The sequence below is a fragment of the Monodelphis domestica genome, chromosome 4 (genome assembly GCF_027887165.1).
Source record: "Monodelphis domestica isolate mMonDom1 chromosome 4, mMonDom1.pri, whole genome shotgun sequence".
Taxonomy (NCBI): Eukaryota; Metazoa; Chordata; class Mammalia; order Didelphimorphia; family Didelphidae; genus Monodelphis; species Monodelphis domestica.
In genome coordinates, this window is record NC_077230.1 from 159,941,351 (window position 1) to 160,013,439 (window position 72,089).

Here is a 72,089-nt window from a genome sequence, read left to right on the forward strand (position 1 = left end):
AGTCCCTAAAACTTTATTTTGAGAATTTTGCATTTAGGATTGATATGGTTTTAAACTAAGTAAAAATAATAAGAAAATTGATTTTAAGAATTTTTTATCTAAATGGCTCAAGTCCTTTAGAAGATGAAATCTTTCAAATTCAAATATTTTTTCTTCTTAAGAAAAGAGGCACAGAATAGTTTTAAGAATAATGATCCAGTTTCATAGGAACTATTGAGTCAGAAAAGTAATTTTAATTCTGACAATATATCAAAGACAAAAACAAAGTTTATTTCTAAAAATTATTATCAATGTGATATAATCATATGGAATACAAAAGAATTTGTTTATTTGAATACTCATACAAAATTAGGGATCTGTACTAGAATTTTTATTTGGAGATGCATAATTTAAAACCATAACTTTTTTTGGTAAATAAAGAGCCAACGTGTTTGTTTTTGAAGAATTTACTCAGTTAATTAAAAGTGAAGAGGAATCCTAATAGCTTAATGGCATTTTTTAATATCTGAACAAAAATAATTTTATATCCATTCAATTAAAACAGTACATCTTCCCTTAATCAATCCAGAAAAGAAGGCTAAAATTTAGAATTCTTTAAAAATTGACAATTAACTGCTAGGTCAATGAATTCTAGATCTGTAGCAGAGGTTAAATCTTTAATCACCTTGGTCAGGGCTCCTCTCAGTGGATTCATTCGGAATTTCAGCTTCAGGATTCTTTAGAGAAGCAATTGCTAATTTTTCTATAAAAATTTAGCCTGGAAATCCTGGTGGACATGGATCTCCCCTCCCAGATTAAGTAAACTTGTTAATTTTTTCATTGTAACACTTCATGGCCATTCTTCATTCTCTGCACAGCAAGTGTGTGTATGAAAACATGTATACATCCTTACATATGCTGATACTGTCTCTTTATTGCGGATCCTCTTTCCCAATTTTATAAAAGATGAGATGATAGATTTGTAGAATGCTGAGAGAAAAATACCACGAAATCTCCAAATTAAATAATTCTCCCCATAAACTTTATCAAAACCTCAATAGTCAAAAATAACACACACACACACACACACACACACACACACACACACACACATCTACAAATGTAAAATGCTCCAACAAAAATTGGACAGTGTGTTTAAACACCTAAGATGCTATTCTGCTTTTTTCCCCTCTGTGTTTTGTTTTCAAAGGAAATCTGTGTTTAGGAGGAAACTCTTGGGTATGTTTATGGCAGGCATATGCTTCTATTCTCTTACTGTAGTAGGTGGTATATAATAAAGGTGCTTATGTGTGAGTGACTCTAAATATAGCCCTGGGATCAGCCTCTATGAGCATACTTGGAAAGCCTAAATCTCTAATTTGTTTAATTAACCACTATATGTAGAAAGTTAATATTTTATTTAGATACAATGTTTTATTATTTGTACTACAAAAATCATGTTGCATTACTTTATTTTCATAGAGTAGAAATAGAGCAATAAAGAGAGAGAAAAGAGGAGAGAGAGGGAGGGAAGAGAAAGGGGAATAGAAGAGGAGGAGGACAGGGAGAAGGCAGGATGTTGAAACAAGGGGAAGGAGAAAGGAGAGAAGAAGAAGTGATGGGATAGAAAAGGTAATGAAAAGACAAAGGTGTTTGAAGTAAACTTAAAAAATAAAAAAAAACAACTGCTCATTCCCCAGTTGACAAATGGTCAAATGATATGAACAGGCCATTCTCAAATGAAGAAATTAAAACTTTTAGTCACATAAAAACACAAATAAAAGCAACTCTCAGGCACCACTTCAAGCCTATCAGACTGGTTAATATGAGAAAAAATGGAAAATAATAAATGTTGGCAGAAATGTGATAAAATCAGAACACTAATACTTTGTTGGTGGAGCTATGAACTGATACCACCATTATGGAGACCAATCTGGAACTATGCAAAAAGAATCATAAAACTATGGATACTCTTTCATCCAGCAATAACACTAATAGGTCTATATCTCAAAGAGATTAATGATAGGGGAAAAATCTACTTATATGAAAAAATCTTTATAAGAGCTCTTTCTGTGGTGATCAAAGAATTGAAAACTGAAGGGATGTCCCTCAATTAGGGAATGGGTGAATAAATTATGGTATATGATAGACATGGAATACTATTGTGCCATGAGAAATAATGAATGTGATGATCACAAAAGAATGTGGAAAGGCTCATATGAAGTGATGCAAAATGAAGTGGGCAGAACCAAGGGAGTTTTGATCACAGCAATAGCAAGAAAGTATGATGATCAACTGTATATGATGTATATAGTGAAAGAATTCAAGACAACTACAAGGGACTTATGATGGAAAAGACTATATCACCACAGAAAGATCTGATGGAGTAGGAATACAGATTAAAACATATCATTCTTCACTTTATTTCCTTCATGATTTTTTCTCTAGTATAAGCAATATAAGTCTTCCTTCATAACATGATGAACATGGAAAAATGTGTTCCATATTAACACATGTATAACCTATATCATATTACCTGCTATTTCAGGGAGGGTATAGGGATTAGAAGGAGGAAGAGAATAATTTAAAAATGTTAAAAATTATTATTAAAATTGTATCATATCTAATCTGTTATTAAATAAAATAAAAAAATCATCTACCTGTACTGAACCTCTTATAGGCATATAAGTTATCATTAGTATATAGTATATCCAGAAAAAGTTTAATAAGCATGTCAGAAAATAACAAATCATTCTAAACAGCATAGGTTCTCAGTAAAATGTTTATTTTAATAATGATTATGATTATGATGTTCTATACCAGGGATTCAAGGAAGATCTCCCATTCTTTTCTCCAGAAAACAAGGAAGTGAATATGAAAACAGTTAGTTCCTAGAATTCTGTTAATGAAAGATCAATACTTTTAAAGTTATAGAGATATATTGACAATTTCACTCAAAGATAGAAGTGATTTATTTATTTATTTATTTATTTTTTGGAATTGTAAATTTCTTGAAAGATGAGCTGCTTCTGTTGCTGTTGCTACTGGTAGTAGTAATGTTGAAAAGCATATGATGTGATCAGGGCAGGGAAAGAATAACACAAAAATTGGACAAGAAAGAGGAATCTGGGACAACTTTCACCTCCAGCACAAATTCCCAAGAACTTATCTTGAATGCACTGGCATTTATGAATATATACAAATTACTAATCTCCATTTATCACCAAATGCTAGTTATAGACCTAATCTGCTTTTGTCACCTCTAGGCAGAACTTTGCTTACCTCCTGAGGCTTCATTTAATGATCTTTAGAAAGAAGGGATTAGACAGGATGGTCCCTAAGGTGCTTTCCTGCTCTAATTCTATGATCCTATCATTTTTTCATTTTCAAGTTGCAAGTGATGCTATGCCTTCCATACTTATAATTGTAAGCCCTACTCAACCCTGTCTGAACACTCTCTAAGACCTATAACTGTGGAACAAAAGAAGTTATTATTAAAACTGTCTTCAGACTACACTATTATTGCTACAGCTCCTCCATCCATTCCAAGGATGGTTTCCATAGTAACCAATCCATTTCAAAGCAAACAAAAATAGCAGAAATATACTAAAATATATTTTAGAGTTATTTAAAATGGGCAAACTGTAACTATCTTCTTAACACATCTCCTGGTATCTTACCCTGCATATTATTGTATTTCAAACTTCTAAAAGTCCCTATATATGTATGTATTATATGTATGTACATAATCTCTCTTGCAAAACCTCTCCTTCCACCTTTCTTAGTCTATCTTTGCTTTTGATTACTGAGATTTTCTGCAGAATAAAAATAGTTGTATGATGGAAACCACTTATAATTCATATTTATCTTTTTTCCTACTGCTTTGTGGGAATCTGTTAAAAATGAGGGTCAATAGTGAGGTTAGAGCCAGACAAGTAGACTGAGATTCAGATAAATGCAAAGATAATTCTGAGATGTAAATTGAGGAGCAGAGACTCTCTGAAACAGAACTCTTGGAGAATTACTATGACTTTTTCAATAAAATAAGAGTCAAGATACTAAGTTAAAAGGTAAGGAAGTGATAGATATGGAAGGTTAGAGGAGAACTAAAAATATTTGGAAGAGCCACTGTGGTAAGTAGGATAGTAAATTAAATGCCTTGTCGAAATGAATGAAGTCCTAAAAGGGGTCATATATAAATTTGCAGTGGATCCAGTTGAACTATTTTATGACTTTCCCCATATTCATTTAGTGGTTCATTAAAAGGAACAAAGACTTGGTGATGATTCAAAACTCAGAGTTGATAGGGTAAGATTCACAATCTGGCAATAGGATAAGAGCTCAAAAAAAGACAACATTGTGTAATTGAATTCGTTCCCCAAAGAGTTAAGATGTTAAAAGAAGTGAATATAACTAGTTAAGTGGTGATGGCCTAGGAAAGAACTGATAGGTAGAAGGATTAGAAGTCACAATGTGAACTGAGAAACAGGATTTGGTATTTCAAGGCAGAGAAAAAGGTGGAATGGCAATAGATTGTGATCCAATGAAGAAATTTGAGTTCTTGATCATGTAGTGCTATATCTGTGGGTGATAGAAAGATCAAAGATATGGCCATCCTTGTTTGTAGTCGTGTGAAAAAAGTAAACTCAGGTGATATGATTTTATGGACAAATTAAATATGTAACTTCAAGCTTACTTCATTTCTGATCTGGGATGGTTCATCTTTCTTTAGGAAAATTTGTCCATCATAAGATCTCAGAGGTCCATCACATTGGTGCTGGACTCTGCAAACACCTGACTGACTTTTTTCAGTGATGTTCACAGCTCACAAATCATACATTATAAATATCTAACAAAGATATGGAAGATTTAATTTCTCCCAAGTTAAGTTCTTTCTCACTTACAGGTATGCCTATTTTTGTACTCCATAGATACCTAGGAAATAACTCCTCTTTTTGAAATACCAATAGGAAAGATTTTCTATACTGATATTGATAAATGGATATTTCTTTTTGTAGATCTTTTTTGGGGGGAAGCTATTAATAGCTTATTTATTTTTATTTTGTATTTTTATAATTTATTTTATATATGCTTTATTTTTTCTTTCAGTAATGACTTATTTTTATCACCTATATGTAAAAACATTTTAAAAATTAATTTATTTAGTTAATATAGAACATTATTCCTTGGTTACAAGAATCACATTATTTCCCTCCCTCCCCTGCCCACACCCTTCCTGCAGCTGAAGCACAATTTCATTGGGCATTACATGTGTCCTAGATGAGAACCTATTTCCATGTTGTTGGTGTTTGCATTAGGATGTTCATTTAGAGTCTACATTAGTCTACCCAGCTATATCCCCTTGACCCATGTATTCAAGCAGTTGTTTTTCTTCTATGTTTCTACTCCCACAGTTTCCTCTGAATGTGGATAGTGGTTTTTCTTCTAGATTCCTCCAAGTTGTTCAGGATAACTGCATTGCTCCTAATGGAGAAGTCCATTGCATTCGATTGCACCACAGTGTATCAGTCTCTGTGTACAATGTTCTCCTAGTTCTGCTCCTTTCACTCTGCATCACTTCCTGGAGGTTGTTCCAGTCTACATGGAATTCCTCCACTTTATTATTCCTTTGAGCACAATAGTATTCCATCACCAACATATACTACAATTTGTTTAGCCATTCCCCAATTGAAGGGCATCCCCTCATTTTCCAATTTTTTTAACACCACAAAGAGCACAGCTATGAATTTTCTTGTACATGTCTTTTTCCTTATTATCTCTTAGGGTACAAACCCAGCAGTGGTATGGATGGATCAAAGGGCAGACAGTCTTTTATCGCCCTTTGGGCATAGTTCCAAATTGCCCTCCAGAATGGTTGGATTAATTCACAACTCCACCAGCAATGAATTAGTGTCCCCACTTTGCCACATCCCCTCCAGCATTCATTACTTTCATTTGCTGTTATGTTAGCCAATCTGCTAGGCGTGAGGTGATACCGCAGAGTTGTTTTGATTTGCATCTCTCTGATTATAAGTGATTTAGAACACTTTTCCTGTGCTTATTAATACTTTGGATTTCTTTAACTGAAAATTGTCTATTCATGTCCCTTGCCCATTTATCAATTGGAGAGTGGCTTGATATTTTGTAAAATTGGTTTAGTGCTTTATAAATTTGAGTAATTTGACCTTTATCAGAGGTTTTTGTTATGACGATTATTTCCCAATTTTTTGCTTCCCTTCTAATTTTCAATGCATTGGTTTTTTTTTTGTACAAAACCTTTTTAATTTGATGTAATAAAAGTTATTGATTTTACATTTTGTGATTATTTCTAGCTCTTGCTTGGTTTTAAAGTCTTTCCTTTCCCAAAGATCTGACATGTATACTATTCTGTGTTCACCTAATTTGGTTATAGTTTCCTTCTTTATATTCAAGTCATTCACCCATTCTGAGTTTATCTTGGTATAGGGTGTGAGATGTTGATCCAAACCTAATCTCTCCTATATTGTCTTCCAATTTTACAAACAGTTTTAATCAAATAGTGGATTTTTGTCCCAGTAGCTGGAGTCTTTGGGCTTATCATAGACTGTCTTGCTGAGGTCACTTACCACAAGTCTTTTCCATTGATCCTACTTTCTGTCTCTTAGACATTACCAAATTGTTTTGATGACCACTGCATTATAGCATAGTTTGTGATCTGGGACTGCAAGGCCTCCTTCCTTTGCATTTTTTTTCATGATTTCCCTGGATATCCTTGATCTTTTGTTCTTCCAAATGAACTTTTTATGTTTTTTTTTTCTAATTCAGTAAAAAAGTTTTTTGGTAGTTCAATAGGTATGGCACTAAATAAGTAAATTAATTTGTGTAAGATTGTCATTTTTATTATGTTAGATCCTCCTACCCATGAGAAGTCGATGTTTTTCCAATTGTTTACATGTAGTTTTAATTGTGTGGAGATTGTTTTGTAGTTGTGTTCACATACTTCCTGTGTTTATCTCAGCAGATAGATTCCTAAGTATTTTATATTATCTAGGGTGATTTTTAAATGGAATTTTTCTTTCTAAATCTTGCTGCTGAAATATGTTGGAGATATATATAAATGCAGATGACTTATGTTTGGTTAATTTTCATCCTTCAGCTTTCCTAAAGTTGTTGATTTATTTCAACTACCTTTTTGGTTGATTCACTGAGGTTCTTTAAGTAGGCTATAATATCATCTGCAAAGCATCATAGCTTGGTCTCCTCATTGCCTATTTTAATGCCTTCAATTTCTTTTTCTTTTCCAATTGCTATAGCTAGTGTTTACAGTACTATGTTAAATAATAGAGGTGATAATGGACATCCTTGTTTCAGTCCTGATCTTATTGGGAAGGCTTCTAGTTTGTTCCCATTGCAGATAATGTTTGCTCATGGTTTTAGATAAATACTGTTTATTATTTTTAGGAAAGGCCCTTCTATTCCAATGTTTTCTAGTGTTTTCAATAGGAATGAGTGTTGTATTCTGTCAAAGGAATTTTCTGCATCTATTGAGATAATCATGTGCTTTTTGCTGGTTTGCTTGTTAATATGGTTAATTATGTGGATGGTTTTCCTAATAGTGAATCATTCTTGCATTCCTCATATTAATCCTAACTGGTCATAGTGAATACCTCTTATGATCACTTGCTGGAGTCTTTTTGCTAGTATCCAATTTAAGATTTTACATCTATATTCATTAAGGAGATTGGTCTATAGATTTCTTTTGCTGTTTTTGACCTGCCTGGCTTTGGAATCAGTATCATATTTGTTTTGTAAAAGGAATTTGCTAGAACTCCTTCTTTACTTATTCTGTCAAATAGTTTGTATCATATTGAGATTAATTGTTCTTTGCATGTGTGATAGAATTCATTTTTGTAATCATCTGGACCTGGGGATTTTTTCTTAGGGAGTTCTTTGATGGCTTGTTCAATTCCTATTTCTGATAAGGTGTTGTTTAGGTAGTTTATTTCTTCCTCTGTTAGTCTAGGCAATTTTTATTTTTGTAAATATTCGTCCATATCACCTAGATTGCCATATTTATTGCCATATCATTGGGCATAATAATTTTTAATGTTTGCCATAATTTTCTCTTCATTAGAGATTGTGTCTCCCTTTTCATCTTTGATACTCTCACTTTGGTTTTCTTCTTTCCTTTCTTTAATTAGATTGATCAGTACTGTGCCTATTTTATTAGGTTTTTTTTCAAAGTACTAGCTTCTAGTCTTATTTATTAAATCAATAATTCTTTGACATTAAATTTTATTAATTTCTCCTTTGATTTTTGCATATCTAATTTAGTCTTCATCTGAGGATTTTTAATTTGTTCACTTTCTAGTTTTTTTTAATTTGCATGTCACTTCATTGACCTCTGCCCTCTCTAATTTGTTAATATATGAAATCAAGTATATGAATTTTCCCCTGAGTACTGGTTTGGCTGCACCTTATATATTTTGAAAGAATATCTAATCATTGTCATTTTCTTCAATGAAAATATTAATTGTTTCTATGACTTTTTCTTTAACTTATTGATTTTGAAGAATTGCATTGCTTAATTTCCAATTAATTTTTGATTTGCCTCTCCTTGTACCCTTACTAATTATTATTTTCAATGCATTGTGATCTGAGAAGGTTATATTTATTATTTCTGCTCTTTTGCACTTGTTTGCTTATTTTTATGCCTTAGTACATGGTCAATCTTTGTGAATGTACCATGTGCTGTTGAAAAGAAAGTGTATTCCTTTTTGTCCCTATTTATTTTTCTCCACATATGTACTAAATCTAATTTTTCCATGATTTCATTCACTTCTCTTACCTCTTATTTATTTTTTTTGTGTTGATTTATCTAGTTCTGATAGAGGACAATTCAGGTGTCCCACAAGGATAGGTTTTCTATCTTTCTCATCTTTGAGTTCCACTAGTTTCTCTTTAGATATTTGTATGCTATGCCATTTGGTGCAAACATGTTGAGTACTGATATTTCTTCGTTGTCTTTACTGCCTTTATCAGGATTCAATTGCCTTCCCTATCTCTTTTAACTAGATCTATTTTTACTTTGGCTTTGTCAGATATCATGATTGTGACTCATGCCTTTTTTATCAGTTGATGCCCAATAGATTTGGTTCAATCCACTTTCTTTTATCCTACGCGTATCTGCCTCCTCATGGTTGTTTCTTGTAGAATGTTAGGATTTTGGATTCTAATTCACTGTGCTATTCACTTGTGTTTTATGGGGGAGTTCATTCAATTCACATTCAGAATTATGATTACTAGCTGTGTATTTCCCAGCATTTTGATTTCAACTCAGAGTCCTGCCTTTTCTTCTTTCACTATTTCTTTCTACAGCAATGCTTTGTTTTTAATCAGTCCCCCTAATTTCCCCCCTTATTTTACTTCCCTTTCTACTCCACTCCCTTCTTATCCCCCCTTAATTTCTTTACAATCTTTTTAAACTACCTCCCACCCTCTCCCTCCCTTGTACTGCTCCCCCCCCCACCAGTCCATTTGTTACCCTTCTACTTCCCTATAGGGTGCAAATCAATTCTCTGCCCCAATAGAGTGGATTGTTCTTCCCTCTTTGAGTCAATTTCAATGCATGTAAGAGTTGATTATTTCCTATCTCCACCTCTTTTCCCTTCCAATGTATTGATGTTCTCCTTCCTCCACCATGAGCTTCTTTGTGACATATAAATTTACCCCCTTTTGTTTCTTTTCCCATTTCTTTTAGCATTAACCTTTTTTTTAGCTCTAGTTGTATATACATATATGTATCTTTGCAAACACATATCTATATACATATTTATGTCTTGGCATATCATCCTATACAGTTTGTCACTGTTCCCTCTAAATGTAATTCTTCTAGATGCCCAGGTGATAATAACAATTTTTAAGAGTTACCAATGACTTCTTTTCTTATAGGTATATATATATATATATATATATCACTTTAACTTATTGAAACTCTTGGGACTCGGATAGAAGGCCCTGAGGGTTGTTGTTCCGAGGACCCTGCTCTCTGAGCTGGGCAGGGCTGCAGCTTCCCGGAGCCTTGGACTCTGCGCTCCTACCCCTTAGGTCCAAGTGATCTCGGGTTCTGGCTTTTGAGGGGAGCCGTACCTTTTGATCCGGGTCCAGGTCCAGGAGGAGGGTTCCCAGGGTCTGTGCTGTTGATCGTTTTGAATTTCGGCACCTTAGGAGCTTATAGTTTGAGATCGGTCGGGAAGGGTTTTCCGGAAATCTGAAATTTAGCTTTCTCTAAGCCGCCATCTTAACCGGAAGTCCCAGTGAAAGTCACTGCCTGGAGCAAGACAGCTTCATGGGCTGGATCCTGCTATCCAAGTCTCAGTGAAAGTCCCTGCCCTCGGAGCTTGGGGAAGCTGCAGCCCATCCCCCCGCAGGCCGAAGAAACAGCCTCACGGCCAGCAATTCTGAAGGCAACTTCCAGAAAGCAACGTGGTCCGACCCTTCCATTCCAGTTCCAGTGAGGCATATTCAGTTTAACCCAGGGAAAGCTCATAGAACCGACAATCTGCCCAGGACTAAAGCCTCTGATCACCAGACAGAGATAAGAAAAGCTAATCCTCCACATTCAGAGATGGCAAACTCCACAGAAGCACAGAAGCCCCAAAATACCAAGAAAAATAAGAAGAAAGGGGCTACTTTGGACACATTCTATGGAGCCAAAATACAAAATACAGAGCAGATAGAAGAAGATATACAAGAAAATGTTCCAAAATCTTCCAAAGGAAATAGAAACTCTCCACAAACCCATGAAGAATTTGAATCAGAAATGACCAAAAAGATGGAAGCCCTCTGGGAGGAAAAGTGGGAAATAATGCAAAAGAAATTCACGCATCTACAAAACCAGTTTGACCAAACTGTAAAAGAAAACCAGGCTTTAAAGCAAGAACTAATAAAGCAAAGCCAAAACACCAAGAAATTAGAAGAGAACATAAAATATCTCACCGACAAGGTGATAGATCTGGAAAATAGAGGGAGAAGAGAGAATTTAAGAATAATTGGACTCCCAGAAAAGCCAGAAATAAACACCAAACTGGACATGGTGATACAAGATATAATCAAAGAAAATTGCCCAGAGATTCTAGAACAAGGGGGCAATACAGCCACTGACAGAGCTCACAGAACACCTTCTACACTAAACCCCCAAAAGACAACTCCCAGGAATGTAATTGCCAAATTCCAAAGCTATCAAACAAAAGAAAAAATCCTACAGGAAGCCAGAAAAAGACAATTTAGATATAAAGGAATGCCAATCAGGGTCACACAAGACCTTGCAAGTTCTACTCTGAATGATCGTAAGGCATGGAACATGATCTTCAGAAAGGCAAGAGAGCTGGGTCTCCAACCAAGAATCAGCTACCCAGCAAAACTGACTATATACTTCCAAGGGAAAGTATGGGCATTCAACAAAATAGAAGACTTCCAACTTTTTGCAAAGAAAAGACCAGAGCTCTGTGGAAAGTTTGATACCGAAAATCAAAGAGCAAGGAATACCTGAAAAGGTAAATATTAAGGAAAGGAGAAAAATGTTATCTTCTTCTTTTACTCAAACTCTCTTCTATAAGGACTACATTTATATCAATCTATGTATACTAGCATGTGGGGAAAATGTAATGTATAAATAGGGGGTAAAGAAAGACCAAATAGAATAATGGTTCTCACACAAAGATTCACATGGGAAGGGGAGGGGAAGAAAACTCCTATAAGAAGGAGAGGAAGAGAGGGGGGGGGTTACTTAAACCTCAATCTCAGGGAAATCAACTTTGAGAGGGAAAAACATCCAGATCCATTGGGATCTTGAATTCTATCTTACCCAACAAGGGTAAGGAGAAGGGAAAACCAAGGGGGGGAGGGGGAGAGGGAGAACAAAAAGGGAGGGAAAGAGAGGGGGGAGGGGGAGGGAACAAAAAGGGAGGGACTAAAAAGGGAAACATCAAGGGAGGGGACAAGGGGGACTGATTCAAAGTAAATCACTGGACTAAAAGGTAGAGCCGAAGAAGAAAAGGTTAGAATTAGGGAAGGCAATCAAAATGCCAGGGAGTCCACAAATGACAATCATAACTTTGAACGTGAATGGGATGCACTCACCCATAAAACATAGACGAATAGCAGAATGGATTAGAATCCAAAACCCTACCATATGTTGTCTTCAAGAAACACACATGAGGCGGGTTGACACCCACAAGGTCAGAATTAAAGGATGGAGTAAGACCTTCTGGGCCTCAACTGATAGAAAGAAGGCAGGAGTGGTAATCATGATATCTGATAAAGCCAATGCAAAAATAGACCTGATCAAAAGAGATAGGGAAGGTAATTATATTTTGTTAAAAGGGACTCTAGACAATGAGGAAATATCATTAATCAACATGTATGCACCAAATAATATAGCACCCAAATTTCTAATGGAGAAACTAGGAGAATTGAAGGAAGAAATAGACAATAAAACCATACTAGTGGGAGACTTAAACCAACCATTATCAAATTTAGATAAATCAAATCAAAAAATAAATAAGAAAGAGGTAAAAGAAGTGAACGAAATCTTAGAAAAATTAGAATTAATAGACATCTGGAGAAAAATAAATAGGGATAAAAAGGAATACACCTTCTTCTCAGCACCACATGGCACATTCACAAAAATTGACCATACATTAGGTCACAGAAACATAGCACACAAATGCAAAAAAGCAGAAATAATGAATGCAGCCTTCTCAGATCACAAGGCAATAAAAATAATGATTAGTAATGGTACATGGAAAACCAAATCTAAAACCAATCGGAAATTAAACAATATGATACTCCAAAACCGTTTAGTTAAAGAAGAAATCATAGAAACAATTAATAATTTCATTGAGGAAAATGACAATGGCGAAACATCCTTTCAAACCTTTTGGGATGCAGCCAAAGCGGTAATCAGAGGTAAATTCATATCCCTGAGTGCATATATCAACAAACTAGGGAGAGCAGAGATCAATCAATTGGAAATGCAATTGAAGAAACTCGAAAGCGATCAAATTAAAAACCCCCAGCAGAAAACCAAATTAGAAATCCTAAAAATTAAGGGAGAAATTAATAAAATCAAAAGTGATAGAACTATTGATTTAATAAATAAGACAAGAAGCTGGTACTTTGAAAAAACAAACAAAATAGACAAAGTACTGGTCAATCTAATTAAAAAAAGGAAGGATGAAAAGCAAATTCACAGCATTAAAGATGAAAAGGGGGACAGCACCTCCGATGAAGATGAAATTAAGGCAATCATTAGAAATTACTTTGCCCAATTATATGGCAATAAATACACCAATTTAGGAGAAATGGATGAATATATACAAAAATACAAACTGCCTAGACTAACAGAAGAGGAAATAGAATCCTTAAATAATCCCATATCAGAAATTGAAATCCAACAAGCCATCAACGAACTTCCTAAGAAAAAATCCCCAGGGCCTGATGGATTCACCAGTGAATTCTATCAAACATTCAGAGAACAGTTAATCCCAATACTATACAAACTATTTGACATAATAAGCAAAGAGGGAGTTCTACCAAACTCCTTTTACGACACAAACATGGTACTGATTCCAAAACCAGGCAGGTCAAAAATAGAGAAAGAAAACTATAGGCCAATCTCCCTAATGAATATAGATGCAAAAATCTTAAATAGGATACTCGCAAAAAGACTCCAGCAAGTGATCAGAAGGATCATTCACATGATCAAGTAGGATTCATAACAGGGATGCAGGGCTGGTTCAACATTAGGAAAACCATCCACATAATTGACCACATCAACAAGCAAACTAGCAAGAACCACATGATTATCTCAATAGATGCAGAAAAAGCCTTTGATAAAATACAACACCCATTCCTATTGAAAATGCTAGAAAGCATAGGAATAGAAGGGCCCTTCTTAAAAATAATAAACAATATATATCTAAAACCATCAGCCAATATCATCTGCAATGGGGATAAACTAGATGCATTCCCAATAAGATCAGGAGTGAAACAAGGATGCCCATTATCACCTCTACTATTTGACATTGTACTAGAAACACTAGCAGTAACAATTAGAGAAGATAAAGGAATTGAAGGCATCAAAATAGGCAAGGAGGAGACCAAGTTATCACTCTTTGTGGATGACATGATGGTCTACTTAAAGAATCCTAGAGATTCAACCAAAAAGCTAATTGAAATAATCAACAACTTTAGCAAAGTTGCAGAATACAAAATAAACCCACATAAATCATCAACTTTTCTATATTTCTCCAACACAGCTCAGCAGCAAGAGCTAGAAAGAGAAATCCCATTCAAAATCACCTTAGACAAAATAAAATACCTAGGAATCTACCTCCCAAGACAAACACAGGAACTATATGAACACAACTACAAAACACTCGCCACACAACTAAAACTAGACTTGAACAAATGGAAAAACATTAACTTCTCATGGATAGGACGAGCCAATATAATAAAAATGAACATCCTACCCAAACTTATTTATCTATTTAGTGCCATACCCATTGAACTACCAAAATACTTCTTCACTGATTTAGAAAAAACCATAACAAAGTTCATTTGGAAGAACAAAATATCAAGGATATCCAGGGAAATAATGAAAAAAAAAACACATATGATGGGGGCTTTGCAGTCCCTGACCTAAAACTATATTACAAAGCAGCAGTCATCAAAACAATTTGGTACTGGCTAAGAAACAGAAAGGAAGATCAGTGGAATAGACTGGGGGAAAGTGACCTCAGCAAGACAGTATACGATAAACCCAAAGATCCCAGCTTTTGGGACAAAAACCCACTATTCGATAAAAACTGCTGGGAAAATTGGAAGACAGTGTGGGAGAGACTAGGAATAGATCAACACCTCACACCCTACACCAAGATAAATTCAAAATGGGTGAGTGACTTAAACATAAAGAAGGAAACCATAAGTAAATTTGGTAAAAACAGAATAGTATACATGTCAGATCTTTGGGAGGGGAAAGGCTTTAAAACCAAGCAAAATATAGAAAGAATCACAAAATGTAAAATAAATAATTTTGACTACATCAAACTAAAAAGCTTTTGTACAAACAAAACCAATGTAACTAAAATCAGAAGGGAAACAACAAATTGGGAAAAAATCTTCATAGAAACCTCTGACAAAGGTTTAATCACTCATATTTATAATGAGCTAAATCAATTGTACAAAAAATCAAGCCATTCTCCAATTGATAAATGGGCAAGGGAAATGGATAGGCAGTTCTCAGATAAAGAAATCAAAACTATTAACAAGCACATGAAGAAGTGTTCTAAATCTCTTATAATCAGAGAGATGCAAATCAAAACAACTCTGAGGTATCACCTCACACCTAGCAGATTGGCTAACATAACAGCAAAGGAAAGTAATGAATGCTGGAGGGGATGTGGCAAAGTAGGGACATTAATTCATTGCTGGTGGAGCTGTGAACTGATCCAACCATTCTGGAGGGCAATTTGGAACTATGCCCAAAGGGCGACAAAAGAATATCTACCCTTTGACCCAGCCATAGCACTGCTGGGTCTGTACCCCAAAGAGATAATGGATACAAAGACTTGTACAAAAATATTCATATCTGCGCTCTTTGTGGTGGCCCAAACCTGGAAAACGAGGGGATGCCCATCAATTGGGGAATGGCTGAACAAACTGTGGTATATGTTGGTGATGGAATACTATTTTGCTAATAGGACTAATAAAGTGGAGGAGTTCCATGGAGACTGGAACAACCCTCAGGAAGTGATGCAGAGCGAGAGGAGCAGAACCAGGAGAGCATTCTACACAGAGACTAATACACTGTGGTATAATCGAATGTAATGGACTTCTCCATTAGTGGCGGTGTAATGTCCCTGAACAACTTGCAGGGATCCAGGAGAAAGAAACACCATTCATAAGCAAAGGATAAACTATGGGAGTGGAAACACCAAGAAAAAGCAACTGCCTGAATACAGAGGTTGAGGGGACATGACAGAGGATAGACTCTAAATGAACACTCTAATGCAAATACTATCAACAAAGCAATGGGTTCAAATCAAGAAAACATCTAATGCCCAGTGGACTTACGCGTCGGCTATGGGGGGTGGGGGGGAGGAAAAGAAAATGATTTATGTCTTTAACGAATAATGCTTGGAAATGATCAAATAAAATATATTTAAAAAAAACTTATTGAATCTCTTAAAAAACAGTTGGATTTTTTTGTTTTGTTTTTCCTTTTTCCCTCTTTTTAAATTACATTTTGATGATTCTCTTGAGTTCTATGCTTGGGCATCAAATTTTCTGTTCAGGTCTGTTCTGTTCTTTACAAAAGCTTAGAATTCTTCTATTTTGTTAAATGATCATACTTTCTCCTGTAAGAATAGAGTCAGTTTTTCTGTGTAGTTGATTCTTGGTTGTAGACCTAGTTTCCTTGCTTTTCGGAATATGATATTCATTGCCTTTTGGTCCTTCAGTGTAGATGCAGCCAGATCCTGTGGTATTCTCACTGTGGTTCCATGATATATGAATGACTTCATCTTTACTATGAAGAAGTAATTTTTTTGTAATATTTTTCCTTGGTCTGATAGTTCTTGAATTTGGCTGTAACATTCCTAGCTGTTGTCAGTTGGGGATTAAGTGCAGGAGATTAAGTAAGAATCTGTGGATTCTTTCAATCTCTACTTTTCCCTTTTATTCTAGAATATCAGGGCAGTTTTCTTGCATAATTTCCTATAGTATGATGTCCAGGCTTTTTCTTTTGTCATGGTCTTCTGGTAGACCAATGATTCTCAAGTTGTCTGTCCTGGAATGATTTTCTAAATCTTCTGTTTTTTGAATGAGATGCTTCATATTTTTCTCAATTTTTTTCATTCTTTAGATTTTGTTTTATAGTGTCCTGTTACCTTGTGAAGTCAGTTGATTCTAATTGTTGTATTCTCATTCTTAAAGACTGGATATTATCCCTGACTTTTGGTCATCCTTCTCCTTCTGGTCTGATTTTCTTTGGAGGTCATCTTTCATCCTATTTGCCTTCTCTTTCATCTACTTTGCCTCATGTTCAAGCTAATTTAATTTGGGTTTCAAGACACTGTTTTCTGTTTCCAGATGACTTATCTTGCTTTTAATGTTGTCTTCAGCCTCTCCTAATTGTGCTTTGAATTGTATTTTGAGTTCTTCCAGAGCCTGTATCCAATTTGCTGAGTTTTCTGTTTTTATTTGTTTTGATTTTGTTTTTTTTTTTTGCTTGGAGTTCCCTCATCCTTCTCTATTCTGTTTCTTCTATGCTCATGGCCTGTATAGAAGCTGTTGATTTTAATTTACTTTTTCTTTTTCTGTTGTTTGCTCATATTTACCCCTGCTGTTGCCTGTGCTCTTGCTCCTCTCATTTTTTTGTTGGATCTGTGGGCTCTCTGTCAACTTTCACCTTTGGAGCTTAGTCTGCAAATCTCTTAGGGCAGTCTGTAGGGGAGGGGTGTTGAAGCTTGAGCTTCTCTGCCCTCTGGAAGCTTTGATGGGATTAAGTGTGACTGGGTTGCTGGATGTGCCCTGGGGCCAAAACCTCAGGAAGGAGAGGAGGGATATGGAGTGTCTCTGCTGCTGCAACTATGTCTCCCACTCTGTACTCTGCATTTCTCCTCTATCTGCTTCCTCACTGCTTGTGTTGGAGGCTCTGAGCCTGGCACAACTTTTCCCACAAGGAACTTCCTCCATGCCAGTGCCTTTGCCTGCCTAGAGGTTCCAGCTGCTCCTGGAGGCTTAGCACTCTAGGTGTTGGAGAGGTCCTGTGACCTTCCTTCTTCCCCTTAAAATGGAGTATTCTCGAATTCTGCCTTGGGGGAGGAGGTGCATATGGTTTAATTTGAGTCCAGCAGGAGGGCTCCTTGGCTCTGTCCTGTTTGGTTTGATTTTCAGTCCCCTTGAAACTTTTATGTCTATGTCTGCAATTGTCATCCAAGGAATGCAAATCATCTCAAACTGGATTTGCTTCAGTGTTCATTTTCTCTTCAGAATTGTTACTATAAAATTGATACTTATGTATAAAGAAAGCATATTTCAGCTGAGTGACTGTGCTTTATCTTTCAAGCTTCTCAAATAGCATTATTAATAGGAAAATAAATTAAGATATAATTCTATGTTCTACCATACCTATGACAATTGAGGATCTTTTTTTTTTCATATCTTTTCCTTAAGTCCAGAAGAAAACATATACCAAATCTGAGATTCTGATTTGAGTTCTCACTTTCCTTCTGTGCTAATTCTCATATTGATTACTTCTTGTGAAGGCCCTCTCACTTAGACATCTCCAATAATCCAATTATTCTTCCCATGTCCCTTATTTCCACTCTAATCTATTCTGTTCATCGCTACCAGATTAGTATTTCATTATTGCCCCAGAAGAATTTTATTTTATATTTTCTATTAAAAGAATTTTTTTCTCTCTTTCCCATCTCTCCCACTGGAAATGAAAAAAAAAAGACTTTTTCAAATAAGCATAAAACAAAGCAAATCCACTCATTGGACACTTCTATAAACATATACTTCATTCTGCATATTTAATCCATCACATCTCTATCAAGTGTCTGTTGTCTGCTTCACAAACAATTCTCTGAGATTAGTTTTATCATTGCAGTTCTCAAGTCTTTCAAGTAGTTTATGTCTTGTTATATCATAAACATTTTCCTCCTGATGTTCCTCATTTTGCTCTGTATAAGTGCATATGAGTCTTCTCAGGTTTCTCTGGGTCTATCTTTGAAAAGACTCATTTTATTGCAAAACTATATTTCAATATAGTCATATATCATATCATATTCAGTTCAAGAGGGGAATAACTCACTCATAAATTTGAACCCTTATATAGCTTGGAAATTATACCTTAATTAGAAAAACATAGTTCAATATTTTGTTGTTTTCATTTTTTTATTCAGTTTTATTTTGTTTTCCAATGTAAAGAATTAAATTTTATGGGTTGTACTAAATATATGAGAACTCTAAGATAATACTGTGGTTGCCCAAGTTAAAATGACTTTTAGCAGCTTTTATTTACAAAAAAGGTGGAGAGTGAGAGTAGAGAAATGTGAAAGAGGGTAGAGTAAGAAATCTAGCTTTATCACCCTAAGTGTTGCTCTGGTCCCTGGTTCCATCCATGCAGGACTTGTTAACCCCTCAGTTGGAGAACTTAGTGGTGAATTAAGCAAGGGTGCAACACATGTGGCCTCCTTCAAGAAGGAGAGACCTCTCCAGAACTAATCTCTCCAGAAGCCAGGAAATGAGGGTCAGCTTTTCACTTACCAGGAAAAGATCCAAAGGGAGAAGATCCAGGAGCAGTCTTACCAGAAACAGTCCAAAAGCCAGAGTCCCAGGTCCAAGTGAAGCCAATGACCAATGTTGCAAGGTGAAGTCCAAAAGGAGAAGATCCTCCAACCCAAAAATTCAGGACATAGACCTCTTGCACAGGGGACCAATTGCGGTCTTTAAATTTGCTTAGCACTGCTCAGTTGTCTGAGCTATCTGAGTTGTCACCCACTTTAGCAAGTGGCTTGCAATCCTCTCCTACTTAGTGTTTAGTAGGGGTGTCTATGCTTTTGGTTGATTAAATGTAAAAAAAGCCAAGTAGAGAGTCAATCCCATCTTCACGCCAGTGACCTACTATCCTTCTAATTCTAGCTTCATTAGTTTAGTTTGCTGGGAAATATTTTTTTTTTTAGTAATAAAATTGTCCACATTATCTTCTTTGATCTTCTTTATCCCTTCTTTGGTTATGGACTATTCACCATCAATAAATCTGATAATGAATTTATCCTATAAATTATTTTTTCATTAATCCTAATGTTTATTTATAGTTACCTTTTTTGTCTCTCCTATCTGGGTTTTCATTTCCTAATTAACTATTTTTGCTCTGTCCTTCATAGAATTCTTCTCGGCAAAAAAAAAAAAAAAAATATATATATATATATATATATATATATATATATAAACTATGCCTTCTTCCTATCTTCCTATCATTAGTTGTTACTCACTCTTAATCTGCTTTGGCACTATCTCTTCCTTAATTCTTCTCTTTTCTCAAATATAGCTAATATTGAAAATAAAAGGACACAATCATAATCCTCTTAATTCTCCTTAACTATTCATACTTCATCTTATTATGAATTTTAGCATTTCTAATTGTACTCTTAAGAGTATCATGCTAGAATTTTAAAAATTTTCCACTGCAACTGGCCCTTGCTTTCATTTTATACCTATATATTTTTTATATGGGAAGCAGCTACATTACAGTAGATAGAACATTTGACACTAGAAGTCCTAAGTTCAAATCCTGGTTCAGAAATTTACTAGTTTGGTGACTCTGGTTAAGTTACAACCTTTATCAGTTTAGTTTTGTATTGGGGAAATGAAATGACAATACATTTTGTTTGCTTTGCAAAATTTAATGCCCTATATAAATCCTAGTTATAATTTGCTATTTAGCTGGTATGCTTACTATACATATACTGTAGCCTCTTCAAACAATATTTATTTTTAATCTCTTTATGTCTTCAGAATTTGACATGGGTTTTGTATCCCCATCAGAGGTTTTGACTTACTAACACCCACATAGTTACTAAATGTGTATGATTGCATTTGAACTCAATTTTTCCAGATTATAGGCCATGGCTCTCTCCACTGAGACATCTAGCTCCCTCAGGTGCTTTAAAAATTGTAGTTGTTGTTATTATCATTATTATTGTTATCATCCCAAATTTTATGAAAAATCCTTATTTTTTATTTATCTTCTGTTAGTTCATCTTGGTTTAATTTTCCCATTTCTTATGATTTGGTGTTGCTTTTTACCTTTTCAATAAAAAGTAAGTGTTCTGATGTTGCACAGTTAGCCGATTCCAAAATTTAATTCAGTATTTGGAAAAAAATATATTAAAAACAAGGGAATTTGTTTGTTTGTTTTTTAGTGGTAGCAGCACTATGACAGTGGTAGATCAGTCCAAGATGGTGAAATTAAAAAAAGAAAAAACTCAGAGTCTTTTGATCAAACTTCAAAAGACCACAGAAAAACAACAATTTATCAAAATGAATACTAGAGTGACAGAACCAATGAGTGAAGAGATTAAACAGTGCTATGGCCCAGAACAATATTGAAAAAAATGAAGAGGACTGATCTCCTTGGTATATGAGGAAGGAGCACTACACAAACCTCAGGGCGACTAAGGTTCAATATAGTACAAGCAGCAGGAGAAAGAGAACAGCTAACTTGGTCCAATTTCAACATAGTAAGAGTAGAATCCAATGCACTACAGAACAACCAGTAGTGGAAGGAAAGCATAGCTGTGTAGCCAGAAGAGAGACCAGATGTGACTCAGTATAGTTGAGTGGTGGGAAGAACTCCTCCTAATAACATCCAGTCTTGATTGGGCAGAATTCAACTCCAATCACTTGAACTGAGTAGCTGCAAATCTCCATACAGCAGACCAACCAGGTCATCTTTGGAGAGTGCTTAATCTGAGACCAAGACAGCTGAGCTGACCACAGGAATGTACAAGCTCAAGACAGTACCCCATCAAACCAAGGAATTGAGGTAAGCTTCAATATGTAGAAAAAATAAAGGGAAACTTTAATGAGAGAAGGAGCAAAAGACATGGAAAAAGCCTGAAGCTAGAAAAACCCCAACAAGAGAAAAGACCAAAATTAAAGCTCAGAAGAGTACAGCAGTACAAAAATGAAATTATATAAAGCCTCAAAGGAAAATGTGAAAGAATTTCAAGCCCAAAATGAACTCTTCAAAAAGCTCCCAAAAGGATAGAAAACAAATAAGAAACTTATAAAACATTGTAAGGAAAATGGTTTAAAAAAAAAACAACAGCTAAGAACAAAAACTTACTGCAGAAAACAGTCTCCAAAAAAAGGAAATATAACACCACAAACAGAATAACTCCCTAAGTAAGTACAAAGTCTCGAGAAAGATAATGGCTCCATTAAAATTAAAATTTGACAAATGGAAACTAATTAATTCATAAGTCAGTACGAAACAATAAAACCAATACCAAAAAAATGAAGAAATAAAAGATAATTTGAAATTTCTCACTGGAAAAAACTTTTGAACTAGAAAATAGATTGAAAAGAATTAATCAAAGAATCATTGGATTGTCTGAAATTCGTGAACAAGAAAAGAACCTGGACATCATACTGAAAGAAATTATCAGGAAAAAATACCTTGATATTCTTTAACAAAAGGAGAAAATAGAAATTAAAGGAATCCACTGTTTATATTCTGAAAGAAATCCCTAACCCAAATCAAGGGGAAGCTACTACAAGAAGCCACAATAAAGAAAAACAATTATTGTGAGATTGCAATAAAATTAGACAAGACAATACCTTCTATATAAAAGCTTCAGAAGGCATGGAATATAATATTCCACAAGTCAAAGTATCTAGGCCAAAAGTCACTTATTCTAGGGGAAGAAATGGATAGTTAATGAAATAGAGAAATTCTAGGCTTTCCTGAAGTGTCCAGAGCTAAAAGGAAAATTTAATGAACAAATTCAACACTCAGAAAAAGTGTTAAAAAGGTAAACAGAAAAAAATTATTTAAGAGGGAAAATTTTGAAACTGGCTGTAAATCTAATAATTTTATTTAATCAAAAAGGAATAGAGGAAAATGATGGAAAATGAGAAAAGTAGATGACTTAGAAAAGTTCTACTATCATATAGGTTCCTTTTGGCTGCTTTTCCTGTACCAACAGGAAGAAGAAATAGCCTGCATATTTCCTGGTCACCACTGATATACTCCCCTGCCTCCACTCTCCATGGCTTTACATGGTGACTCTGAGTACTTGAGACTTTTAGGATGATGCCAGATGCCTTGCCTACACTGACAACAGTGGTTTAGGCTATAGTCAGGAAACACCAGGATGTTGTGAAAGGTGGGTATACTGTGAAAGGTGGGTGGAGCTAATTTTATTCACACACAAAGGGGTTAAAATAATCACATCCTTGATGGGAAAGTGGTACATAGGCTATTTAGATTTCTTTAGAACAAAAGACATCTAAACTACTTAAAGCAGTCAAAAGAAACAATGAGACTAAATTGATTACATTTCTAGTAAGAAGGTGATAACTAAGATGCTTAAGGTATATATGATATTTGATGTAATATACTTAAAGTATTTAGGATCCTTAAGGTACTGAAAATACTTAAGAACTTTATCACTATTATGTAGGGAATAGGAGGATATATAGAAAGAGAGCAGGGAGCAAGTTGAATATAATGGAATTTTTTTATCAAGGGATGAGAAAGATTAATACAATAGGAAAAGAGGAAAGAAGAAAAACTTAGGGATAAATTATCTCTCATAAAGAGGAAGAGGAATGTAAGAATCAATACATTGAAAGAATAGAAGAGGGGGATAGTGGTTAATGCTAGAAATTTATTCTCCTCAGAATTGGCATAAAGTGGGAATAATATCCACACTCAGATATAGAAGTCTCTCTTACTATATAGGGAAGTTAGAAGAGGAGAGGGGAAAAAAGGGAGGGACATCCAAAGTGAAGAGAAAAGGGGGAATATAGATAAACAGAAGGAAAAACATTCATGAACAGGTAAAGAGAGAAAGAGAAGGACAAATATAGAAAAGATAAGATGGAGAAATGAGATGGAGAAAACTATGGAGATGGAGATGGACCTATTTATAACAAATATTTTCAGCAGCTCTTTTTCTAGTGGCAAAAAAATTAGAAACTGAAAGGGTGACCATCTAGTAGGAGAATGGCTGAACAAGTTATGGCATATGGCTGTAATATAAAACTATAACATCTTAGGAAATGATGAACAAGATGAGTTCAGACAGACATTAATAAGCACATGATAAAGTGCTCTACATCTCTTATAATCAGAGAGATGCAAATCAAAACAACTCTGAGGTATTACCTCACACCTAGCAGATTGGCTAACATGACAGCTATGGAAAGTAATGAATGCTGGAGGGGATGCGACAAAGTAGGGACACTAATTCATTGCTGGTGGAGTTGTGAATTGATCCAACCATTCTGGAGGGCAATCTGGAACTATGCTCAAAGGGTGATAAGAGAATGTCTGCCCTTTGATCCAGCCATAGCACTGCTGCGTTTGTACCCCAAAGAGATAATAAGGAAAAAGACTCGTACAAGAATATTCATAGCTGCACTCTTTATGGTGGCCAAAAATTGGAAAATGAGGGGATGCCCTTCAATTGGGGAATGGCTGAACACATTGTGGTATATGTTGGTGATGGAATACTATTGTGCTCAAAGAAATAATAAGGTGGAGGAATTCCATGGAGACTGGAACAATCTCCAGGAATTGATGCAGAGCGAAAGGAGCAGAACCAGGAAATCATTCTCACAGATACTGATACACTGTGGTACAATCGAAGGTAATGGACTTCTCCATTAGAATCAATGCAATGTCCCTGAACAATCTGCAGGGATCTAAAAAACATTGTCCACAAGCAGAGGATAAACTGTGGGAGTAAAAACACTGATGAAAAGCAACTGCTTGACTACAGGGGTTGAGGGAATATGACTGAGGAGAGACTCTAAATGAACACTCTAATGCAAATACCAACAACACGGAAATGGGTTCAAATCAAGAACATATGTGATACCCAGTGGAATCATGTGTCGGCTATGGGAGAGGTGGTGGTGTTGGGGGTGGTAAAGAAAATGATCTTTGTTTCCAATGAATAATGTTTGGAAATGAAATGAAATGAAAATAATGTTTAAAAAAAACTTATGATAGCTGATACAAATTGAACTGAGCAAAATTAGGAGAACAGTGTATATAGTAACAGATATATTATATGATCAACTGTGAAGGATTAAACTATTATCACCAAAGCAAGGTATAAGATAAACACAAAGGATTTGTGTTTAAAAAAATAAAAGAAAGCACTATCCACTGTCAGTGAAGGAAGTGTTGGAATCTGATTTCAGATTAAATCTTTCTATATTTCACTTAATTTTCTTATGAGTTTTGCTTTGTATGTGTAATATATGTCTTCTGTCATGACATGGGGAATATGAAAATATGTATTTTATGAAAGGACTGATATCACCTATATAAGACTATTTACTGCTTTGGGGAGGAAAGGAAAGAGAATCTGAATTTTCAAATGTCAAAAAATAAATATAAAAATTGTTTATCCCTGTAATTAAAAAAATTAAAATTTGACAAGAGTCTATCAAAAACAGTTATTTCCCCCCTTTTGTATTTCAAATTCATTTGTATTTTGTATCAGTTCCAATGTAATATTGCAATTGTGCCCATTGTTCCTCATCTCAAGCTCTTACCATAATGCCCGGCATCATAGGTACTGAATAAATTTCTACCCATTAATTAATGAAGTCAAATTCTTAAAATAGTGTAATAGTTAAAGGGATTGTTGAGGATTGAAAAGGTACAGGGAACAAGGAAGGTTTGTAGCAGTGAATGGAGGAGTTGAAGGGATAGAAGGAATATGGCTACTGGTGAGGTAAAGGGAGAGAGATGACCCCAGCTGAGAGGCTATTTTTGAAAAATGGGGTTTCCAGAAATGGGCCAACTATGATAGCCTGAGGAGATGTCTATTGATTGGTGTTGAAGATACCCCAGAGAAGGTAAGCACAGACCCCCCCCCTAAGGGATAAGCCTCCCATCAGATCAAGGTCACCCAACAGGGATCTGATAAGGACCATTTATGGTTGAATGGCTGTCCTTAGGTTCAGCTCCCTCCATGTTCCACTGAAATTATAGTCCTCTTATCTGACTGTGGTTTATTTAAATAAAGATGAATTTTATGTTATTTTTTTTTTATTTAGTGAATTTAGAACATTATTCCTTGGTTATAAGAATCACATTATTTCCCTCCCTCCCCTGCCCACACCCTTCCTGTAGCCCATGTGCAATTTCTTTGGGTATTACATGTGTCCTTGATCAGAACCTATTTTTATGTTGTTGGTGTTTGCATCAGGATGGTCATTTAGAATCTACATCCCCAACCATATCCCCTTGAACCCACGTAATCAAGCATTTGTTTTTTCTGTGTTTCTACTCCCATAGTTTTTCCACTGAATGTGGATAGTATTCTTTCTCATAGATCCCTCCAAGTTGTTCAGGAACTCTGCATTTCCACTAATGGAGAAGTACATTGCATTCGATTGTACCACAGTGTATCAGTCTCTGTGTACAATGTTCTCCAGGTTCTGCTCCATTAGCTCTGCATCAATTCCTGGAGGTTGTTCCAGTTCCCATGGAATTCCTCCACTTTATTATTTCTTGGAGCACAATAGTATTGCATTACCAAAATATACCACAATTTGTGAAGCCATTCCCCAATTGAAGGGCATACCCTCGTTTTCCAATTTTTGCCACCACAAAGAGCACAGTTATGAATATTCTTGTACATGTCTTTTTCCTTATTATCTCTTTGGAGTACAAACCCAGCAGTGCTATGGATGGATCAAAGGGCAGACAATCTTTAAGCAACCTTTGAGCGTAGTTCCAGATAATGCGCTGCAGAATGGTTGAATCAATTCACAATTCCACCAGCAATGCATTAATGTCCCAACTTTGCAGCATCCCCTCCAGCATTCATTACTTTCCTTTGCTGTCATGTTAGCCAATCTACTAGCTGTGAGGTGGTACCTCAGAGTTGTTTTGATTTGCATCTCTCTGATTATAAGTGATTTAGAACACTTTTTCATGTCCTTATTAATAGTTTTGATTTCTTTAACTGAAAATTGCCTATTCATGTCCCTTGCCTATTGGCTTTTTTAAATCTTTTTCTAGAATGATCTTCTTAGTAATTAAATGTTTGTCCCATTACTCAAATCCAGTAGGCAATTCATAGGCTTTTTAAAAAGTATAATATTTTCCTGGCATATTAAAAAGACTAAGATTTTATGAGATTGGTTTGATCCATAACTATGAAAAATACACAAATGGTAGCTGTGATGAATAGATGCACTCCCTCATAAAGAAGTTTTGGAGAAAACACACTCCATATAAACAAATGGTAATGTAGAGATGTCACCAGAAGGATGTATGCTGACACTTGGATGGAACATATCAATGCATAGCAGAAAGAGGAGTGACTTATTGCTAAGCTTCTGTTGTTTTCTGAACTCAAAAAACTTAGCAAGTGAAAGGCTTAATTATTTGTACAATTTGTTTAGCTCTTTATAAATTTGAGTAATTAGACCTTTGTCAGAGGTTTTTGTTCTGAAAATTGTTTCTTAATTTGTTGCTTCCCTTCTAATTTTGGTTATATTGGTTTTGTTTGTACAAAAACTTTTAATTTGATGTAATCAAAATTATTGATTTTACATTTTGTAACTCTTTCTAAATCTTGTTTGGTTTTAAAATCATTCCTTTCCCAAAGGTCTGAAATGTATACTATTCTATGTTCACATAGTTTACTTCAAGTAATTCACCCATTCTGAATTTATCTTGGTGTAGGGTGTGAGGTGTTGATCCAAACCTAATCTCTCCTACACTGTCTTCCAATTTTCCCAGCAGTTTTTATCAAATAGTGGATTTTTGTCCCAAAATATTGTATCTTTGAGCTTCATATACTGTCTTGCTGAGGTCACTTACCCCAAGTCTATTCCACTGATCCTCCTTTCTGTCTCTTAGGTAGTGCCAAATTGTTTTGATGACCACTGCTTTATAGTATAATTTGACATCTGTTATCACCTTCCTTTGTATTTCTTTTCATGATTTACCTGGATATCCTTGAACATTTGTTCTTCCAAATGAACTTTGTTATGTTTTTTTTTCCCGAATTTAGTAAAAAAGTTTTTTGGTAGTTTGATGGGTATGGCAATAAATAAGGAAATAAGATTTGGTAGGATGGTCATTTTTATTATGTTAGCTCATCCTACCCATGAGCAGTTAATGTTTTTCCAATTGTTTAGATCTATTTTTAATTGTGTGGAGAGTGTTTTGTAGTTGTGTTCATATAGTTCTTGTGTTTGTCTCGAAAGATAGATTCCTAAGTATTTTATATTGTCTAAGGAGATTTTAAATGAGATTTCTCTTTCTAGTTCTTGCTGCTGAGATGTGTTGTAGATATATAGAAATGCTGATGACTTATGTGTGTTTATTTTGTATCCTGCAACTTTGCTAAAGTTGTTGATTATTTCCACTAGGTTTTTATTTGATTCTCTAGGATTCTTTAAGTAGACCATCATATCATCCACAAAGAGTCATAGCTTGGTTTCTTCATTGCCAATTTAAATACCTTCAATTTCTTTTTCTTTTCTAATTACTACTACTAGTGTTTCTAGTACAATGTTAAATATTAGAGGTGATAACAGGCATCCTCGTTTCCCTCCTGATCTTATTGGGTATGCATCTAGTTTATCCCCATTGCAGATGATGTTTGCTGATGGTTTTAGATAGATACTGTTTATTATTTTTTAGGAAAGACCCTTCTATTCCTATACTTTCTAGTGTTTTCAATAGGAATGAGTATTGTATTTTGTCAAAGGCTTTTTCTACATCTATTGAGATAATCATGTGATTTTTGTTGGTTTGCTTGTTGATATGGTCAATTATGTGGATGGTTTTTCTAATATTGAACCATCCTTACATTCCTGGTATAAATCCCACCTGATCATCGTGAATAATCCTCATGATGCCTTGCTGGAGTCTTTTTGCTGGTATCCTATTTAAGATTTTTGCATCTATATTCATTAAGGAAAATGGTCTGTAGTTTTCTATCTCTGTTTTTGATCTGCCTGACTTTGGAATCACTACCATATATGTGTAATAAAAGGAATTTGGTAGAACTCTCTCTTTACTCATCATGTCAAATTTTTTGTATCGTATTGGGATTAGCTTTTCTTTGAATGTTTGATAGAATTCACTTGTGAATCCATCAGGCTGTGAGGATTTTTTCTTAGGGAGTTCTTTGATGGCTTGTTCATTTTCTTTTTCTGATATTGAATTATTTGGGAATTTTCTTTCTTCTATTAATCTAGGCAATTTTGTTTGTAAATATTCCCCCATATCACCTGGATTGGCATATTTATTGCCACATAATTGGGCAAAATAATTTTTAATGATTGCCTTAATTTTCTCTTCATTGGATGTGAGGTCTCCCTTTTTATCTATGATAATGTTAATTTGCCCTTCTTCTTTCCTATGTGATTTGGTTGATAGTGAAAATAAGCATTATACTTAGTGCCACCCCATCTCATATTTATCCCAGAAGACAAAAACAATTAATTTAGGCTACTCTGTGGGTCCATACTCTAAAACCAGGAGCTTCGTGTGCTAATGGACAGCACTGAGAAATGTTTGGTTCAAAGTAAAAAGCATTTACTAAAATTACAGTAAGAAATTGGCTAAAATGATAAAAGGGCAAAATGACAAGTGTTGGAAGTGGAAACATCAGAACAATTTTGGAGAGGAATCTGGAATTATACTCAAAGAATTATAAAACTGAGGATACATCTTGATCCAGCAATATAACTATTAAGTTTATTTCCTTAATTGATCAAGGGAAAAATGAAAAGAAAGTATATTTTCTAAAACATTTATAGCAACACCTTTGTGATGGCAAAGAACTGGAAACTGAAGCAATGTCTAGCAATGGGGGAACTGCTAAACAAATAAGACTGTAATGGAACACAATTATGATGTAAGAAATAAACAAAATGATCCCAAAAAAACCCTGGAAAGGTTTATATGAAATGAGGGAAAGTAAAGTGAACAGAACTAGGAGAACATTGTACATAGTAACAATAATAATGTATGATAAACAGCTGTGAGTGACTTAATTATTATTAATAAGTCAATGATCTAGGGCATCTCTAAGGGACTCAAAATGAGAAAGGATATCAACCACCATAGAACCTCTTCATTAGAGTTGAGGACTCCCATTTCATCTTGGATACTGTCAATTTGGTTTCATCCTTTCCTTTTTTAATTAGACTGACCAGTACTTTGTCAATTTTATTTGGTTTTTCAAAGTACCAGCTTCTAGTATTTTTTATTAAATCAATAGATCTTTGACTTTCAATTTTATTAATTTCTCCTTTGATTTTTAGGATTTCTAATTTAGTCTTCATCTGAGGATTTTTAGTTTTTTAATTTGCATGCCCAATTCATTGATTCATGATTCATGCTTGATTCATGCCCTTCTTAATTTGTTTATATATGAACTCAAGGATATAAATTTCCCCTGAGTACTGCTTTGGCTGCATCCAATAGGTTTTGAAAGGATGTCTCACCATTGTCATTTTCTTCAATGAATGTTATTGTTTCTATGATTTGTTCTTTAACTAGCTGGTTTTGGAGAATCATATTGTTTAATTTCCAATTAATTTTTATTTATCTCTCCATGTACCCTTACTAATTATTATTTTTATTGCATTGTGGTCTGAGAAGGCTGTATTTATTATTTCTGCCCTTTTGCACTTGTTTGCAATGATTTTGTGCCCTAGTACATGGTCAATTTTTGTGAATGTACCATATGCTGCTGAAAAGAAGGTGTATTCCTTTTTGTCCCTATTTATTTTTCTCCATATGTCTACTAACTCTAATTTTTCTAAGATTTCATTTGCTTCTCTCACCTCTTTCTTATTTATTTTTTTATTTGATTTATCTAGTTCAGATAGGGGAAGGTTCAGATCTCCCACTAGTATAGTTTTTCTATCTATTTCATCCTTGAGCTCCTCTAGTTTCTCCTTTAAAAATTTGGATGCTCTGCCATTTGGTGCATACATATTGAGTACAGATATTTCCTCGCTGTCTATACTGCCTTTTATCAGGATGTAATTACCTTCCCTGTCTCTTTTAACTAGATTTATTTTTACTTTGGCTTTGTCCGATATCATGATTGCTACTCCTGCCTTCTTTTTATCAGTTGATGCCAAATAGGTTTGGCTCCATCCTCTTACTTTCACCCTATGCGTATCTACCTTCCTCATGTGTGTTTCTTGCAGACAGCATATGGTAGGGTTTGGGATTCTAATCCACTCTGGTATCTGCTTGCGTTTTATGGGTGAGTTCTTTCCATTCACATTCAGAGTCATGATTACTAGCTGTGTATTTCCCAGCATTTTGATTTCTACTCCTGGTCCTGCCTTTTCTTCTTTCACTATTTCCTTCTTCACCAATGTTTGTTTATAGTCAGTCCTCTTAGTCCTCCCCCCTTATTTTACTTCTCTTTCTACCCCCCTCCCTTCTTATTTCCTCCCTTATTTTCCCCTGTAGTCTTTTTAAAATTCCCCCCCACCCTCTCCATCCCCTGTACTGCTTCCCTCCCCACCAGTCTGTTTTTTACCCTTCTACTCCCCTATAGAGCGCAAATCTATTCTCTTCCCCAATGGATTGGCTTGTTCTTCCCTCTTTGGGTCAGTTACAAAGTACATAAGAGTTGAGTATTTCCTATCTCCAACCTCTTTACCCTTCCAGTGTATCGATGTTCTCCCCCCTCCCGCCATGAGCTTCTTTGTGACACATAAATTTAGCCCCCGTTTGTTTCTTTTCCCATTTCTTTTAGTCATAACCTCTTCTTTTTAGCTCTAGTCATATATATGTATATATACATACACATGTATATGTATTTGTGCATGCATATATCTATATACCTATTTATGTCTTGTCCTTTCATCCTATACAGCTTGTCATTGTTCCCTCTGAGTATAATTCTTCTAGCTGCTCAGGTGATAGCAAGAGTTTTTAAGAGTTATTAATGACCTCTTTTCTTATAGGGATACATATCATTTTAACTTATTGAGTCTCTTAAAAAATTTTTGTTGTTGTTTTGTTTGTTTTTTTCCCCTCTTTTTAAATTACCTTTTGATGATTCTGTTGAGTACTGTGCTTGGGCATCGAATTTTCTGTTAAGTTCTGGTCTTTTCTTTATGAATGCTTGGAACTCTTCTGTTGTGTTGAATGACCATACATTCCCCTGTAAGAATATAGTCAGTTTTGATGGGTATTTTATTCTTGGTTGTAGACCTAGTTCCCTTGCTTTCTGGAATATCGTGTTCCATGCCTTTTGGTTCCTTCAGTGTGGATTCAGCCAGATCCTGTGTTAACCTCACCATGTTTCCATGGTATCTGAATGGCTTCTTCTTGGCAGCTTGTAATATCTTTTCTTTGGTCTGATAGTTCTTGAATTTGGCTATAACATTTCTTGATGTTGTCAGTTGGGGATTAAATACAGGGGGTGATCTGTGGATTCTTTCAATCTCCACTTTCCTCTCTTGTTCTAGGATCTCGGGACAGTTTTCCTGGATAATTTCCTCTAGTATTTTGTCCAGGCTTTTTCTTTTGTCATGGTCTTCTAGTAGTCCAATTATTCTTAAATTGTCTTTTCTTGAATGATTTTCTAAATGTCTGTTTTGTGAATGAGATGCTTCATATTTTCCTCAATTTTTTCATTCTTTCTGTTTTGTTTTATAGTGTCCTGCTGCCTTGTGAGGTCACTTGATTCTAGTTGTTTTATTCTGGTTCTTAAAGATTGGATTTCATCTCTGCCTTTTTGGTCGTCTTTTTCCTTCTGGTCTGATTTTCTTTGAAGATCATCTTTCATCCTCTTTACCTCGTCTTTCATCTCCTTTGCCTCATTTTCCAGCTGGCTGATTTTGGCTTTCAAGACACTATTTTCTTATTTTAGTTCAAGTGCCTCTGTTTCCAGATGACTTATCTTAATTTTTAAGTTCTTTTCCCAATTGTCTTCGGCCTCTCTTAGTTGTGTTTTGAGTTCTTCCACAGCTTGTATCCAATTTGCTGTGATTTCTGGTTTATCGTTTGGTGATCTCTCCCCCTCTGTTCCATTTGCTGAGTAGTAGCTGTCTATTGTAGTTTCTTTCTTCTTTTTCTATTGTTTGCTCAAATTCACCCCTTCTTTACTCCCTGTATTTGTCTGTGCTCTTGTTCCTCTCTTTTTTTTTTAGGGACTACTATCAGCCTCCCCTTTTGGAGCTTTAACAGATCTCTTGGTGTAGTCTCTGGGGGAGGGTTGTTGGGGGTTTGAGTTTCCCTGTCCTCTGGAGGCTTTTGATTGGCTTAAAGTCCAGTAGTCAATGAGGATGGGTGGGGAGCCTTGGCTTCCCTGCGTTCTGGAGACTTTTGATGGGATTAAGTTCAGCTTGGTTGGTCTGGGTTTGCTCTGAGTTCTAAAATTCCTGGATGGCTGGAGTAAATATGGAGGATCTCCAAAGCTCTGGCCAGGCTGCCAGGTCTATGCTCCTTCTAGGCTGCCATCTTGACTCCACCTCTAGGTTTCTGTTCTTTCAGAAGACCCTGCTCTCTAAGGGGGGAGGGTTCGTGGCCTCAGTGGGTTCTGAGGTCTCCTGATGGTATTAAGTTCAGCTGGTGTAGGCTGAATGATCACCGAACCAAAACCCTCCTCCTCCACAATCTGGGTTGAATGCCCGGAGACTGGCCAAGGTTGATTTCAAGATAAGCCCTTCTGAGTAACTCCTTTGCTGGCCCTGAGGTTTTTGTCCTTTCAGAAGCTCTGAGGGCTCCTGATGGGATTGGGTTCAGCTGGTGCCCTAAAGTTGGAACCTCCCTTGAGACTCATATGGAATGATCCATCCAGGGGGCTACAGGCTTCCCCATTCTCTCTCTGTTTCCCTGTCATCTGTATTGGGCATCCTGGAGACTGGTTCAGGTTGCTTTCAAGGTGAGTCCTTCAAAATAGCCATCCCTGGGGCCCTTTTGCTGACCATGAAACTCCTGCTGCTGCCATGGGCTCAGCACTCTGGGTTGGGTCGGATGGGTCCTGGGACCTTCCTTCTGCCTGCTCCTTAGATCCGAGTGATCTAGGGTTTTGGCTTTTGGGGGGCTGTACCTTTTGATGGTAGAATAAAGATGTCCCACTTCCCTGATCCCTACACACACACACAAGAGAGAGAGAGAGAAAGAGAGAGAGAGAGAGAAAGAGAGAGAGAGAGAGAGAAGAGAGAGAGAGAGAGAGAGAGAGAGAGAGAGAGAGAGAGAGAGAGAGAGAGAGAGAGAGAGAGATGTTAAATTGCCTCAAAACAAATAAATTCTGAAATGAACATGTCTCACTGGAGTAGGAAAATAGACTTGCCCCAGGCAGCATAGGATCTTTGAGAACCAGCAGCTCTTGGAGCAGCCCAACCCACTATGGCTTCCATAAGAGGCAATCAAGCTGCAGAACAAGAAAGAAACTAGCCAGAGATACCTCTATATGTATCAAAGACATAGAACACAGGATATTATGAACACTTACATGGTAGGAAGACTGGAGACTACAAGAGATTGACAATGCAAACTGGAACTAAAAGATCCCATTCTTTCCCACATGGCAACAGAACATTTAACATGTCAAAGCTAAGAGTAAAGGACCTCCCCTTCCCAGGCTGCATGGCAGGGAGAAGGTAGCAGCAGAAGCCTAGCCCATAGAATAATTAGGGGACTGGTAGCACATGATAAAAATACTTGTACAAAATAGGTGCAAACATCCCCAGAACAAGCCTACAAGGCCACCTCATCAGTAAGAACAATGAGGGAAACAAGGGCAGCTGTACCTAATCAAAATACTAGAGAAGAGTACTATGCAAGCTGAAGCAATGTGAATTTTACCCCTGGAACAGACAGCAATTTTAACAGTTAGATAAGGTAATGGGGGGAGGAAGAAGGGGATGAATGAAATATATATGTATATATCTTGACCATAGAGAGTTACTTTAGTGAAAGGGAAAACCAAAATATGAGTTTAGACTAGGACAAAAATGAAAAAAGAAAAAAAAGCAGGACATGTGAAGCCTCAAAGAAAAATGTGAAAAGATGTCAGGTCCCAAAAAGACCCCTTGGAAGGTCTTGAAAAGAAGTTAAAATACCAAATAATGAAAGACTTGACAGAAAAACTGAATAGCTGAGGGGGAATTCATTAAAGAATTCAAGTTCCTAAATACTAGGATAGTCCAAAAGAAATGTGAGGCACAAAAATACCTTGATTGGGAAAAAATAAGACTCACTGAGGAATTGAATGAACCAAATGAAAATAGAGGCAAAAACAGAAAACAAAACCCTATCACCATCAGCAACAACAAAAAACATGGAGGAAAACAACTCTATAAAGAGTAAGATTGTACAAATGGAAAAAGAAACACAAAAATTCAAGAAAGTGATCCTAAAGTAAAATATCCAAGGCCAAAGAAAAAGTAATCTAAGCTGCCAGAAGGAAATAATTCAAATATCAAGGAGGCAAAGTCAGGACCACTAAGATCTAGCAGCTTCTACTTTGAAGGACTGAAAGACATGGCTTATGAAATTCTGAAAGGCAAAGGATTTAGTACTACAATCTAAAATTACATACCCATCCAAACTGAGCATAATCCTCCAGGAGAAAAAATGATGTTAAATAAAATAGAGGAATTTCCGGGTATCCTGACATAAACAAACAAACAAACAAGCCAGCAAAAACAAAACTGAAAAGAAAAGTTAATGATAAATTTTGACATCCAAGAGAAGTATAAAATGGTAAAGTGAAATCTTAAGGGTTTTGATAAGGTTGAATTGAATACATTTATACCTGAGAAGGTGATCATTGAAGTAATTAGGTTATCCATGATACTCAATATACTTAAGGTACTTAAACTATGCAAGATATCTAAGTTATTGTGGTAAGGGAAAAAGGAGGGAAAGGATAGGGAAAAGGAAGATTAGGAAGGTAGCCCAAAGAAATTGACCAGATTTTCTTTTTAACTAGGCTAGGGAGTTTAAACCAAATCAAAACTAGACTCAATAGAAAGTCAAGTAGATTTATTTCAGGTTTTAGGAAAGGGAAGGCTTGGGAAACTATAGGAAAGTTTGATCTCTAGCAGCTATGCAGGGACCAAAGCTCTCCACCCAGGTTCAGGGAAAAAGGCACCCAAACCCATGCTTCTTTCTTCTTTTATTTTTCCTCATATACCTCCCACATAGCAAGTGGGATGTGTCCAAGGAAGTTGCAGTAGAGAGTCCTGGAAGATGTAGTCTCCCAGGGCTTAGATCTATTTCAAAATGCACAGTATCTATGACACTTAACTTTTACTATTAGAGAAATCATAAGGAGTATACATAAAAACAAGGAAGGAAGGTTAAGAATATGGACTGAATGCAAAAAAAAGGTAAGAGAGATGGGAAAGAGGAATACATGAAGAAAAGAGAAAAGGAGTGATGGAAGGGGGAAAGTATGTCTTATTAAGAGACACATAAAAAGCAAATACAGTGAAGGAGGTGATGGGGTGGGGTTACTATACTTGAACCTTACTCTCATTGGAACAAGGTCAAAGTCGAAATAAAAAACCGATACTCAGAAGTCAGCTGTAAAAATCCACCTAACTAAAGAGATATAGAAATGTAGTGAAAATAAGTGACAGGAGATAGACAAAATGGAATGTGAATTTGGGGAGATGGTCATTGAAAACAAGCTATCTTTAAACAGTGAAAGGCTAAAAGGAAAGAGATAGAAGAGTAAGCAGGTGTGAGGGAGAAGACGTAGAGAAACACACAATTAGTAATCCTACCTATAAATGTGAATGGGATGAACTCATCCATAAAATCAAAAAGGGTAGCAGAGTGGATCAAAGACTCCACAATGTGCTGTCTACAAGAAAGACATTTAAATCAGAGACACACACAGAGTAAGAATCCAGAGCAGAATCTACTGTCTCAGCTCAAATAAAAAAAAAAAAAAGAGTTAGTTATCATGATCTCAGACAAAGCAAAAGTTAAAAATTGATCTAATCAAGAGAGATATGGAAGCCATTTACATCATGATAAAAGACACCATGCACAATGAAACAATATCAATATTAAATAAATATTCACCAAATGTCATAGCATATGGATTCTTAAAGGGAAAATTGCATGAGTTATAAAAGGATATAGATAATAAAATGTTACTAGTCAGGAACCTCAACCTTCCCTTCTCAGAAGTAGATAAATCCAACCAAAAAATAAATGAGAAATAAGCTAAAGAGAAATAGAACTTTAGAAAAAAAAACAGATTTGATTGACTGCTGGAGAAAAATGAATGAGAATATAAAAGAATACACCTTTTTCTCATCAGTACATAGAACCTTCACAGAAATTGGCCCCATTATCAGGAATATAAACCTCATATACAAGTGTAAAAAAGCAGAAGAATTAAATGTATATCATATGTAATAAAAATTACACTCAACAAAGTATGGCAGAAAGACTAAAATTAATTGGAAACAAAATGATCTTATCCTAAAGAGGAAGTCAAAGAACAAATCACATAGTCAACAATTTCATTAAAGAAAAAGAGGAGATGTAGTCAAAGTGGAACCTGGGGGGGAATTCATATCTATAAATGCTTATATCAATAAAATAAAGAGCAGACCATTTAGTTGGGCATGCAACTAAAAGAAACCTAGAAAAAGAAACAATTAAGTTCCTCCCTACTCCATTCTATCCTCCACTCATCTATCAAATCTCTCCTCCTCATTCAGTCAAATACAGACTCCTTATCATCTCCAAGATCAAATGTAAAATCCTCTGTTTGACATTCAAACTCTTTTATAATCTGTCCTTCTCTTTTATATTCATCTCACATTCTCTAATTCTCAATGGACTCTGTGATCCAGGGATGCTGGCTTATTCGTTGTTTCTCACACAAGACCCTCCATCTCCTGAATCTGAGTGTTTTTATTGACTTTTTTCTAGATACAAAATTATTTCCCTCCTCATCTCTGCCCTTTTGTTTCTGTGGCTTCTGTCATCTTCCAAATAAAATTTTATCTTCTACAGGACATCTTTCCTGGTTTTAGTCTAGTGTCTGTCCTCTATTGCTTACCTCCAATTTTTCTTTCCTATATCTTATTCTTACAGAATTGACATATTTCCCAAATTAAACTGTGATCATGCTCTTTGATAGTAACAACTATCTTTTACCTTTCTTTGTATCCTCAGCATTTATCATAGTAGTTTTTCACATTGTAGGCACTTAGTAAATGTTTATTAATGGACTGAATGATGCAAGATACAGATAAGCTAATATGGAAGATAATAGCAGAAGGGGATATGGCTTCTGGAGCATGTAAAACACTTCAGATCTCTATTAACAAATATTATGAGAAAAAGGAAAATAAATCAGCACCAAGTGAGACAATGAAACCTATGGATTCCTAAGAGGTGATTGAACTATACCTTAATGTTCTTGAATGGTTTAAAAGAAAAAATAAGAATTGCAAAAGCAGATTTGTGGCTTATACTATAAAAATATTTGGCAAAATAGAAAAACTTGAATCAACAATGACAAATCTCATAAAAGAAACAAAAGTGAAGATAACTGGAAATGCAAAGAGAAATGAAAGACAAACTTAAAGGAAATAAAAATGTTAAAGTAAATAATGATTTCTATACATGTACAAGATATATATGTGGAAGAAATGATGAAAAGAAATAACTTAATGATTATATGTGTCCTAGATGACCATGATGGTTCAAAACTCTTAACACCATAAATAAACTGGAGACAGCTAAGTGGCTCAGTGGATGGAGAGACAGGCCTGGAGATGGGAGGATCTGGGTTCAAATTTGATTCAGATCCTTCCTGGCTGTGTGATGCTAGACAAGTCACTTGACCCCTGTTGCCTAGCCCTTATAGTCTTCTGCCTTGGAAACAATACACAGTGTTGATTCCAATATGGAAGATATGTGTTTTTGTTTTTTTAAAGAACTAATACAAGTTTAACTAGAACTTCTGAATGCAAGAAAAGTAAAGTGCCAATTGAAAAAAAATTCCTTAAATGTCTCCAGAAGACAATCCAATCCTGCAAATTTCAAGACATATGCATATTGGTTAAATTTCTCCTGACAAACCACATAGTCTGCAAACAACCAAGAGTAAGCTCTTAAGGAAAGGAAAATTGACTCATACAAGACTGTTCTGTATCTTTTAAGAATCATGGGTTTGGGGGTATTGCAATAAGGCAATTTTTATAAACCCTCACATTTTATCTTAGAATTAATACTGGGTATTGGTTATAAGGCAAAAGAATGTGTAAGGGCTAGGCAATAGGGGATTAAGTGATTTGTCCAGGGTCAAACAACTAGGAAGTGTCTGAGGCCAGATCTGAACCCAGGACTTCCCACCTCTGGGTCTGAATCTCAATCCATTAGCCACCCAGCTGCCCCCAAAATAGGCACTTTTAAAGAGCAAAGAAGCTTAAAATACAGCCCAAGGTGACCTACCCTGCAATTCTAAACCCAACTATAAATAAAAAATGGACATACAACAAAAATAACATTTAAACATTTTAAGAATAAAATAATTACTGTTACATTCTGCTTGGAGTTTGATACTTAAGCCTAATCAAAACATAATGTAGCATGCAGACATTGTGATTAATCATTTTATATTTCACCTTAGTTTTCACTGATCCAAAACCCAATTTGTGTAAGTTGGTAAAATTGACTATGTCTTCTTGATAGTAGACTTCTTTGATGAAGAACCTCTCTTTGACCCCTCTGAGTTTCATTCATAAATTTGAGACAATTGGATGTCCTAAAGCTGTTCATGAATTAGTTGCTATTATTATAGAAAGAGTCTTCTTGAAATTAGGACACCTGAATCTTAGAATATACATTTATTTAACTAAGATGAGAACATAACAACATAAAAGTAGAAAAGGTTACCAGGAGACTGATCATATGCTTGCCTATCTGGCTTGCTGAGGTCTCAATAATAGTAAGAGGGGGAACTGTAACTTCTCTTACCTCTTACTGAGTATTTCATGGTTATATGATTTCACCAGAGTATTGAAGCAAATAAGACCTAACTTTTGTCTAAAGAGAGAAGCAAGGAACCACTCAGAATTTTCCATGTGATATCAAAATGCCAAATACTTTCATCATTGAAACAGAACATGATCAGAAGATAGTTTATCTTTTATGATGTACTGAATTATAATGACATTTTTAGTGAACTTCCCAAAGTTTTCTACAAGTTTCAGTTGTTTCATTTCTAAAATGATTCTGATAGTACCAGTCAGCTTCTGCTACATTGGTAATTAGTGCTGCCAGAGTTTAGATAAGAATGAGATCAGTAAGGGAGTAGAAAATTTCATGAAAGGGTATTGACCTTAAATTATGCTTGGGAAATGAGTGAGATTTAAGTGATTATAGAGAAGGGAGGATATGGAGATGACTATATGTGAATCTAGTTCAGAATAGATGAAGATTCCTGGATCTAGGAAAAGAATCTCATGTTTCAGGAGATGTAAAGAGACAAATTTGGTCCATTCATGGGGTCTTGGTAAGAGAATACTGGGAAATAAATGGTGCTTAAATCACAGAGGATAGTAGAATCCATTGCCATATGAGTTAATTAGTTCATGCTAGACAAATTGGGGAAATAGTCCACAGGAAGAAGACAGGCTTCTGGTATTATTAGGTGTGTATATATATATGTGAATTTTAAAAGTCTCCATCTTGGTCTAGCACCCAAAAATTGTGCACACCCACCTACACGGGCATGCGCTAGTCAATGACTAATCAGAAATAACTAACTGCCCACCTGGGCTGTCCTAAGCCAAGCTAGAGCCAACCATTGGATTTGTGAGACACAGGAAGAGAGGTAGGGAACAGCCTCTGAGATTGGCGGAACTTCCTGTGGAGAGAGCTAGGAGGGGAGTTGGTGTTAGGAGCTTGGAGAGAGAGGACGCCCGCAGACAGCTTTCCTTCAGATCGGTCACGTGAGTTAAGGACTGGTTCTTTCCACCTGGGCCTTTAGGCCTAAACTCCCTCTGCCTTGGTCAGAGGTTGAGTAGCCTCTTTCCCTTTTCTCTTCTCTCCTTCTCTCCCTAACCTTTTCCCTACTCCCAGTGTGATTAAACCTTCATAAACCTCATTCTGACTTGAGTGTTTCATTTTAGGAATTTCATAAGTAAATTCCTTGGCGGCCATTGTTAAATACTATATAAATCTTGTAGCCACATTTGTAACCATTACTATATTATAACCTTCTCCCAGAAGCCTTAAATTTCCCCATTACAGTTTTGGCTAACCACTACGGGAAAAAAGAACCTTATCAGTCTTCTGATCTCCTTACTATCACCTGGGAGAAATCCCACCCCGGCTACCCCCCCCTGGCTCTTGGCCCTGCCTTAGTGCTTGGAAGGTTTCTAGAACCTCAATAAATTTCCTGAATTTTCTTGCCTTTTCAACCCACTTATTGCTCACTCCCTCAGTCCTGTTACCAAATACCTTGGCTTAAAGACACAGCTGCCAGAACAGGTGAGTATAAAACACCTTTTCTCTTTTCCCTTTACCCCTTAAGTTAAATTGGGGTCAACAGGATTTTTTTTTCCTTCTCCTCTTTGTCTCTCATTTCCGTCTCCTTTTACTTTAAGGAGGTGGCTCAGTAGAGAGAGGCAGGCCAGGCTTACCTAATCAACTAAGCAAGGAGGAACCTCAGGAGAAGGAGCTCTTAGGAGCTCCTAGCCCGCAAAAAACAGCTGAATACAGCTAGGGAGCTAACTTAAAACCCATTTTTTTTTTCTGTTTCCTGGCCTTTCTAGTCTTAAAAATTTAAGTGGGCTTTGCTCAAGGAAGATAGCACATGGTCATAGCGGCTTTAGCCTGAGGGCCAAAGAAGATTGCTGGGACCCACCCACATACACTTTGTAAAGAAGGAGAATTTACAATACAATAGGCCCTTAGCCTGTATAGGGTTGTAGACTCAGAGCCACCTATTGTAAAAAGAAAAAGCCTGTGGAAAGTTTGCTGCTTGCCCTGCTCCCCACTTGCTTTGTGAAATTACAAAATATACATATAAAAATGAGTACTATATCCTTTGACAATTATAAGGCAGCTGAAGAAGTAGGGGCATTGAGGAATGAAGGATACCTCCAAATTTTTATATTAATAGGTACTGTCATTTTTGTACTCCTCAATACTATATTTAGAGATGAAAAAATAAAACAAATTGAGGATAAAATAAAACAAAATGAGGAGAAAATAAAACAAAATGAGGAGAAAATAAAACAAAATGAGGAGGAAATAAAGCAAAATGAGGATAAAATAGAAAATATTGAGGATAAAATAGAAAATGTTGAGGATAAAATAGAAAAAATTGAGGATACAATAGAAAAAATTGAGGATAAAATAGGAAATATTGAGAATAAAATAGAAAAAATTGAGGATAAAATAGGAAATATTGAGAATAAAATAGGAAATATTGAGGATAAAATGGGAAATATGGAAGATAAAATAGGAAAAATTGAGGATAAAATGCAAGCCCAATTAGAAGATCTAAAAAGTTTCTTACAGGATCAATTGACAAACAACCACTCTACCAGAAATAGACCTGTTTCTGAACCTTTGAATGAGGAAATTTCCTTCCCTGAAATAGAGATGGAAAATACCTTTCCTATAGCCAAGTTAACAGACTGCTTCTCTCGTGTAGTGCAAATCTTGTCTGAATTTAATCCCCAAAACCCTTCCCCGGCAATCCCAGATTCTCATGTTCCTTCTCCTACAGAAAACCAAATTCCAATGCAAGAGAGATCTTGTCCCCCTAGAAAAACCTGTCCTTGTCAAACTGACCCACAGGTGCAAAATCCAACTAGAGGCCTGTTTCCTCTAAGAGAAGTACCTGAAATAGGACGAAATGGGGATGTGGTGACTTTAAGACATAGGATACCGTTTACTCCCCAAGAAATAAATGAATTTACACGAAATATTCCCACATATGAACAAGATCCTTTTCTAGTAACAAAAAAGATGGGAGACATATTTTTTCAGTATAATCCGTCTTACAAGGACGTTGAGAGCTTACTCCAGGCTTTTTTAAGTGAACGTGAAAAAAATAAAATAATTGCTCATGTCAACAAAACCAGGGGGCGTAATGCAGCACATTGGCCATCTCAGGATCCCGAATGGGACTATAACAATCCTGAGGATTATCTACAACTATACCGTTGTAGAGAGGCCATCCTCACGTCCATGAAGGAATGTGCGGACAGTACAGATAAGTGGATGGAACTGGAAAAAATTAAGCAAAAGGAAAATGAAACACCCTCCAGATTTATGGACAGAATTATCGAGTTTGGGGACAGATACTTAGATTGGGACTTAACTAAAGAGAGTAGTATAAGACAAGCTAGAAGAATCTTTGTAAACAATTCTTGCAAAGCAATTAAAATTTATTTCAAAACACAATGCCCAAGATGGTCAGATATGGACCTTGAAGAATTGCGAAAAACAGCTATATATGTTTTAAAGGGAAACGAAGAAAAGGAGAAAGAAAATGATGATGACATGGAGGAAATGAAGAAAAAAATGAGATATTTAATAGATAGGATAACTAAATTAGAAAGTGGGCAGGGTAATGAACCAACGACAATTGCCCCTCTCCAGAAATCCAATTATCAATCCATTACTTGCCACTTCTGTGAGAAGAAGGGCCACAAAATGATGGAATGTAGAACCTTTCTTAAGATGTTTGGAAGGAATACACAGTTTAATAATAGTTTTAGAAATAATAACTATAATGAATATAGAAATAAGAACTTTAGAAACCAGAACTATAGAAATAGGAATTGGGAAATTAATGACAATGCTCAAATTGAAGAAAATTTTAATGATAATACTCAACAATATATGAGAAATGGCGCTCGTCCAAAAACTACTCGAGGTACTAATGACCCTCAGAGAGGTGCCCTTCAGGGGGGTGCCCAAGGAATATCCCAAAAACAATGATGGTGCCCGGGGGGGGCTGGGGCACAGGAATCAGAGGATACAACCTTTGATTTCCCGGACCCTGATGTCCTACTACCCGTTGTCCCTATCCACTGCCCTCCCCATACTAATGAACCCCATGTTACCTTAAAGGTGGGTAACACCTATTATGATTGTCTATTAGACACCGGAGCTTCCTGGTCTGTATTGAAGAGAAAACCTGATTTACAATGTTATTCTATTGGCTCAGAGAATGTAATGGGAGTATCAGGAATAACCCAAAGAGTTAAAAGACTTCCTCCTAGAATGGTGTCTGTAGGACCCCTAGAGGTACAACACTCTTTCCTTTTGATGCCTGACTCCCCTTTAAATTTGCTGGGGAGGGACCTTCTATGCAAACTCAGAGCCACAATAACCTGCTCCCCAGATGGCTCATTATCATTAGAAGTACCAGAGGAATCTTTAAAATTACTCCCTGTACTTCTCTCGGAAAACCAGGATGCAAAAGAGCCTTCCATTTTTGAAATACCTAAAGATATACCTGAGTCTCTTTGGGCCACATCTTCTTCTGATGTAGGCTTGCTTAAATCTGCTGTTCCTGTGCAGATAAAAACTAAATCTAGCCCACCTCCTTCTATCCCTCAGTATCACCTCTCAAAGGAGGCAATTGAGGGTATTACACCAGTTATTAACTCATTAATAGAACAGGGAATAATAATCCCTTGCAAATCTGAATACAACACGCCCATCCTACCAATTAAAAAACCAAAAAAAGGGCCCGATGGCAAGCACATCTATAGATTTATACAGGATCTAAGGGCAGTAAATAATCACGTTATAAAGAGACACTCCGTAGTTTCTAACATACATACTATTATTTCATCTATTCCTAGCACAGCTACATACTTTACAGTAGTAGACTTGTGTTCAGCCTTTTTTTCAATACCAATACATGAAAACTCCAGACATATTTTTGCTTTCACCTGGAAGGGCTCACAATATACCTGGTGTCGGCTGCCACAGGGTTATGTCGAAAGTCCGAGCTTATTTGAGCAAATTTTGAGCCAAGACACAGACAATATAACATTTAAAAATAGCAAATTAATCAAATATGTAGATGATCTACTCTTGGCTTCAACAGATGCAAAAACATGTCAAGAAGATAGCAAACACCTTCTTTTGGAATTGCACAAAAGAGGTCATAAGATCTCGAAGGACAAAGTTCAGTGGTGTCTCCCCAAAGTAGAATATTTGGGGTTCATTCTGACAGCTGGTGCCCGCTCTATTTCTCCCAAGCGAATTGAGAATATTCAAAAATTGAGTGCTCCTACTACTAAAAAACAGTTAAGAGCAATTCTGGGAGCAACAGGGTTTTGCAGACAATGGATTCCTTGTTATGGGGAAATTACTAAACCTCTTATAGCACTAACAAGGGATGTAGTCCCTGAACCCCTCAAATTAGAGCCTGAACACCTGTCAGCTCTATCAGAGCTAAAAAAGGCTATCTTATCTGCCCCTGCTCTAGGCATCCCAAATTACAACAAGCCATTTACTTTATATGTACATGAGCGAAGAGGAGTAGCCTCAGGCGTTTTAACTCAGACTTTGGGACCTTCTCAGCGCCCAATTGCCTATTATTCTGCCCAACTAGACCCAGTAGCAGCAGGAGCACCACCATGCCTTAGAGGAGTGGCTGCTACTGCTTTACTAGTAACAAAAACCGTTGATTTAGTATTGGGATGTCCATTAACAATAATGTGCCCACATGAGATTGAAGCATTATTGGTAAAACATAGAACACAGGCATTCTCGGATCAGAGAATTACAAGGTATGAAATAACCTTATTAAATAGTGAAAATATTACCTTGAAACGCTGTTCAACTCTTAACCCTGCCACCTTGCTTCCAGATTTACCTACTTCAGGAGAACCACTACATAACTGTGAAACATTAGTGTCCATGGCAGAAAAGCCTCGAGATAATCTCTTGGACACTCCCTTAGACAATACAGATCTGATTTTATTTACCGATGGTTCCTCTTTTATGAGGGATGGCATACGTTACACTGGAGCTGCCGTAGTCTCAGAATTTGCCACTGAATGGTCAGCTTCACTACCTTCTAACATTAGCGCTCAAGGAGCAGAGCTCATAGCTCTGAAACATGCCTGTATAATTGCCAAGGATAAAAAGGCAACAATTTATACGGATTCTAGATATGCTTTTGGCATTTGTCACTCAGTCGGGATGCTATGGCTCCAGAGAGGATTTTTAACCTCAGCTGGAAAATCCATAGCTAATGCAGAAATTATTAATGAAGTTCTTTCTGCTCTCAAACTGCCTAAAGCCCTAGCTGTAGTTCATTGCTCTGCCCATACAGGAGGCTCAGACCCTGTCTCTAGAGGAAATGACCGAGCAGATGCCGCTGCAAAACTAGCAGCCATAGAAGGACCTGGATTAATTTTAACATTAACAACCACTGAAAATTTAAATTTATCACTCTCCTATAATGAAAAGGAAGTGGAAAAATGGAAACAAAAATTTAAAGCAAAACAAATTAATGGAGTATGGGTGTCATCTGAAGGAAAACCCCTGCTCCCTAGAAGTTTCTATAACCAAATTTGCCAATCTATTCATAAAAATGGTCATTTTGGTACCCAGGGCATCGTGGACTCTGTTAAGAGAGTATGGATAGCCCCTGGTATAACTACCATAGCCTCTAAAGTGTGTTCATCCTGCCCTACCTGCCAGGCATATAACCAACATGCCTTTCGTGGTAAAGCCTTTGGTGGACGTCCTCTGGCTTACACACCTTTTGAGCACCTGCAGATAGATTTTATAACGATGCCAAAGGCTGGACAATATAAATTTTGTTTGGTCATAGTAGACCAACTGACCAGATGGCCGGAAGCATTTCCTACAGCCCGAGCCACAGCAGCTTTTGTTGCTAAGGTGCTTTTAAAAGAAATTATTCCTCGTTTTGGCCTACCAGCACGTATTGACTCCGATAGAGGGAGTCATTTTACCGATTCTGTCTTAAACCAGATATATTCTTGCTTGGGGATAACTCCCAAATTCCATGTTCCATATCATCCCCAGAGTTCAGGCCAAGTTGAGAGGATGAACAAAGAACTTAAAACTATGATTGGAAAATTATGCACTGAGACCCATTTAAAATGGCCTGAAATTCTCCCTTTGGCCCTATTTTATCTTAGAAGCAGGCCTAGAGGAGACTTACATATTTCACCATTTGAGATGCTTTTTGGACATCCGCCTATACAGGCTAAGCCTTTCTCCCCGGCTTATACATCGCTATTAGGGGGAGATATTACTATTGCTTCCTATATACAGGAGTTACAGCACAAACTACGTGAGCTACATGAATCCGGAGCTGCAGTACAAGCTGGACCACTAGACTTCTCACTTCACGACCTGAACCCAGGAGACAACGTGTATATAAAGAACTTCCAGCGTACAGGAGCAACCCAGCCTTCCTGGGAAGGACCATTCCAAATATTGTTAACTACTCCAACATCTATAAAGGTTGGAGAAAAGGACTCTTGGATTCACTGTTCTCATGTAAAGAGAGCATCTTCTGTTGAGACTGATTGACTGTATCCTATACATGCATTGGAGATAACTATACATTGACAAGTGGAACTGTTTTATTCTGCTTTTGACACATTGAATTCCTAAATTTAATTTTTTTCCTTTTTCCTTTTTTTTTCTCTTTTCCTTATTTTATTATTATTATTATTTTTACATTATTTTATTTTTTTCCCTTTTTCTCATTTCTATGTACTTAAGGTACATATGATCAATATTAATTTTTATTCTACAATATTAGTTTAAATATATATACTTGTTGTTATTATTAATACGCACCCAAACAGCTTTAGACTATGGGAACCTGCCATTTATTGATAATTGTTGTGGGACTATGATTAATGTTTGTGTCTGATTCTAGATATGAGATCAAACAAGGAGCACAGATATAACCTGGATAATGCCAAAAGAGCTCACAGGTCTAAAAATCAAAAGACCAATCCAGGTAGGATTAATGCATTTCTAAGCCAATACTAAGGACTTGAACCTAGTGTGAGACTCGGGGTTGCGACACTTGACAGACGTTAAGATGTAGGCCTTCCCTGTATCCACACTCTTCGTGAAAATACCTACAGACAAGTACCTAAGGTTGGCTACCATCCTGGCTCCATCCATCCCTGAGAACGAAGGTAAAATCAGACGAGGGAATGACACTTCCCTAGATATAAAATAAAAATCTGGTCCTCTTTTTTCTCTCCTATAGTATGGCAACTTCCTGTAGCCTGGGCTGCAAATGGGGAAGTAAAATATACTGCATTCTGTCCTACAGACTTGTGGGATTAGAAATTACTTAACTGGACCCTAATACAGAGGCCTGTAAAAAAAAAAAAAATTTTTTATTCTTGCTTTCTCAAATTTTGTATACATAGATTTTTTGATTTTGATACTGATTTTGAATTCTTTAATGTAAATATGCATATATAAAGGGTTATATTTTTTTTCCCTTAATTTTTTCCCTTTTTCTTCTTTTGATTTTGATTTTATTTTGATATTGTTTTGTTTTTCTTTTGAATTAACTCACACACCCCCACAACTAAAACTTGAATCCTCAGCTGGACTCAGTGTTTTTTCAACACGTTCTTCAGGGGGGATTGTATTTCATCAAATCCAAGATTTAAATTTTGTTCGAGAGAGAAATCTCCAGAGAAGAAGCTTGCTAACTAACTGAATCCAGAGAATGAACTGTTTGCAGAAAGATATCTAAACCTTTTCACTACAGGAAGATCCAGAATGAACCTTGGGGTGTGGTTGATTGAACATTTTTTTGAATGTACACTCTTATGCCAAAGGGGACTGCCCCCTAATTGGCTTTTGTCAATGCGCCCAGCAAAACATTGGTTTGCTGTCTTTCTCTCTCCTCTATTTCCCCATATTTACAACTATTATAATTTTCCTCTTAGTGGGTAGAAAAAATTTTTGTATACACTTATAGTTAGAAATTTTTGGGGTGCAGTATGCTTATGTTTAGTGATCAATTGGGGAGACTAGTCTCCCAATCATCATCAGGGGGGATTGTGAATTTTAAAAGTCTCCATCTTGGTCTAGCACCCAAAAATTGTGCACACCCACCTACACGGGCATGCGCTAGTCAATGACTAATCAGAAATAACTAACTGCCCACCTGGGCTGTCCTAAGCCAAGCTAGAGCCAACCATTGGATTTGTGAGACACAGGAAGAGAGGTAGGGAACAGCCTCTGAGATTGGCGGAACTTCCTGTGGAGAGAGCTAGGAGGGGAGTTGGTGTTAGGAGCTTGGAGAGAGAGGACGCCCGCAGACAGCTTTCCTTCAGATCGGTCACGTGAGTTAAGGACTGGTTCTTTCCACCTGGGCCTTTAGGCCTAAACTCCCTCTGCCTTGGTCAGAGGTTGAGTAGCCTCTTTCCCTTTTCTCTTCTCTCCTTCTCTCCCTAACCTTTTCCCTACTCCCAGTGTGATTAAACCTTCATAAACCTCATTCTGACTTGAGTGTTTCATTTTAGGAATTTCATAAGTAAATTCCTTGGCGGCCATTGTTAAATACTATATAAATCTTGTAGCCACATTTGTAACCATTACTATATTATAACCTTCTCCCAGAAGCCTTAAATTTCCCCATTACATATATATATATATATATATATATATATATATGTATATATATATATATATATATATATATATATATATGTATGTATATATATGTATTAATTGACCTAGTTATAAGAGTTCCTGGGGAAAATAAACAATATGGCCCATTTTTATGTGATATAAAAAAGGAGACCTTGTACCTTATTTCATTTTTCCTTGTATATCTATTAAATCAGTGAAATATATTGGACCACTTACTTTGTACTGTTTTCTGAAAAATGATGAAAATGCTTTCCCTGCTTTGTTATGTTTCCCAGGTGGTCAAAAGTAGACCATGAGTCTTTCATGAAAGTAAGATGTACTTAGTGTCATCATTGAAAAGTTCACACAGGTATGTATCCCTCTTCTTTAGTTCCTTTTGACATTTTAATGTAATAGTCCTTACATAATCTTCCTCATGTTGCAATTACCCACTTCCAGAAGCTATAATAATTAAAATTAAATCATGAGACTGCTAGTAGCTTTAATAATTTTATTAAATCAAAGTAGTAGTAGTAGTAGAAGTAGAAGTAGTAGTAGTAGTAGTAGTAGTAGTAGTAGTAGTAGTAGTAGTAGTAGTAGTAGTAGTAGTTGTTGTTGTTGTAGTGAAGAGAAGGAAAGATAGGAGAGAGGTAGAGCATTACTTAGCTTATGACTCTAATGGCCACCATGATGGATTGAAGCTGATCACTGACAAGGGTTCCTTCAGGTTCCATGTTCTAGCCAGAAGACCCTAAAGACCTCCTAGTTTCCACTTATATGCTGTTTTTGCCACCCACTAGCTCTCCCATGTCACATCTCAGAAACCAACTATAGTTTCTGAATTTTCCTGGGCCACCCAGAGGGGCAGTACCTGTGGAATCAAATTCCTTTCTTCTTGGTTCCTTGGTTCTCTAACATCCTTTCTCTGATGATGTGTCTATACCTGCACATCTCAATGGTCTTTGACCTCCAGGTCACTGAGGGGTGTCAATAATCAAGGGGAAATAGTGGAGAAAGAAATTCTCTTCCAATAATACATGTTTTAATGGTAAATAAAATCTTGAAAAAAGGGCTAATGTCTGTTGCACATATCAAGTAAGTACATACTTATTTTTTTATTCACTATTTAAAAAATTAATACACTAAGAGGGCAGCTAGGTAGCATAGTGAATTGCGAGCCAGGCCTACATATGGAAGGTCCTAGGTTTAAATCTGACTTCAGACACTTCCCAACTCTGTTACCCTGGGCAAGTCACTTAACCCCCATTGCCTAGCCTTTACCACTTTTCTGCTTTGGAACCAATACACAGTATTGATTCCAAGACGGAAGGTATGTTAAAATAGAAAATAACCACTGTTCCTATTCTTATCCTCCCATATAATCTTTATCATAAAGAATGAATTCAAAGAGAAGTGTAGTATAAAATGACTGAGACAAAATGTAAACTAGTTATATTAAAATGAACATTTTCCCTTTAACAAGTCTTCAGTTTATAAAAATATCTTCAGTGAGGTAGAATTCTAATTTCCTTTTGTTTTCTCTATTTTCATAACAAATCAGAACTATTTTGATCTTGGAATGTTTTTGTTTAATTATGCTATAAAGGTATAAATATCCCTTTGTTGAAAATAAAAGACCATTTAAGTAAAATATTTTTTCAAAATAGTTTAGTATATTTCCCTATATTATCTAATTCATAAAGTTGTTTTAAATATGCTACATTCATGAAAGTGCTATTTGAGCTAATTGCTTTATAGTAAATGCACCTTTTAAATAATTGCTAGACCTCAGGAACTGCTTTCAATAATTTACTTAGTTTTCATAATAAAAAATAGTGTTATTAAATCTAAATTAAATGAACATTGGAGACACAGCTTAAAATGTTAACATTTTACACATCTTATTACTGAAATACAAATAAATTGGAAACAATAATGGCTAGAAATAATAATTTAATCATTCCCTTCCAAATTCCACATTTATTTAAACCTTAGTATTAAAATATCTTTCCAAGTTTTTTCATTATTGAAAGAAAGCATTATTGTTTTATTGATGCAATATTATTGATGGATATATTATTGCTGAGTGGAAAGCATATTTCCACATGTTGGGATGTCATTATATGAAAAACATAAACTTTTCAACTTAAAGGAGAATATGTATGTCATATTGAAAACCATAATGCTCCATCAAAATTCTATTATTATTAATTCCAAACACAGTAATCATAAATAGAATAATGGCAAATTAGGTAAAATATTGAGATTTTTTAAAAATTGCAAGTAAATGTATGAGGGATAAATAATATTGAAAGAGGACAGAGCTGAAATAAAACACACATGCTATATAATATACCATTAGGACACAAGCTTTATGTCACACAAAGTTATGATTTAAAAATATAATTTAGAGCATATTATATATTCAATTGGCATATGTTTATATCATCTTGTGTCAAACTTGTTTTTTTTTACTTTATAATTTTATTACTATTAAACTGTAACATTATATAATTTAATGTTAGGAAAATTTAGTTAATTACATAGGCCAGGCTCTGTTTGTACAAGCTTGAAAAGTGAGGTACAAGAAAAGTTGCATTTTAAAGTCAATCTACACCCTATGATTATAAATATCAATGTGCACTTACAGAATCACACCCCAAAACTAACTTATATATGTTGAATTGTACACATTTATTTATTAAATATATGCAATTTTCATTTTTTCTTCTATCTTATTGCTTTGATTTCTTTCATAAAGTCATCATCTAACTAAAATCTGGTAAACATGCCCACTGTGCTAAATTTTTTCTTCCTTTTTTGCATTTTAATGAAATTATATTTATGCTTCACCTCCTTTTTAAAACCACAAAGTCATTAAATATAACAGTAACATAGTAATTATTTTCATCTGTTCTTTTCTCTCCAATCAGATGGCTACTTTCTGAATTTAAGCTCCCATCATTTTTATCTGATCTATTGTAATGGTCTCTTTAACTGGTTTCCCCGCCTCCAATCTACCTTCTCTTTAATCCACCCTTCACAGTTGCCAAGTTATTTTTCATAAGGGTGTAATTCAGAGTATTTTTCTAATCAATTTATTATCCTTACAGGGTGATAAGTCTTTGCCACTTTTAAATCACTTCTCATAACGACAAAATTATGGACAGCTCATTAAGAGAATAAAGGCAACTTCTCAATTCATCTCAGATATTTATTTCCCAAAATGAATTGACTAGCTTGGTACCACTATTTGAAGCCTTCTAAGAGATAAATACCTTAAAGTAAGACCACACAACACCCTGACTGCTTGGTCAAGTGGCCTGAGGAAAGAGTTCTTGGACTTTGTGTCTCTTGCTACCTTTTGCCCTGTTTCCTTTCACAGAGCAAGTTTTTATGAAATAGTGGATTTTTGTCCCAAAAGCTGGGATCTTTGGGTTTGTCATATACTGTCTTGCTGAGGTCACTTACCCCAAATCTATTCCACTGATCCTCCTTTCTGTCTCTTAGCCAGTACCATATTGTTTTGATGACCACTGCTTTATGGTATAGTTTGAAATCTGGGACTGCAAGGCCACCTTCAATTTCATTTTTTTCATTATTTCCCTAGATATGTTTGATCTTTTGTTCTTCCAAATGAACTTTGTTATGTTTTTTTTTTCAAATTCAGTAAAAAGTTTTTTTGGTAGTTCAATGGGTACGGTACTAAATAAGTAAATAAGTTTGGGTAGGTATTATGTTGGCTTGTCCGACCCATGAGCAGTTAATGTTTTTCCAATTGTTTAGATCTAGTTTTAATTGTGTGGAAAGTGTTTTATATATATAGTTCTTGTGTTTGTCTTGGCAGATAGATTCCTAAGTATTTTATATTGTCTTGGGTGATTTTAAATGGAATTTCTCTTTCTAATTCTTGCTGCTTAGATGTGTTGGAGATATATAGAAATGCTGATGACTTATGTGGGTTTATTTTGTATCCTACAACTTTGCTAAAGTTGTTGATGATTTCCACTAGCTTTTTACTTCATTCTCTAGGATTCTTTAAGTAGACCATTATATCATCTGCAAAGAGTGATAGCTTGGTATCCTCATTGCCAATTTTAATATCTTCAATTAATTTTTCTTCTCTAATTGCTACTGCTAGTGTTTCTAGTACAATGCTAAATAATAGCAGTGATAATGGGCATCCTTGTTTCACTCCTGATCTCATTGGGAATGCATCTAGTTTATCCCCATTGCAGATGATGTTTGCTGATGGTTTTAGATAAATACTGTTTATTATTTTTAGGAAAGACCCTTCTATTCCTATACTTTCTAGTGTTTTCAAAGTGTTGTATTTTATCAAAGGATTTTTCTGCATTTATTGACATAATCATGTGATTTTTGTTGGTTTGCTTGTTGATATGATCAATTATGTGGATGGTTTTCCTAATATTCAACCACCCTTGTATTCCTGGTGTAAATCCCACCTGAACATAGTGAATAACGCTCCTGATTACTTGCTGGAGTCTTTTTACTAGTATCCTATTTAAGATTTTTGCATCTTTGTTCACGAAGGAGATTGGTCTATAGTTTTCTTTCTCTGTTTTTGACCTGCCTGGCTTTGGAATCAGTACTATATTTGTGTCATGAAAGGAATTTGACAGAATTCCCTCTTTGCTTATTATGTCAAATAGCTTGTATAGTATTGGCATTGGCTGTTCTTTGAATGTTTGATAGAATTCACTTGTGAATGCATCAGGCCCTGGGGATTTTTTTTTCTCAGGGAGTTCTTTGATGGATTTTTCAATTTCTTTTTCTGATATGGGATTATTTTAGAATTCTATTTCTTCTTCTGTTAATCTAGGCAATTTATATTTTTATAAGTATTCATCCATATTACCTAGATTGCCATATTATATGCCATATAATTGGGCAAAATATTTTTTAATGATTGCCTTAATTTCCTCTTCATTGGAGGTAAAGTATCCATTTTCATCTATGATACTGTTAATTTGATTTGCTTCTATTTTGTTTTTTTTTTTTCAAAATACCAGCTTCTAGTTTTATTTATTAGTTCAATAGTTCTTTCACTTTTGATTTTATTAATTTCTCCCTTAATTTTTAGGATCTCTCATTTAGTTTTCTTCTGGGTATTTTTAATTCATTCTCTTTCAAGTTTTTTAATTTGTATGTCCAATTCATTGACCTCTGTCCTCCTTAATTTGTTAATATATGAACTCAAGGATATAAATTTTCCCTTGTGTATTGCTTTGGCTGCATCCTATAGAGTTTGAATGGATGTCTCATCATTGTCATTTTCTTCAATAAAATTATTAATTGTTTCTATGATTTGTTCTGTAACTAACTGATTTTGGAGAAACATATTATTTCATTTCCATTTAATTTTTTATTTGGCTCTCCATGTACCCTACTGATCATTATTTTTATTCCATTATGATCTGAAATGGTTCCATTTATTAGTTCTGCTTTTCTGCATTTGTTTGCCATGTTTTTATGACCTAGTGCATGGTCAATCTTTGTGAATGTACCATGTGCTTCTGAAAAGAAGGTGCATTCCTTTTTGTCCTTATTTATTTTTCTTCATATATCTATTAACTATAACTTTTCTAAGATTTTATTCACCTCTTTTACCTCTTTCTTATTTATTTTTTGATTTGATTTATCTAAATTTGATAGTGGTAGGTTCAGGTCTCCCACTAGTATAATTTTACTATCTATTTCCTTCTTCAAATCCACTAGTTTCTCCTTTAGAAATTTGCATGCTATACCATTTGTTGCATACATGTTGATTACTGATATTTCCTCATTGTCTATAATCCTTTTTATCAGAATGTAATTACCCTCCCTATCTCTTTTAACTAGATCTCTTTTTACTTTGGCTTTGTCAAATATCATGATTGCAACTCCTGCTTTCTTTCTATCAGTTGAGACCCAATAGGTTTTGCTTCAACCTTTAATTCTCACCTTGTGAGTATCTACCTGTCTCAGGTATTTCTTGTAGATAACATATGGTAGAATTCTATCACTTTAAAGAAGGTTTCATTTATTCCAATTTTTTATTAAATGGCAAATGCTTTTCATGCAGCTATTGAAATAATCATATGATTCCTGAGACTTTTGTTATTGATGTGATAAATTATGCTGATGCTTTTCCTAATATTAAACCATTCCTATATAAAACATACCTGATTGTACTTTATGATTCTTTTGATATAATGTTCTAATTTCCTTGCTAGTACTTCCATTTTTTTAAACCCTTACCTTCTGCCTTGGAATCAATACTGTTTTTTGGTTCCAAGGCAGAATTAGTAATGGTTAGGCAAGGGGGGTTAAGTGACTTGCCCAGGGTCACACAGCTGGGAAGTGTCATAGGCCAGATTTGAACCTAGGACCTTCTGACTCTAGGCCTGGTTCTCAATCCACTGAGCTATCCAGCTGCCCCCACCTTGCTAGTACTTTATTTAAAATTTTTGCATCAGTGTTCATTAGGGAAATTGGTTTTCATTTTCTGTTTTAGCTCTTCCTAATTTAGGTTATCAGTACCCTATTTGTGTCTTTAAAAGTGTTTGAAAAGATTCTCTCTTCTCCTATTTCTCAGAATAGCTTATGACATATTGGAAGTAATTGTTCTTTGAATGTTTGGTAGGATTCACTTATGAATCCCTATGGCCTTGGGATCTTTTATTTAGGGAATTACCAATCAAGTCTGTTCAATTTCTTTTTCTGTGATGAGGTTAAATATTCTCTTTCTACTATTGTTAATATGGGGAGTTTATATTTTTGCAAGTATTCATCTATTTCACTTAAATTGTCAGATTTATTAGTATGTAATTGGTTGAAATGATTTTTAAAGGATTTCTTTAGTTTCTTCATTGATTATGATTTTCCTCTTCAATACTGGTAATTTGGTTATCTTCTTTCTTACTTTAATGAGTTTAAAAAATGGTTAATTTTTTTCATAAAATCATCTCCTTGTCTTATTTATTACTTCAATGGGCTTCTTATTTTTTATTTTATTCACTTATTCATTATTATTTCAAGATTTCAAATTTGGTGTTTAAATAAGAATTTTTAATTTGTTCATTTCTTTGGGATTTTTTTCAGTTGCATGACTAATTCCTGGATCTACTCTTCTCTATTTTATTTATGCAAGAAGGTAGAAATATAAAATTTCTCCTAAGCATGTCTTTGTCTGAATATCATAACTTTTGCTATGTTGTCTGCTCTTGTCATTTTCTTTAATGATATTGTTGATTTTTCTCTGATTTTTTCTTTTACCCATTTGTTCTTTGGAAAAAGTTTAGTTTTTAAATACTTTTTAGTCCTTCTTCCTGATATCCTTTGTTGAATGTAATTTATTGCATTATGATCTGAATAAGATTTATGTACTATTTCTGCTTTTCTATATTTGGTTGTAAGATTTTTATGTTTCTATTTTATGGTCAGTTATTGCAAAGGTGTCATCTACTGCTGAGAAAAGTACATGCCTATTTTTCCCATTCAGTTTTCTCCAGAGGTCTGCATATAAAACTTTTCTAAGGTTCTATTAATTTCCTTTTCTTAACATGTTTTCTGTCCTCTCTGACATCACTGCCTATATTCAGTGACTTAGATTGGTCTAATCCTCCACCAAGAAATCTCTTTCTTTTATACCTGTGTCAGGTGGTTTGGTCTGGGCTCATTCCCATTCTACAACTTCAAAGACTCTAGCAGACTTGTATTCTGTTGTCCTTGTCTGAGTTCTGCCATTTCCCACAGAAGCTGTGCTGCTGGAATTACTCTCTCTTGCCCCATGGTGCAGAATTGTATTCAGTTTCCTTTAAAGAGGAAATAATTGACAATGATGAGTGTTTTTTTGTTGTTGTTGTTTTCTGTGTCATATCATGAGGTCCTTTTAGTCATATGACATTTATATCTTCTTTTGGATGAAATAAAATATCCTTTATTCAATGAACATTTTGTTACATTGAATGCTGGTGTATAGACGGGTAACTTCTTTCCATATTTGTGTAAACAGTCATAAAATGTATTCAAATATGTATTCAAAATATATGTAATCAATAGTCTGAGATTTATCAGTGTAAAATATATTTAGGGTTATAAAGAACCAAAAAGAGGTTATCATCCCTTTGAGTCAGTCCTCAGCATTTATCATGAACTTTTTAAGCCAATATTTAGGGGACCTTGTGTTATAGATTTCTTAAATAAAACATTCTATTGCTGAAGAACTTGGTTGTTGCCCATTGTATACAGAGTAAAATACAAAAATCTTACTTAAAATTCTGTGTAATCTTCCTTTCTCTCCTTATTCCAAATTATTTTCCTTCACAAATTCTATATTCTAAGAAAATGCATAATATATATTTGATATATCATTTCTGTTATCTACATATACAGGGAAGATTTACCTGATGCTTGGAAACTTTTCAATTTTCTCCTCTTTAAAATCTTTTCTTTTAATGCTTATCTAACGAACCACCCTTCTCTGTAATTAAGTCTAGAATGTCCACAAGTGAAAATACTTTCTTCCTTACATTTTCCCGAAGGACATTTCCCTAAGGTCATATTTACCACCCTTCTGTGTTTTATATTTATCTGTGTGTATGTCTTCTATTCAGTGCAATATAAGTTCCTTGAAGGCAAGAACTAGCGTTTTCCATTATTACATAATCTGTACCTACCATGGTGCCTTGTAAATATGGAATGGGCATCCAACAAACTTGGAAATAATAACGGGAATAAAAAATATACTGATTTGAGAAGTTTATTCTAGGACTACATTAAGTAAATTTTATATTTAGGACTTCAGTTTCACTCTCCTCATTCCTTCAGGATCTTTATTACATTTTACTCCTTCTACAATTTGTCTTATGTACATGAATGGACACTTCTCAAAAGTCCTAAAGATTCTGAATAGGTATTATTTAATCTGAGATTAAATGATTTATTGGGAAAATATTGAAAGAATTGAGTAAAAGATAAAAGGAAAAGGACCTATATGTACAAAAACATTCATAGAAGCTCTATTTGTGGTATCAAATAATTGGAAATTGAAGAGATGTCCATCAATTGGAGAATGGTTAAACAAGTTGTGGCATATGATTTTAATGGAATACTATTTTGTCATAAGAAATGATGAATAAGATGATCAACAAAAATCATGGAAAGAGTTATATGAACTTCTGTAAAGCAAAGTGAACAGAACCAAGAGAACATTATACACAATAACTATGATAGTATACAATTATCCAGTGTGAATGACTTATCTAATGGCAATAAGGCAAGGATCCAGAACAGCTACAATGGAATTATATCAAAAAAGGTTATCCATCACTATAGAAGAAACTTATGGAATTTGAATGTAGATTGAAGCACCCCAATCTTCCCTTTATTTTCTCCATTATTTTTTTGTAGTATAAGTGATATGTTTCTTTTTTTCACAACATAATGAAGATGGAAGCCTGTATTAGAGGATTAAAGTAAAGAAAATGGGCTTGGATCAAGAATTAAAAAACAATTTATAATAACCAAGTTAGCTAGCATTTATACAGTGCTTCAATGTCTGTAAAGTGCTTAGCAAACATTATCTCATTGACTCTTTACAACAGCTAGTGATGGAGGTATTATTGTTATAAACATTATTCAAATGAGGAAACAGAAGTTTAAATGATTTCACATAGGGCTACAGACAAGTGCCTGAGATAGGATTTGAAACCAAATATAGTAAAACCTTGGTTACTCAATGTTTTTGGACCTTGTCCAATTTGATATTTGATGCATTTTGATGAGAAAAAAATCATTGTGATATTTGACATTTGCTTGGCACTTGATGCACTTGTTGGCATTACAATCAGCAGCACATGCCCAGGCCAGCAGAAATAAAAGAACATGTATTAGTTAAGGAGCATAAAGAAGAGCTAAGCACTGAAAAACTTCATGAACTTCAAAGAGAACATCAACAGCTACTGGTGGGAGAGTTTTCTTCAGTTGAGATGGAAGCAAAGGACAATTTCCCCACTTCATTAATCAACAAAATGTGTGCAGAATGGGTAGAAGTGCACAACTTTTTTGAAAAACATCACCTTGATTAGGTTTTAGTGATAAAACTTTAAATTTGCTAAAATCGACCTATTTCTCACTTAGAGGAATTTTGAATTGCAGACAAAAACAAACATCATCTGATACATTTCTTCTGAATCTCAAGTCACTGTAGATAGGAGACAAAAAAGAGAAAAAGAAAGAACTCTAGAAGGGCAGATGCCCTCAAATATTATGGAAGTGAACTTCTCTTGCAGAAAATAACATTTCTTCTCCCTACCATCACCTTAGGTCATGAACTTCTCTCAGTATGGATAAAGTTAATCTAAAATAATTTTATTTTTATCTAATTATTTTTATTTATAATCTATGCATTATTAATATTTATTTGCTAAAGTACAACTCCATTAATGCATTTAATGCCTTAAAAATCTGGGTTTTCTGGGTCTCTGTAACACAATTAATTCAAATTCTATGATTCCTAATGGAAGAAATACATTTGGTACTGCTTTCTGGAAGTGACTAATGATGAATACCAAGGTACCAAGTCCAGCACTATTCAATAAACCAAAGGAGCAGTGCTGAGTCCAATTCTGCCATTTAAATGAGTCAAAGATCTCTAAAATCTTCAGGAATTTTCCATTATCTATGGGAGACATTATTCTTTAAATTCATTTATATGACTTAAGTCTAATGTCACCTTTTGTAGATATCGTATGTATCGTATTGTAAATATCAAAATGTATGGAGATGATGATATGCATATCCACATATATAGAAAGAGAGAGAGAATGAATAGATAGATAGATAGATACATAGATAGATACATAGATACATAGATACATAGATGCATAGATATATAGATACATAGATCGACAGACAGATAGATAGATAGAAGCAGTCCTTCCAGGAGTAGGTCTTGGGAAAAGATTATGCCTGACCACTCCTTTGGAACAGCCTTCCCTGCTCTAAGACTTTCCCCCTAAACATCCAATCTCAGTATCTTAGTAGGGCCCCATTCTACTTATTAACTAAAAAGCAGTTATTTCTTTCAACAAAATATATACCATCTAGGTCTCAGAGCTCAAAGATTAAAAATCTTTGGTCACCTAATCTGATAAAGGAAACTAGATGAAGCATTAAGGTGTACTAATGACTTAATCTGTAACTCCTCCTAAGTATATATAATTGCATTTTATTTGCAGCTTTTGGGGGATACTGATTTACCAAAATGTTAACTCTGATGAAGGGGATTTTTGAGAGGCCCAGACTGCTCCTCTGATCATACCACATGACAACCAACTGATATAGTGTAGAAAGGGCTCTGGCACTCAGGGTAAGGTAAAGATGATTTCAAGTCTTACCTTGAATATTTACTAGATGAGTGAGCATGGGCAAGTTCCTTAACTTGTATTGACCTTAGTTTCTTGATCTGTAAAATGGGAATTCTACTAATTTTCTACCTCCACAACACAAATACAGAAGTGAAAGAATTAGCAAGGAGACAGAGTGAAACAACTTTCAAGAAGAGGACAATCTGGAAAGTAGGTGGAGAACATTTGAGGCACTGGGGTGAGAGAGGAACACAGTCAGCAGGAGGCTACAGCAAGGAGCGAGGGACAAGAAAACAGTAAACCCCTTCTACCCCACATCTACTGTGCCAGGTTCTGAATCTATGCCCAAGTCAACATCCCCTGAGACCTTGCCTCAACCAATAGTGGTCCAAACCAATGCTCAAACCTTAAAGTTCTAGATAAACCTGGAGTATGGTCTGGACTTCCAACCCAGGGTACTCTGTGCTATGTGGCCTGATCTGTATTGGCCCAGAACTAGGTTAGGAGTCCCAGCCTGGGCTTGTGGTGAGGATGTAAATCCCAGTTTGGGGAAATCAGTAGAGTGTAAACCTCAAAATTCCTTAGACTTATAAATGTTGGAAATTTCACCATTGGGATATTTCATACTTGGAAAATTTCTTACTGATAGTCTATTGGAATGGGAACCCCATTGGCATGGGAGGTTCCTTCTCTTCCCTTCTTAAGATTACTTTAGGACAGAGACCCTTTGCTGAACAATGGAAAGGACTTTGACCTATGCTTAAGCATAGAACAGGAATTTCTTTGAGTCTTGATTGATTTTAGAATTGATACAATGGAGATACTCCACCCTATTCAGTCCTAATAGGATTGAGTAAGGGCTGCAGCCTAGATCAAAATTTAATTATTCCAATCTCTACCATACTCAAGTTAACAGGATTTAGAAAGGGCTGTAGCAAAGGAGTATAGATTTAATCATTTGAAAATATGACCTTCAACAGACATGTGCAAAAGCCAGAAACCTCTGGGCGGTCCTGGGTTAAGCAAGAGCCTCCATTGACAGGGAAATTGATGAAGAGTGATTGGTAGATGTGAGGACTGAGGGGAGGCAACTTGGATGGTTTCCTTAAAGATAGGAGGGTCTGGAGACTCAGGGAGGTTGAGTATTTGGTTGGTGTGGTTCCTGGGCTCTGAGGAAGCTTGCTCTGAAGGAAGCTGAAGGTGGGGGCCTCTGAGACTGTTTCTCCATTTTGGACACGTGAGTAATAGGGACTGATCTCTTTTCTTTGCCCCAGCTATCTAAGGGCTTGGGCCTTTTGGCCCAGCCTAAACAGAAGGGGTATTTAAGCCCTATTCCCTTCTCTCCCCTTTCTCTCTATATATATATCTCTAATTCCTTTCTTGCTCCTATTGTAATTAAACTCCAAAAAAGGCTGACGGCTGATTTGAGTTTTTCATTTAGGAATTACATAGCTGATTCCTGGGCGACCTTAAATTAATATATATCAGTCTTTTAAAGTGATTCCCTTGTAACAAGAGCCAGAGCTGGGTGCTGCATCCCTGGCAAGGGCAGTCCCCAGACTGCTAACTTGGTGCTCACTGACCTTTGCCAAAAACTCAACACCTAGAGCCCCAGAGCAATGCAGCCTTCTGTGTTCCTGACCTGAGCAAGCCCAGAGTGAGCCCAAAAGCCTATGTCCATGCCTCAGGCTAGAATTTATGCTGTCAGCAGACTTAAGGCTTAATTGAATTAGCAGTAGTAGATGGCTCCCAGCACATAGGCCAACACACCATCATAGAAGATCTGAAACTTTCATAACCTCAGAAATAAGGCTAAGGGTAGAACCCAGGAAACCTAATGTTTAAGAGGGTTCCCAAACCTCCCTGAGAGCAGAGACTACCTTAAAAAAGCCTGGGGAAATGAGCAAACATCAATGAAAAAACACCTAACTATAGAGAATTTTTTTATGGAGACAAAGAGCAAGGCACAGACACAGAAGGGGATAGTGAAAGCAAAGCAAACAAATGCAAAGTCTGAACAAAAATATGAATTTGACTCAGATTCTGGAAGATCTCAAAAAGTATTTCAAAAATCACTTGAGGGAGGCAGAAGAAAAATAGGCAAGAGAAATGAAAACAATGCAAGAAGAAATGGACGAAATGAAAAAAGAGGCTCAAAAGCTGAGGGAAGAAAATCATGCCTTTAAAATTAGAATTGAGCAATTAGAAGCTAATGACTTCATGAAACATCAAGAGAAAATAAAATCAAAAGAATGAAGAAAAACAGAAGAAAATATGTAATATCTCACTGAAAAATTATTGATCTGGAAAACAGATATAGGGGAGACAAATTAAGAATTTTTGGACTACCTGAAAGCCAAAAAAATAAAAATTAAATTAGAAAGTCTGGACATAATAGTGCATGAAATTATCAAATAACATTGCCCAGATATTCTTGCCCAAGTGAATAAAATAGAAATTGAAAGAATCCACAGGTTACCTCCCAAATGAAAATCTTAAATGACAAATCCTAGGAATATAATAGCTGAATTCAGGAGCCCCCTAGCCCAGGAGAAAATAATTTAGGCAACAAAAAAGAAATAATTCAAATACCACAGAACTACAATCAGGATCACACAGGATTTAGCAGCTTCCACATTAAAAGATCTAAAGGCATGAGATGGGATTCCAGGAGGCCAAAAAGGACCATATTTATTCACATAATAATAGAAAAGTATATACATATATTCAGTGGGGCAAATTCTGACTATGAATCAAAACTGTTTTAAATTTTCTTCTCTAATTTCAAAGTTCACCTAAAATTTGTCTTATGTTATAAAAAGATAAAAAGTAAAGAGATTGTGGTTAGATAAGGAGATTTCAGAGATTTTTAAACCAGAGGTAGTATATTTCTAGGTGATGGCAAGATCAAGGGTAAAACCATATTTGTGTGTGACTGAGGTATGGTGGAAGAGTAGCTCATGGGAACTGAGTAGGCTCAGGAAGTGAATGGTTAGTGAATTTGAGGGAAAATAATATCTATTTTAAGTATGAAGTTGGAGGAGGGAGAAAAATTGTAAGCCAGTTATTGAAGTCATCGCTTAAGAGAGGGGAATGACCTAGGGGTTTGTCGACACTACCTGCCAGGTCTGATTTCATGGTAGATATAAATAGCATGAGCCTCAAGTGAAAAGAGGCTACTGAATGATGGAGGAAGAGGGAGAACCTATAAATGTCAATAGGGAGCAAGGGGTGGTCCTACTTCCCTACTTTGACCAGTGAGCTAGAGAAAATGATGCAGCTGAAACTGGGGGTAGAAGGGTTGAGGAGGATATGAAAGAAGAATCATGTGGTAGATGGTGAGGAATGGGGTTTGGATGATGGTCTAGAGGAGTTCAGAGTAATTGAGATGTGGAGAGCATGACCAGGTATGAGAAAGTTGATTGTCAAGTGGAGGACACCACATTTGTACCCTCAAAGAACAGGGGAAATAGGAAACGGGTGGCCCAATGTTGAAGAGAAGGTTGCTGTTCTTTGCCCTGGCGGTTCTGTATATCCCTGGGGGGGGGAATATGATTGGCAGCAATAGGAAGAAGGTACTTTGTACTAGTACAAATAAAAGTGACTTTGTGGCAGATGGAATATGCCTGACTTAGCCCCAGGCAGCTTTTCCTCAAGGAGCACATTATACCAAGAAGGAGATGACAGGCTCAGGACTCAAGCCCACTCGTGATCTTTTCACTCCAGGAAGATGGCTATGCAGTAGCAGGTGGAAGGTGTAGCCTCACTGAACACATGGAAGATGTTTTTCCTCAGAGGACACACTAGGATCAGCAGAAGAAGACAGCAAGAATACCTTTGCAATCTGTGGTGTTCTGGCTTGAGGAGATTGACTCTATAGCAATGTGCCTCCACTGAGGCAGTTATTTTTATTATTTGGTCAGAGAAGACAATTTGCAAAAGCAATTAATGAAATTGCATAGGAAGAAAAGGAACTAAAGAGCATCCTCCTCATTAGCCTAGGTCATATCATACTCTTTTACAAATATATGACATTATTTTTGGGAAGAAGAAAGATCTCATATGAAGGTACATATGGCAGGAAAATGTGTGACCAGCTCATTTACTTAAAGGGGAACATACCTTAGAAGATAGCATGATATAATGGATAAAATGCTGGACTTGGAGATAAAGGACTTGAGGCTGGATCCTGGCTTTGCTGATTATTATCTGTGTGATCATGGGTAAGTCAACCTTTTTCATTCTCAATTCCGTGGACAGACCACTGAGCCTGGAGTCTAGAAGACCTGAGTTCAATTTTGATCTTCAACATTATCTTGGCCAGGCCATTTAACCACTGTTTGCTTTGGAAATTGTAAAATAGGAATAAGAATAATATATACTCCCCAGAGTTGTTTTTAATCTATTAAAATCTCTCCTATTCATTAAAAGGATGGAATGCTTTTGGAGTAGATAGAAAAGAGCTTTGTGCAGAAGTCCCAATGCTATAATTCTATCTTTGATGCTCACTAAATTTGTTCCTGGGCTTGTCGCTTTAGTCTCAGTTTCTCTATATGTAAGATAGACTGCCATGTACTGAATAGCATTTATAATATTCTCCTAGGGTTGTGATAGAATTCGAATACCATAATGTACCTAATGGGCTTTAAAAAACCCTAATGTATAGCATTAGTTATATATTGTATAGCAATCGTATTTTAAATATTTACTTAGAGGTGAGACATTTTTCCAAATGTTTCCTTGTTTTGTTTTGTTTTTTTAGAGTGTAGAGAAAAAAGCAATGGGCATGAAAGATTAGTTTTGGAAAGATATTACAAAATGTTTTTCTCTCATAAATAGTGCTAGAGTAATCATTAGGAAAGTGATTTTCAGATTTTAACTTTAAGCAACTTTAAAAAATGTATATCCTTGTCTTTTTTCTCATATGACCCAGAGGATAAAAATTAACTTAGAGACACTAAATTAATTAATTCAAAGGAAATATGTCTTGCATGATAATACAAGTATAACCCAAATCAAATTGTTTACCATATCTGAGAAAGGGGAAGGAATTAAGGGAGGGAAACAATTTGAATCATGTAACTTCTGATAACTTACATGGAAAATTATTACATGTAATTGGTAAAATTAAATATCTTTACAAAAATAAATTAATTCAAAGGAAGGTTTAGGGTTTTGTGTAATTAAATCATGTGTGCTATTTTGCTTTTGATAATGTATTTCATTAATTTATTCAATAAACACTTGTTAAATACCTGTAATGTTAGACACATGATCCCTCAAAATGTATTTTTATTAAAATCAATAAGCAATTTATTGTGGGACAATAGACATTATCAATTACATTAGAAATGAAAATGAATAAAATACATATATAAGTAAATATGGGGAAGAAATAAATATTAACTAAATAGCAAGTAAATATAATTATTATTAGTAATAATTAACTGTTAAAGTGAACAAAATGATACAAATAAAACTTTTTATGATTTGTATATTTTACTCAACTGTTGACTTTTTGGAAAGGTGGTTGGTTATTGTTTTTGTACCTCAAAGACCCAGTCTAGCTAATGGTCCATAGTAGACACTTGTCAAATATTGATTTTGACTGAAATAATCTCATGCATATTGCCTTCTGTAATTTGGAGATAATATTCATATTTTTATTATTTATCACACATAGTACTCTGAAAATCAAATGAAGTAGTTCAATAAAGTGCATAAAAAATTTTAAAATTTTACATAATAGATATTGTTTTTATGTTTCCTTATACTGACTAATTTTACTGTCAGTAGTAGTGTAGTGTTAGTAGTATAGCATTTCATAGGATTGCATGTTTTTTTTTATTCAAATGAACAGTCATAGAATTAGGAAATTTTTAAGTCTTCTGAAAGTTTTAATTTCAAAAGAAATTACTCTGTCCTTGGCAAGAAGTGGTGGAATGTGATGGTGGGGGAAGGTGTACTTCAGTTAAAAAACAAACACTATTTCCCAGTTAGATCTGAATTTAATTAGGCTCACCTGCAAAAGAACAAGACCATGGCTATGCTCTATTCACTAAATAGCTGGTGACCCAGTCATTCTAGCCATCTTCAAGATCAATATTAGTCGGGCTTAGCTGATTGAGTTGTAAAGATCATTGCTGGCAGTGAATGACTGAAACCATGGAGTCAATGGTCACCATGACATATTTTAGATTTCAGTGTAGACAATTTGCCTTCGATAGTGAATCTATAGTGAAATTCTTATTGGCAATTAGATTTGGAGCAGCATGACTAACAGTGTCATTTCCATTAGTAGTTTGAATTATCTCTCCTCTCTATGAGCTAAAGTATGTTATTTGTAAAACATAACAGAGGCTCCTAGAGGAAGTAGTCAGCAGTTAGATTGAGTGGTCATTTTGATTAGATCAATGGTGTTTACCTGTTTAGAGCAATTACAGAGAACACATATGCTCTTGTTCTCCAGATATCACAGACATACCAGTCAAGGAACTAATGTGACCTTCAAAAAGAAAAGAGGAAAAATGAGTGGAAAAATATTTCCTCATATAAGACTCAAAGAGGTTTTTGTTTGTTTGTAAATACTGGTAACTTTAAAATAACCTTTAAAAACATCTATCATCTGCCTATCTTTATCCGTCACAGAAATTTACCCAATACCTAACTTTCATTCCAAATTATGTTTACTGGTGTGCAAGCTTCCATGCCACGTCAGCTCATCTTTGTTGGCTTTTTTGAGCTATGGATTATATGTGTATGTGTGGGGCGGGGTGAGTTTATTTTCTTGTGTTTGGTAGCTTGATCACATCCTAATAAAAGAGCTAAAATTAAGAGAGAAAAAAAGTAGTAATATTTAAATTAGCAAAAAGTTTTTCATCCTTCAACATTTGGAAATTCCCCCAAACCCTTATATTATTCAGACTAAAACATTCATTTTATAAGAAGTACATTTATGGAAGAGTTCATTATATGATTACTTGTTTGCAAAAATATAAGATGAAATCCCACACTAAACATCTCACTCATCTCTGCTGCAATGAAATGTGGTCCTAACATTCATAAGATTTGCAATTCAGTTCTTCATGTAATTTCTAAAATCACGGCTAGATGGCAGTAAAGTATAAAAAATATATCTCCATTGGTCTGGTTTTTCTTGGGTAGATCCACATATATTTAAACTAAATTAACTTAAAGACATTAAAATCAGAGATTTGCAAGAAACTGACACTTTTTAAATGCTTTTGTGGACTAAGACACTGAAATCACAATAATATAGATACATTTAATCATATCAATTTAAACTTTATTAAATATTTCTTTAAGTAGTTATAAAATTACTGCTTAAATTATGTTTTCTCCTACTGGAAAACTGTCAATGGTCAGGAAGGGAAATAAAATGTGATCTACCTATTCTTTTGAAAAAATGAAAAAAGAGGAAAAATTAATTGATACCTATTAAAAATACCTTGTTTTTTCATTCCTGAAAAGTTTTATCTTAAACTGCTTTTGAATAAAAGACGAATATAACATATAGACTGAATAGGAGCAAGAATAATGAAATGGGATTTGGTAGATTTGGTATCATTATTAACATTTTTGTTAATAATACTAGCTAACATATATATTGCTTTATGGTCTTCTAAGCAGCTTACATGTATTGTCTGTATGAAAACAGGAAATGATTTATAATTTAAAAAGAAAAAAAGTTGAATGAGTAATCTACCCATTCATTGTAAATGCTTACTTTGTACTTAATATTATTTTTAAGAAACAATTCTAATTGGTCTCTTAACTTGAGCCTTCATTGAATTGGTCATGACAACATGAATTAAAATTTTTAAATCATAGTTTATGTCAATTATTGTGATAAGATAGTCTCTTAGAATCACCCATTATGATTTTCAAATTATTGAGGTCAATATTACCATTAATCATTTTGCTTTGTTGATTAGTTTCTATATTGTCTATAGATATACCTGGGTAGTACATTGAACAGAGAGCTTGTACTAGAAGCAGAGTCAGGAAGACCTGAGTTGGAAATCTACTACTGTGATTTGGGGCAACTTCCTTAGTTTAATTACCAGTAAAATAGGGATAATGATGATGATGATGATGATGATGATGATGGCAATGATAACAGTAATATCTCCCAGCATTGTTGTGAGGATAAAACCAGATGACACTTTGCAAAACTCAAAGCACTAGACAAATGATACTTATTATTGTTCATAGATATTCTTTTTTTAAATAAGGTACCTGAAATAACATTCCCCTCCTGTCAGAGGTTTCCTGAATAGCAAAATAGGAATTTCTCCCCAGGGAAATGTCCCATGGGTAAACTATCTGCCTCTCCATCAATTTCCCCCAACCTATTCTCAGTCATTGTTCCCTCAGATACTCTGGCATTATAAGAGGGGTTTCTCATAATGCTATGTGAAACCCCACCATATTTGAATCCTAAACATTTCTGCAGTTAGCTCATTGAAACTAAAGACATGAATCGGAATAGTTAAATAGACTCCTTTCTTCCGCAATTCACTGAAGATATAATGCACTAGGATCCTTGCCACAGTATTGAACAAAGTTTCTACTCTTTCTTAGCTTAAACCAGATGTTCTGATTTAGAATGTTATGTTTTCAAGAGTGTTTGAACATTATTTTCATCTTTCTGTTTAAAACATCTTTATGAATAAAATTGGGTAAGAACTTCTCTTCATTTTCATGGTCTTATTACTTCCAATAGAATATAATATTTTAGTAGGGAAATCTTGCCCATGGAATCAACGTTTAAACTATACTGGCCTTTTTTCGCTGAAATATAAAACTTTATTAAATTTATTAAGACAATGTACCATTTAAAAAAAAGAAAATGTACCATTTGAACATTAATCAGTATTTTTGATCCTGGAATAGAAGGGGTTAATATGTATTCAAATGCTAAATCACTTATGACCACATTTTGCCTATTCTAAAATGAAATGAGGTGATGTTCTTGCTATTTTGAGCAGCACACTGAATTCTAAGATGATGATAGTGAAGATTTTTGTTTCTTTTTTGTGTGAGTATTAATTGCCTTTTGGAAATATATCTTGTTCTTAGTTGAATAACTTTATTTTGTTGGTTTACATACTTATATCTATTTCAATGGAATGTCAAAGTAACTTGTTTAAAGAATGAAAAATTTGGTCAGTCACACAACTGTTTGCTTTACATGACACCAAATATATAGGTTGCCTCATTTCCTTCACCGAATTGATTTTTTTTCCTCCCTTTCTTTCACAATTCTTTCACAATTGGTTGACCAATTGGTTCTGCAACATATAGACATAACCTCTGTCTAGGAAAGATATACCCTCTTAGTTAGACTTTTGCAGTTCTTAAATGTAGACTCTTATTTCTATAATGCCAAAACAACCAACTATTTTGGCCCATTGAGAAAAATAACAGGACAGTTCAGGTTATCCAATATAATGAAGAATTTTTTTTTCCAAAAATGGAATCTCCATTTTTGAGTAGATATTTTGTTATGGGAGATATTTAAGTAAAAGAGATCTTGTTATTATGATTAATTTGGCATAGCATTTAAATACAAAGGTTTTCACGAGATCTTTGCACTTAAAAAGAATTTAATAGATGTTTTGAATGAATGAGAATGAATAAACTAGGGGCTGGGGCACTTCATGAATCTTTAATGAAGATCTTTAATGAAACTACAACAGTTTAGTGGACTGAGAAGTGAAGTTGTGCTAGTGGGCAAACAAAGTGAAAGCCCTATCACTGGTTAATTGCTTGTCCCCCTACTTGTGAATAGTTTGGGTACAGAACTGACACATCATAGAGCCAGGAGGACTCTGTGGCATAGCTTGAGTTATCAAACTAAGAGTTTATTAGAGTTGGCAGATCCATCACTAATAATAATAGCTGATGGTAACTTGCATTTTTCCCCTTTTCCAAAGAGATTGAAAATATTCCCAAAGATACATTGATCTAGAAAACTAGATAGATAGATAGAATCTTCTTTAGAGTATAATCTTCAGTTTGATTCTATTTTCCATGTTAAATTCAGATTCTTTTAATGAGTTTAAGCATTAAAATAATAAAACTTTAGGACTTATTCTTAGCATTAGGACTTTTAAATTTTCATACTAAAATGATCACTTTAAAAGAGGCATGTTTAAAATAGTTATCTCATGTAAGATATTTGAAGTATTATTTTAATAGGATCAGAGCTGGGAAGGACCTTAGAGATCACCTAGGCCAGTCATCCCATCTTGACTACAAGAGACCCAGAATCTTAAAAATACAATTTAGTTTTAAGATTTAAATCCAGTTCCTGTGATGCCATATCCAGTTTATTTTTAGAGAAAATTTAATTAGCACACATCTTCAAGAGTAAACATATCTGTCTTTGTTTCTGGGCCATTTGATATTTTTATCAATGACATAAAATATTTGTGGGTGTCATTCTTATCAAATTTTAATAAAATACTTAGAGAGAGCTCATGTATTAGTTGAAAGAGTCAAAATGACAAAGATAGCAATGGATTAGAATATTGGATTCAATATAAAATATTTATCTTAATAGGGATTAAAGAATCAACTTTAGAAGTCTAAGATAGAGGAGGAAAAGACAAAAAATTCTTTAAAGTTTTGGGGGGTTTAAGCGGTCTGCAGTCATTATGAGTCAATAATGTGATAGAGCAGCTCTCTCTGAACTCTCTCCCTAGAAATGCTAATGTGAACTTAAACTACATGAAGAGATGCATAGTATCCAGACCTTGAAAGGTAAAAACCATTCTCTGGTTCATTGGCTAGAATATATTTGGAGTATCATGTTTAGGTCCAAGAAGTCACACTTTAAAAGCACATGAAAAACCAATAAGCATTTAAAATAGAGCAACTGGCATGATCATAGAGACAGATTCACAGTTGGAAAGGACTTTATAGACAATGTTCATTCAATCTTCTAATATTACAGATGAGGTAACTGAGCTCCATAAAGAAAGTTAAGTAAGCCACACAAGATGTCAATAGTAAGTGTCAAAGTCAAAATGTCTGCCTAGCTTTTCTGATTCCTAACCTGGAGCTTTTCCTAGTGTACCATAGATTATATAAGAAATAGTGGAAGGAATTGAGGATATTTTGCCTGGAGAAGAAAAGATTTAAGGGGGAAGTGATCACAAGTATGTGGAGAGCTTAATGTAGAAGATGAATTAATTTCTTCTACTGAGTTCCAGATGGTAAAATTAGTAGGAATCTGGACAAATTTCAGAAGCTGACTTTGGCTGGAAGAGAGGAAAAATTTCCCAACAACTAGGGTTACT